Below are 72089 nucleotides of genomic sequence, written 5' to 3'. Positions count from 1 at the left end.
ACCATTCTCAGAGGAGGCTGCTGGCTATGGATCTGCCTCCTGAAACCCAAGCAGACTGTTGTCTAGAAAATACTGGGTTAGACGAGACGAGCCCTCAGGCCTCTCCCACCCATGAAGACCTAAGGCAGGGCCTCCTGCCACAGGGCCTGACCCCCTGTGGAGAGGAGCGGACAGTCAGGCCCCCCGAGGCTGATGGCCTAGTGCAGGGGCACCGGGACCCCAAGGATGGAGACCAGCCAGGGAGTGCAGGCCTGCAGGAGCTGCTGCGGGGGCCCGGGGGGTCCTGGTCACCCCAGTCCTTTAAGAAAAGGGCAGGAGCTGCAGGAACACCCCCGATGTGCTGCCCTGGACAGAATTCATCTCCATCGCCCTCCACAAAGACGAGGCCCTGCGGGGCCCAGGTCCAGCACAGGGAGACGCAGAAGCTGATGAGTGTGAGAGGCTGGTGGTCACTTCAGCAGTCCAGCCGGCTGGGGAGGAGGGGTACCCTCTGCAGGAAGTGCAGGTGTTTGTACAGCGAGGGGGGGCACCCTAACAAACAGAGCGCCTGTGTCATAAACTTCTTGAGAATTCAGTGGGATGTTTTAAAGGAGACTCAGAAAATGCCGAGCTCAAGGAAGATGCCCAATAAATGGAGAAATGGGGGAGAGAGGTTCCTTCGTTACAATTACCATTGGCTGATTCCATTCCAGAAACCCAGCAAGCAAAGCCCATTCAGGCCACGGCACAGCAGCCTCCAGATCGGGTTTGCTTCCAGCTCCGGGAGGCCCAGTTACCTCCAGTGCCTTGTTCAGGGCACTGGGGCCACTAGAGGTGGGGCCTTCAGAGAGAAGCCTCTGAATATACTCACAAAGGGCAGGTGTCCGCACCCACAGTCATGAGCTCCGCACAGGGAAAAAGAAAATGCAACATTTTTTTTTTTTTTACTGACATCAGTCAGAGCGGTAGCTACAATGGTCCAGATCTGAGATGCGCAATTTTTTTTCTTTTTAAAATGCCAGTTTGTTCTCATCTGCAACAGACCTGCAAAAGCCTTGTGCAGTTCAGATTCCACGGCCCCGACGCTGGTTAGATCTGTTCAGCTGCACACGTGTGCATGGCTTCCCTGCCCTATTCTGAATATTTAACCCGATTGTGACCTGGCACACAGTCACTCGTGCCTCATCCCACCCGCAGGCTCTGTGAGCAGACAGTCAGACACCCCTACCCCCACTCCGGACGTGCTTCCTGTTTCACTCCCCAGCTTTCTTAATCTTCTCCTTTTCATTGAAACACGATATAGTACTTTTTAAAAGGCATCTAGAATCTAACTCCTTCCCTTTTGTGGCTTTTTCAGTAGGAATGTAATAACCATCTATGACTGAAGAACTCAGGATGATCAGTCACCAGGCAATCTTATGGGACTTGTGATTTCTAAGAACGGAGTTGTTCTGCTTTCGGTCTTCATGCTGTCACACAGGCTCTACCCGGCCCTCGCTGCACGCAGGCACCACCCCAAGGCCTGGATGGGGGACGAGTGATGGCTCAGATCCCAGCAAGCGGCAGAGGCCCAGAAGCCTGCAAGTCCTTACAGAGGAGCCCTTGTATCTGTCCTTGGATGGTGAAATTAACAGTGGAAGGCCATTCCTGCATCCACAAAGTCCAGATAAAATTCACTTACTGCAAGGACCTGCTGCGCTCAGCAGGAACCCGGAGAAACTGCAGTGAAATTGTAGAATTTAGAGGCAGGGGGCCAGCAAAGCTGGGTGTGAGCACTACACTGGCAAAGCAACACTTAGCAACAAACCAGGATGATAAGCAACCCTTTTACGCAAGGGGAAGACGCTGCCAGGGGTGCCCCACTGAGACAGAAGCAGATCTGACTCTCCAGCTCCTCCACAGCCTGTTCAGGAAGCGGCACCCCCAGAAGGCTTGGCAGAGACCTGTCTGTCTACGCTGCATTCACCCAGAACCTCTCGTGAGCCAAGTCCGTTTTTAAGTGGGCTGTGATTGTGGAGTGTGAGGCCCTCGGCGTCATCCATGGCTGTATGTGCTTGTGAGCAGGTGAATCCCCTTTTATCAGTGTGCATGAGCTGACACCTGTTTCATGCCCACCCAAAGCTCTCTGAGGAAGCATGTGTCTGAATCACCAGCGCCGACACAGGAAAGTCCCCAGCACTTTCCCTGACAGGCGGCCCCTGTCTGAGGCTGGGTGAGGGCTGTGCTGGAAACCCCATCTTGCAGAGCTCTGAGGGTTCAACTGCAAACACAGAGTCCCCGTGGCCAGGTGTTCTGCCCAAGCCAAGGGCTCGGTCTGTTGACTTTTTATGCATGAAGGGAAAACCGTCCTGTCCCTGAAAACAGCACATTGGACCTGTCGCTTCAGAAAGTCGGACGAAGAGCAGGATGTGTGCCACAGACACAAAACGCGCGTCTCCAGGACGCAACGTGAATGCTTCTGCTTCCAGAAGGCCACTTCTCACTAATAAAACCATTGTAATTAAGAATAAAATGGCAAGAAATGTGAAACTCAAGTCCTGCTGGGGCTCCAGGATGGTTACTCATTTTCTGATTGTAACCGTTCTCAGCCACCACCCTGCGGCTGTCAGGACTGTTGTGAGTATGACGTTGGCAGCGTGCGTCCCCCTCATGGGAAGCGCAGGCTGCTGGGCTGTGCCGTTCCTTCCTGTGCACCTGTCCACAGAGGGACCACACACCTCACTGCCAGCTGCCCAACAGTCCCGGAAAGGCAGTTAGCATGGGAGGGGAGGCAACAAGGGTCCCCGCTCCCCCGCAAGCTTGTGCATCTGGAGTGAGCCGCAGACCACATGCAGCTTACACCTTTCCCGACACCACGTTTCATTCAGACATCTCAGGGCTGCTCACTGTCTTTAAACAGTGCTGGTTCCCACTTGGCTCTGATGCCCGTCTTTGCATCAAATGTTTTGTGCACAAAGGGTTCCCAGTTTTCCAATGTGCGATCGGCCCTCCGCAGAAACCCAGCGGCTGCCCGGGGCCGGCGTCCTGCAGGAGACGTCCTGGTGAGCTCATCAGAGGGGCTGCAGAGGCCACCCAGGGGGGTCTCCCTCCCGCCCCCACCCACCCTCCTGTCTCCTGCACCCTGTCCTCCGCAGCTGATGACAGTTAAATCTATGGGTGGGAGGAATCCACCTCGCCCCGCCCCGCTGTAATTACAACTCTGCTGCCGGCCCCAGCTCGGGCAGGCTCCATCTTGTCTGCGCCCTGGTGCCCGGCGTTTATTTACAAGCTCAAGATGTCTCGAAGGCAGCAGCCGCGCTGAGGCCGGGAGGCAGTGATGGATACACGGTGCGGTGGTCGCAGGGGGCAAACACCGAAAGGCAGAGGCTGGAAGAATGGACAGTTATGTACATTTCTCCGGAAACTATGCAGGCGGCCTCTGCGGCCGGGATGAGCGTCTGAGGTGGAGACCGAGTTGGACTCAGAAGAGAACACAGCAGAATGCTCGGAGCCACGCGCCATCCTGAGGGCCAGGGGCCAGGGGCCAGGCCGGGGTGGCCAGCAGGCTTTCATCCCTTCCACAGGATGTCCACTAGCTTGTTCCACGTGAACGGTTTCTCAGCAGAGCACTTACCACAGACGCGTGGCCACCACGTCCTGGAAAAATGAAAGCAGAAACCACACCCCAAAACCTTCTCCAGGTCTGGGTCTCTTTCACATCCTTGCCTGACTCTTTTCCCTCCTTTTCTCAAAAGCTCTTTGTCACCGGCTCCTTTGCACGATCGTGCGACCACTGACCTGTGATATTTCACACTTCCTCTACCTCCCAAGCTGAGTCATTCAATCTGCCACATGGTGAAATGTTAAAAAACATGATCAAATTATGAAGGAATCGCCACAAATAAAAGTCATCGGCACGTGGCAGAACCGTAAGGTGCCAATGAGGATAAAAGCGAGAGGAACTGATTCCCATCTGTCCCCTCAAAGATGGGCACCCGAGCTAAGCATGCAGCCAAGCACTGCCTTGGTGAGGTCAGAGAGGTCCACGCTGCTGGCAGCGTGCGGCAGGTGTGAGGATGACGCTAGGTGTCTGAAAGCTTAGTCACCAATGACAGCCAAACTTGCATTCATATATAATATCACATTTTAAATAATGCATTATTTCAGCTTTTAAAAGCACGCATTGTTTTCATATAATACAATCTATATTAATTATACTTCATGTAATTTATTGCATACATTGCTGTTATGCTTCCTGCCGTGATGTATGTATATTTGGAATGAGAGACAGGGAACAAAACCCTCTGGGGAAATGTATTTCTATTCACATGAATCTGTGGGTCAGCTTGTCCGTCTATGAAGTGGGAGCAATTGCCCCAAGCTCATAATGTATTCCAGTGGCCTCTGCCGCGAGCAGTACAAAGTTGCTGAGCTCTTCAGAGAAGGGTCGTCCTAAACCAGCAGCAAGGTCATCGTTTCTTAAGTCTCACTGCGTTTTTTATTTACTTTATTTCAACCTCAACTTGGAAGCCAAGGCAGTCTATGTGGTTTAAACAGAAAGGAGCCTGGGAGCTCCCCACGTGTGTACAAAGCCATTCCCGTTACCTGGAGCACGGTTCCTTGCCACATAACCATTAAGAACCATGCTGCAGAAGAATGCTCGGTGACAGGGTGCTGCGACACCTGAGAGGGTTACACAGGCACCTGCACTCTCAACGTTACAGAAGCAGGGTGGACACAGGCAGAGGCACATCAACAGCCTTCACGGCAGCGCCCCGCATTCCGGGGGCTCCGTGCGCCGGGATGGTCACCTCCTGCTCCGTACTCTTCTACACCCTCACACCTTTTCTCCAACAGAGATGTGTTGCACTGAGAATCAGCACAAAGCAAGATAAACGTTATGGTTGGATTTGTGTTTTGAACAGCGTCTCTCCCTTCACGTTCCAGTGCCCTCTCCTCTTTTTCTCTCATCTCTGCTTTAGTAAAAACCTGAGGATTTCTGGATCTCTAGTGCTCGGTTGCTGAAAAATAGAGCATTCTCCTCTCTGCCCTTCAGAGCGAGCAGAGCACAGTCCCAGCAGTGACAGGCAGCAAAGGTGCTCCAGGGGTGGGAGCGGGGAGGGGAGGAGGAGAAGCGGACACTGGGAATGTTTCGGGTAGGAGGGAACAGAGCAGAAAGGAAATGGGGTGTTATGTTGCTGGGGGAGCCTGGCACAGATGGGCTTCTCCGAGGCTCCACCTGGCACAGAGCAGGACAGGGCACTCAGGTGGTCCCGATAAACCACCTGCCAGGTGGTCTCAGGCTTGGCTTCAAGCTCTAAGTACAAAAGGATTAGCAGCTGAACAAAAAGAAAATGGAGAAACCAAAAGTAGTGCCTCCTTCGGACAGGCAGCGTTCCCAAACAAACCTCCAGCTGGGTTTGCCAGGATGAGGAGGGACCCCCTCCCCCCAAACCCACGTAAGGGGCCCAGAGGCTCTGGGGTGGGGGGGGCAAGTATGGTCCTACGACTGCAATCTGCAAATTCTGATCAGATTTAGAAATTGATTAATGATGGAATACACCTAGACTGCTTCCTTTTAAAGCAGACAAGATTTTCTGATGACGCAGTGACATTCTTAGGGGAAATGAGCGTTAATTGCTGTCTAGACATTTTATTACTACAGTGGGGCACCGGCCATCAACCATCTCTTCTTTTACACATTAAACTCTAGGTCAGCCTAAATTGTTTGTTTCTGAGGAAAAAACGATACAGGCTCAGGGCGGACTGTGGCTGAGCACAGAGACACCACCCAACCAGGGCAGGGGGTGGGGAGCAGGGAGGATGGTGGGGACAGGAGCATGTCCTTCTCAGAGCACCCGCTTTCCTGGCCCGTGCAGAGCGCAGGTGCAGCTCTGTGATTCCGAACAGATTCCACCACGCAGGTGACTTCTCTTCATCCTTCTTGTAATCATTTTAATAATCACCTTTCAACTAGTTTCCAAGGACAGTTCTGCCCTTTTGGAGTTTGAGAGGCAACAGTTAAAATCAATGAAAGAAGATCTTCCAAGGACACAGTGAGCTCCTCCAGGCCCCATGACACAGGACAGACCAGCCCCCAGCAAGCAGGGCCTCCCACGCCCAAAAACTGGGTAGTCAATAAATAACACAGAAGTAAAAGGAGCAATGGGGAAAAGAAGCCAAGTGCGGGAGGTCAGAAGGAAGACCCTCCTTCCTGCCTCAGAAGCGGTGGGAAACAAGCCCGGCTGGGGCGGGGTTCCCGCAGAACGCACAGGTGAGATTCGCCAGAGCCTCTGGACCCATGACTTTCTCTTCTCCCTTCTGCCCCTTTCAAAGGCAAGTAGGGAGCAAATGCGAAGCACACAGGAAGTGCAAGGAGAGCGTGAGACGCCCGGAACCAAATGGAAGGCTCCTCACGCTGGTTTGGCCATGGCCTGGCAGCCACTCTGGGCCTCAGAACAGATGTCAGCATCAGACAGTTTCTGCAGATAGCTGGAGCACCACAGGCCCCTTCCAGCTTCTCTTTTGCACCCAAGTCCCTCAAAAAGAAGCCCACAGCCCTGGCGTGTAGAGTCCACAAGGCAGAGCAAAGGACAGAGACCAGGCTCACACTCTGGCTTGGGACCCCATGGATAGCTGTGACTGCACAGTCCGGATAATTTATGTTGGTTTTATACCCATGCTTCTAGGAACCCAGGTTCTGGTGACTGCTGCAAACCTCAGCACAAGCAGCCATTAGCAAATGCACATCTCAAGTTGGTTGTGAGAAAACATCAGAATCAAGGACAAATGCAGAGCCACCCTTGAGCTCTGTTTACACAGTCATGTTGCAAAACCATACCTCTAGCGAACATTCCTGAAGACTTATATGTCCCCAGGGGAAACATATAGTGGGGAAAGAGGAAGAGGGTTCCAGGCTCTCCTGATGCCACAGCTCCAATGCATTTCTCCTCAGCTCTGCTCCTGATGTCATGGCTCCAGTGCATTTCTCCCCAGCTCTGCTCCTGATGCCACAGCTCCAATGCATTTCTCCCCAGCTCTGCTCCTGATGCCGCAGCTCCAATGCATTTCTCCCCAGCTCTCTCCTGATGCCGCAGCTCCAATGCATTTCTCCCAGATCTACCCCTGATGCCACAGCTCCAATGCATTTCTCCCCAGCTCTGCTCCTGATGCCACAGCTCCAATGCATTTCTCCCAGCTCTGCTTCTGATGCTGCAGCTCCAATGCATTTCTCCCAGCTCTGCTCCTGATGCCACAGCTCCAATGCATTTCTCCCAGCTCTGTTCCTGACGACACAGCTCCAATGCATTTCTCCCAGCTCTGTTCCTGACGACACAGCTCCAATGCATTTCCCTCCAGCTCTGCTTCTGATGCCATGGCTCCGATGCACTTCTCCCTGGCTGTTCACCTGATGCCCCATTCCAGAGCATTTTTCTTTGGCTCTGCACCTGTCACCTGGCTCCCACCTCACAGGAGTCGACAGGGGAGGCCCACTCTGTAACCTCAACTGAATCCACACTCATTTTGCTCTTTCCAAAAACCAATTGCAGATTCCTTGTCCCAAGCACAAGTGTTCTGAGTCCAGCTCTCAGCCTCGCCACTTGAGGGACGTCTCCCTCTCCAATCTAAAGCTACATGTGGCTGAGCTAGATGGGGTCAGCTGTCTCCCTGAGGGCTGTCTCCCTCTACAATCTATATCTATATGTGGCCGAGCTAGGTGGGGTCAGCTGTCTCCCTGGGAATGATCGGAGGACTTCTCTCCTTTCCCCAGAAGCCAACCAAAATGGCTGCGTTTGAACAGAAAGGTGCCACAGGGCACAATATTCCTCAATTTACCAACAGAACGAGGAACACTTCCAGCGGTGAGGAAGGCCGGGGGGAATTCCCTCTTCTGACCCCATACTGCAACCCTGCAAAGGCACCCCTCGGAGGTACCACCTCCTCGCTTCCAAAGTGCCAGCCTCAGAACTCCATGTGCACATGCAACCTTGCGGCCCAAATAGCAGAGGGCAGTGCTCTTGACTTGTGTTGACTTTGTTCTGGTTTTTAACAACTTTATTGAAATATAATTTACAGACCATAGGCTCAACCTAATGTGTGCCATTCAGGGTTTTTAGTACCTTCTCAGTTATGCAGCCATCACCATATCCTGATTTTAGAATATTTTCATCACCCCCAAAACAGCTCGTACCTATTAGCCTCCATACGCACATCCCACTCCACCTCCCCAGGGAGCAGCGGTGGACATCCGTCTCCGCCCACTCGTTACTCTGGACACTGTGTATGCATGAATCGTACAACTCAGGACACTGTAGAATGAGTCGTACAACGTGGCGTCTTCCGCGTCTGGCTTATTTCCTCCAGCACAATGTTTTCGAGATGTGTCCACCTCACAGTCCCCGTCAGCACTGTGCTGCTTTCTGCGGCTGTTGTGAGCCTGCACCACGCGTTGCTTCTCCGGTCACCCACCGTGGACATTGGGTTTTCCACTTCTGACTGCTATGAATACCGCTGCGGGAAACTCTCCTGTGCTAGTTTTTTTTGTACACAAGTGTTTTTATTTCTGTGGGTACAAACATAGGGGTGAGGTTGCTGGGTCTCATGATAATTCCATGCTTAACATCTTGAAAAACTTGTGTTGAGTTTTATGCCTGTGGAACCTCAAAACTTCGAAGAACTCTTTTCCTGTTGAGCGTGCTCTCTATCTGGGAGAGCAAAGCTACCACCTGCAACTTTTATCTAGTTTGCACATTTAAAAGCTACAGCAACACACTCAAATACCCGGCACAAAGGTTCTAAATGTAAAGGAGCACAAGTCTCAATTAACCCAAGTTAACACGAGTGTAGTTACAATGGACCGGGACAATGGGCGTTGTTTTATTTCTTAACCCACAGAGAGTCCCAAGAATGGGCCCCATTGGGAATGACCTAAGAGGCCCTTATCCCAGAGGCTGACTTCGGCATCTCAATGATGTGAAGGGCTTTGTACCTCGAGGCTTTGTGAGTTCCTTTTATGCGTAATCTGTCCCTAACAAGGTATCTGCTTTTGCTAATTCTTTTCTTCTGAAAAAAGCAGTGGAAAGAATTGATGTTTTACAATTCGTGTTTGCAAGCCAAGGAAAAAATTATTTTTCAACAAGCAAAAGAAGGAAAGAATGAGGTCGCTACAGCCGCACATGACAGTTTGCAAAAATAGTAGCTTAAGTCTGAGAATGCAGCGATCTAAAAAATATGTCTTTTTCACTCATGGCTTTGCAGAAAAGCTCTCCCCATTTTTAGAGGTCTCCACTCACTAAGTCCTTACAAAAGCCAGCTGCTGTGCGCAGGAACGCTGAGCCGTGGCTCCCAGGCAGGTGAGATCCACTCCGCTGCTGAATGCCCAGCTTGCTGAATGAGTCAGGCAAGTGATTGCGTAAAATCACTGTGAAAATAAGGGTCCCTGGTGTCGTGAAGTTTTATATCAGAGCCAACGAGGAGAGAGCTATCCACACCCTGACACCACACAGAGAAATGCACTGAGGAACGGGAGGCTGCTCAAGACACCCTCTGTGGTTCTCCAGGAGCCGCTCTGAACCCCCACACGTGCACGGCACTCTCGGGCAGGCGCGGATGGAGGTACACTCAGCTCTGGGACAGGCTGCGTCACCCACACTCCTGGCCGTGGCTTTTGCTGGTCCCCTGCATTCCAGGGCAATTCTGCAGAGGAAAACCAGCCTGCAATCCACTCGAGTCAAGAGGGCCCATGCCGCCCAGTCCCACGCTGAGCGAGAAGACAGCTTGAGGCTCAGGCTTCTCCTTCACTCGGCAGTTACTTCCCGGACACCTGCCCATCCGGGGCCAGGCCCCATGTCAGGCTCAGGATGCACCAAGAACAAAACGGTTTCCCGGTCTGTGGGGCTTGTACGTCAGCGGATCTCATCAGGGCCCCAGGTTTCATAGCCTAACTCGATGGTACTGTACACAGGCAACCGCAGGTCAGCGAGTGTCCACTGAGCGTGTGCCCCGTCCAGGCTTCGCAGACTGCACCCGTTTACCCGGTGATTCCACCATCCAGAACTCGCTGCGAACCTGCCACGCACCAGCCGTGTTTTGTTGTTTCATTATTTATTTCTGAGACAGGCTCTCGCCCTGTCACCCAGACGAGGGTGCAGGGTGTGATCACAGCTCACTGCAGCCTTGATCTCCCAGGCTCAAGCGAGATTCCCACTTGAGCCCCCTGAATAGCTGGGACCACAGGTGTGCGCCATCACGCCCAGCTCATTTTTGTATTTTTTTGTAGAGAGAGGGTTTTGCCGTATTATCGACTCTGATCTCAAACTCCTGGGCTCATGCGATCCTCCCACCTCTGCCTCCCAAGATGCTAGGATGACAGGCCCACACACATCCTTGAAGTGAGGGATCCAGAGAAGGGCTGAGAGGCCAGCCGAGCCCCACAGGCCTGCCCGTAAACACACGGCAACCACTGAAGAGTAGCTGGTGGGGGAAGGCTGACCCAGCAGCGCGGGAGGAGCCCCGCAACCGTCCTGTTTTATAAATGCAAGAGGCGGATGATAGTGTAAGGTCACCTGGATGAGTGTGCAGCCGGAAGCCGCAGGCAGGTGGGCCTCAATCGGCCATCTTGTCCCCCTGTTCTCCGCAAATGCCCCTGTTCTGATTTCAAACCCTTGATGTATCCTCCGGTCCCTTCTAGAATGCCCGCCTGCCGGGAAGCCTGGCCCGTCCAGCCCTGCCCTTCATCGTGCTTCTGTTCTGTTCCTGCTGTGTGGTGTGTGTGGATAGATGTGTGTGTCTGAGTGTGACAGTGTCGTGTGTGTGCAAGCCTTGTGTCCTCGACAGATGATGAAGGACTAGTTTCCTTTTCAACCCACATAAACGCCTTCCGCGTGGCTGGACATTCCCTCAGTACCAAACTAAGCACAATTTGACACAGAATAAAGCTCAAAAGAGTGGGATCACTCTATGAACCAGCAGCCAAGCCAACGAGGCAGAAGACGCCTAAGGAAGTGGCCTGAGGTTCCCACACCCCCAGCAAGGCCGATGGCCCTGTGCACCTCAGTGCCCCCACGCCCCAGGTGCAGTCGGAGAGGTGGACAGCGTGAAATGTTTGTTACGTGAGAATGAAAGGAAAGCACCCGACAGTTTCATGACCCCAAAGAGAGCACACACTCTTCACCCTGGACGTGTACCCCGAAGAGAGCACACACTAGAAAGCCCATGCTCTTCACCCCGGACCTGCACCCCAAATAGATCACACACTTCACCCCAGGCCTGCACCCCAAATAGAGCTCACACTTCACCCGAGGCCTGCACCCCAAATAGAGCACACTCTTCACCCCAGACCTGCACCCCAATAGAGCCCACACTTCACCACAGGCCTGCACCCTAAATAGAGCACACGCTTCTCCCCAGACCTGCACCCCAAATAGAGTACACACTTCACCTCAGGCCTGCACCCCAAATAAAGCACACAGTCTTCACCCCAGACCTGCACCCCAAATAGAGCACACTCCTCACCCCAGACCTGCACCCCAAATAGAGCCCACACTTCACCCTGGACCTGCACAGGGAACCCTCCTCATCCTTCTTTCTCTCAAACTGTCCTACGGCTAAGCTGTAAAATGCAGTGAGTTTATAAATTTAACTCACTTCTCTTTGTTTCTCTTCAGTACCAGCCTAAGAAAGAACCCAAAGAATTGGAGACCCAGGAACGGCTGCCGGTGGATGAGGGGAACGTCCGGCCGAGCTCCCTGGCTGCCCACCTCCAGCGGGCTGACCCACGTGAGAAGCCTGCCTGGGTGAGGCCACGCGGCTCGGCCTGGGGCGACGGGGCGGACACGCGGGCCGTGGCCGGAGACACTGGGGACCTTCTCCTGCCCCAGGTCACAGACTGCCCGTCCTCCCCACCCCCGGGCCGGAGGGTGAGACCTAACGTGAGCTCAGCCACCGGAGCCCCCGGCATTCCCCGCAGGGCTCTGCACGGCCCGCGGCCACGAAGTCCCCCGGGGAGGAAGGCTTGGTGGCCTCCCGGACGGTCTGTGGGGCTCCCTGCCTCGGCCCCGGCCCACCCACCTTCACTCACACTTTCTGTTTATTGCTGTACCGTTTCCGCTTCACCTTGTGTGCCAGTTCCAGTGTCACTACTTTCTATGAAGTTGACAGAAGCGCAGCTGTACACTTACCCCTTCCTGGGATCGTTCCAGCTGTTGAAATTCTTCCATTTCTTCTTTTCATCACATTGTGGGCGGATTGTCCCCTTCTGCTTTGTGACTGGTTTTTTGTTCCTTCCTCCCTACGTGCTCTTAACACTTATTTTGCCTTTTATCTATTTTTATGTTTTCTTTTAGTCTATTTTCTCTCAGAACTTATTTTCACCGTTACTTATTTCATCCTTACCCTCAATCCGCCGTCCAAGGAATGGCCACAGCCTGTCAATTCTGTTTCTTAAACACCTCCTGACGTCCTTCCCTGTCCCCCCCCAGCTTCCGGTGCCTGCCCACACACACCCCTGCATGCGCACGCACACACACACACACCTGCACTCACCCACACCCACACACCTGCACTCACACACCTGCACTCACACACACCTGCACTCACACGCACACACACCTTCACTCGCATGCATGCACACACCCCTGCACTCACCCACACACACACCTGCACACACACACCTGCACTCACCCACACACCTGCGCACACACACACCTGCACTCACCCACACACACACCTGCACTCACCCACACACCTGCACACACACACACCTGCACTCGCACGCATGCACACACACCTGCACTCACACTCACGTACACACACACCTGCATGCATGCACACACACCTGCACTCGCCCACACACACCTGCAAGTGCACACATGCACACACACCTGCACTTACCCACATACCTGCACTCACACGCATGCACACACACACCCCTGCATTCACCCCCACACACACCTGCACGCATGCACCCACACCTGCACTTGCACTCACACACACACACACCTGCACTCGCCCACACACACCTGCACGTGCACACATGCACACACACACACACCCCTGCCCTCGCCCACACACATTTTCTCTCCTCACGCTCACACTCCCCACCCCACGCCTCCCTTGGCTGGAGCTCCCTCCCTCCCTTCTCAGCCATTGCGTTCTGCTGCCTTTCTCCACCTTGCCTGGGTCAGGGTCCTGGGAGCTCTGCCTCCCCCACCTCAGCTCCCGGCCACTGTTTAGGGCTCAGGAAGCCTTGAATTCCCGTCACCTGTTCTTATGGTGTAAGGCATCGCACTCGGCTTCAAACGCTGCAATGGAAGCTCATGTTGGGTGAGGGGACTCTGGGCATCAGGAGAGGAGCCCCCCTCTGCCCGGCTGGAGGGCAGTGGGTCAGGAACAGATTCTAGGAGACCGAGGCTTTAGTTGAGCCAGGAGGGTGGGAAGGATGGCAACCCCACCCCCACCCCTGCGTGCAACTGTGCTGGGTCCTGGGCACCGGGCCTTACGTTACAAAGACCGCACACGCCCTTATCACTAAGACCTCCTTTGAAATTAGTACCACTGCGATGAAGGAAAAGATGGGGGAGCTGTTGATCCGACTTTCACCAAATCCAAACCGTCTCTTCTAGTCATTTTGAAATATACAACCAATCACTGCTCCCTGAGGCCACCCTGCTGTGCCACAGAATAGCAGAACCTGCTCCTCCCTCTCACCGGAACCGCACACAGTTAACCCGCCTCTCCCTGTCCTCCCAGCCCTCAGCCACCCCCTCCACACCTGGCACAGGAATCCCGGGCGGTCCAGGGGCCAAGTGACCTGTCCCATCCCCGGGCCCGGTGGCAGTGCATGCACCAGGCAGCTCTGGACCCCGCTAAGCACGGGGCAGAAGTACGGTCTTCCTACCATGCGTCTGCATCACCACTACTAAGCCAAGCAAGACGTCTGGCCGTGTGTCCGACGCTCCCAAAGGCTCCCTGTGGTAGTCACGGGACGCTCTGCACTCCACGCTGGTCATCCGGCATGGCGAGCACACCGTGGCAGAAAACGTGTATCTATCTTAGTTGTGAAGACGACAGATAAAAGCAGAGTTCTTCACTGTGCATTTGGGGACAGAGCCAGGTCCTCAAGTGCGTTCACGCCTTCAGGCACTCACCCCTTCACTCTCCAAGAGCCTGTCGAGGCTGCTCACCAGCGGCACCCTGAGACATCTCTGGGGCAGGGAGATGGGCCAGCAGGCTTGTGGTGCTGTTGGGTGATTGCTGAGAAGACATGCAGGGTGGCACACACTGGAATGTGGGAGCGGGATGGGCACAGGCATCAGGACCACCCTGTTAATACCTGTCCTAGGCAGGCAGGCGATGCGTGGTAGTTACAGGGCGGCACGCTGGTTTGGTTAAATACGGGAAAGAAAGACCTTCCTCCTAGTCTGCCCTGTCCAGGGATGCAAACGTCTCCCTTCAGAGGGATGGGCCGCCCATGCTGTGGCTGCCAGCAGAGACTGGACCCGTGCCTGCCGGCCATGCTGGGGTTGCCATGGTGTGAGTGCGTGTTCAGTGTGTGTAGAGTGTGTGTGTACACAAGTGTAAGTGAATGTGTGTTGTGTGTGATCCATGTAGAATGTGGGGGGGGGGGTGTAAAATGTGTGAACTGTGTGCCTAGTGTGTAGAATGACTATATCTGAATGTGTGTGGCATGCTAGAGTGTATCTGAGTGTGTACCTTGTGTGTACATGACATGTTGTGTGTGCTGTGTATGAGTGTGTGTGTGTGTATGTGTGTGTGTGTGTGTTTGCAGTGGGGAAGGACTTTTACTAGAAGAGAACTTTTAGTGTCTGTGTGCGCTAACAGCATGTGAATGCCCTACCCCAGGATTCAGACCACTGTGCCATGACAGCTGACTCCGTGGAAAGGTGGGTTAGCAATGAGACTATGGAAGCAGAAGGGTAGATTAACATGCCCTCCTGTAAAGCGTTTCTAAAACACAGAGAGTGCTAGGAAAAGGACAGCAGTAGGAAAACTGATCTCTTTTCAGCTTCTCATAGCCACTTCGCTTTGACAAAACTCACAGTTATTACAGAAAATGTAGAAAAAAATACAAAGATGGGAGTACAAGTCACCTAAAAGTAACAGGTGGCAACATGTAGATGCCCAGGCTACCTGCCATTCCCATGACCGTATTGCAGCCTTTTGTATAAAACTTGTTCTGTACCATGCAAACTAGCTTACGAGCTGCCCTGATCATTTCCGTAGCATCAGTATATGTCATTACCGTCTCCCATTTTCTCCAGCAATTATTTGCATAGCGTTCCATCATGCGGCCAAAACAGAATTACTTCCTTGATTCTCCAGTGTGAGACAAGGTCCTCAGGGCTCATCATGCTGTGGCCTGTGTCAGAGTCTCTCTCTTTCCTGAGGCCGAATAATGCTGTAGGGATACACTACATTTAGTTCACCCATTCATCAGCTGATGAGCGTCAATGCTGTTCTCACCTTCTGATTATTGTGAATAGTGCTGCTATGAACATGGGTGTGCAAATGTCAGCTCAAATCCCTGCTTTCAATTCTTTTGGGTCTAGACCCAGAAGTGGCATTGCTGGAAAATGTTATTGTTGTTGTTGTTGTTGTTGTTGTTGTTGTTTTCCAGAGTCTCGCTCTGTCACCCTGGCTGCAGTGCAATGGCACAATCTCGGCTCAATGCAACCTCCACCTCCTGGGTTCAAGCCATTCTCTTGCCTCTGCCTCCTGAGTAGCTGGGACTACAGGACTGTGCCACCATGCCTGGCTGATTTCTGTATTTTTAGAAGAAACAGGGTTTTGCCATATTGGCCAGGCTGGTCTTGAACTTCTGACCTCAAGTGACCTGCCTGCCTCAGCCTCCCAAAGTGCTGGGATTATCGGCATGACCCAGTGCACCCAGCTAGCAATTTTATTTTCAGCATTTTAAGGAAAGGGCATACTACTTTTCACAGAAGTTGTGCCATTTTACATCTTCATCAACAATGTGCAAGGGTTCTACTTTCTCCACATCCTCACACACACATTTTTTTTGTGTTTTTTTAAATTTGTTTTCTAGAAGGTCATCCTCATCAGTGTGAAGTGGTGTCTCACTGTAGTTTTGACTTGCATTGCCCAAGGATTCGCGATGTTTAGCATCTTTTCATGTGTTTATTGTGTGAGTATATATTTTATATAATTGTCTATTCAAATCCATTTTGTAATCCATTTGTTTAGTGTCTTGTTATTGAGTTTTAGGAATTCTCTACGTATTCTGGATATTAATCCCTTATCAGTTATTTGCAAATATTTTCTCCCATTCCATGGGTTGCCTTTTCACTATGTTAATAATGTTCTTGGATGTTAAAATTTTTTCATTTTCATGAACTCCAATTTGTCTATATTTTTTCTTTTGTTGTCTGTGCCTAATTTAGTGTTATATCCAAGAAATCACTGCCAAATCCAATGTCATTAAGCTTTTTCCCTGTTTTCTTCTAAGAGTTTTATAGTTTTAGCTTCTTATATTTAAGTCTTTGATCCTTTTGAGTTAATTTTTTCTACTGTATTAGGTCCGGGTCCAAATACAGTCTTTTGCTTGTGGACATCCAGTTCTCCCAGCACCATTTGTTGAAGACTGTCCTTTCCCTAATGAATGGTCCTGGCATCCTTGTTGCAAGTCATTTGATTATGTGTGTGAAACTTTCCTTCTGAGGTCCCTATTCTATTCCAATGGTCTATATGTTTGCCTTTATGCCAGTATCTCCCTGTTTTGATTACTATGGCTTTGTCAGTTTTAAAATCAGTAAGCGTAAGTCTTCCAACTTTGTTCTTCTACAAGATTGCTTTGGCTATTCAGGGTCCCTTGAGACTACATACAAATTTTAGGATGGATTTTTATATTTCTGCAGTAAACATTGTAATCTACAGAGTCGATGCAATCTCTATTAAAACATTGCATCGACTCTGTAGATTACTTTGGGTAGTATTGACATTTTAATAATATTGCATTCCAATTCATGAACATGGGATTTCTTTCCTCCTCATTATATGTTTTTTAAATTTCTTTCAACATTATTGTGTGGTTTTCATTATAAAAGGCTTTTATGTTAATTTCTAAGTGGATTTTTTTGGGTGCATTGTAAATGAAATTATTTTCTTAATTTTCTTTTCAAATTGTTTATTGTTATATTATTAGTGTATTAGTGTATAGAAATACAACTAATTTTTGTACATTGACTTTATATCATGCTACTTTGCCAAATTTATTAGTCCTAACATTTTTGTGAAATTTTTAGGGGTTTCTACATATAAAATCATATCATCTATGATTTTTCTTCCTCCTAGTTTGGATGCTTTTTTTTTCCCTAATTGGTCTTTGTAGAATTCCAGGACTTTTTTAATAGAAGTGTCAAAAGCAGGCGTCTTGCCTTTTACCTAATCTTAGAGAAAGAAGTTTGTCTTTCATCATTAAGTATGCTGTTTGTTGTGGGTTTTCATACATGACTTTTTTTATGCTGAGGGAGTTCCCTTCTATTTCTAGTTTGTTGAATTTTTATTATGAAAGGATGTTGGATTTTGTCCAGTGTTTTTCTGCATCAATTGAGATGATCATGTAAGGTATTTTTTTCATTCTCTTAATGTGGTATATTACACTGATCAGTTTTCATATGTTGAACCGTCCTTGAATTTCAGGAATTCCACTTAGTCATGGTGTATAATCCTTTTAATAATCCTGAATTTTGTTTGATCATATGTTGTTGCAACTTTTTCATAGATATTCGTAAGAAATAGCGATCTGTAATTTTCATATCTTGGAGTCTCTTGCTGGCTTTAGTGTCAGGACAGTGACAGTGCTAGCCTCTTGGGATGAGTCAGGCAGTGTTGCCTCCTCTTCAATTTTTTGAAAAGTTTGAGAAGAATTAATGTTAGTTCTTTAAATGTTTGGTAGAACTCACCAGTGAAGCCATCAAGTCCAAGGCTTTTCTTTGTCTGAAGTCAATCTTCCTGCTAGGTTTAGGTCTTTTCAAATTTTCTATTTCTTCATGATTCAGTCCTGGAAGATTTTGTGTTTCTAGGAATGTGTCAATTTCATCTAGGTTATCCAATTCACTGTCATACAATTGTTTATAGTACTCACTTGTAATCTTTTTTATATCTGTGGAATTGGCAGTAAAAAATGTTTCTACTTATATTCTGAATTTTGAGTCATCTCTAGTTTTCTTAGTCAATCTAGCTAAACATCTGTCTCTTTTGTTGATCTTTTTGAAGAACCAATATTTGGTTTCAGTGATTTTCTCAATTGTTTTTCTATTCTCTATTTCATTTATCTCTACTCCAGTCTTTACTATGTTATTACTTCTGCTAGATTTATTCTTTCTTCTACCTAGTTTGTTATTCTTCTTCTAGTTCCTTAAGCTGCAAAATTAAGACTGTTGATTGGTGATCTTTCTTTTGCTGTAAGAATTTATAGCTACAAATTTCCCCTTTGTCACTGCTTTTGCTGTGTTCCATAAGTTTTGATATGTTGTGTTTTTCATTGTCATTCATCTAAGTATTTTTTCTTGTAATCTTATCTTTGATGCATTAGATGTTTAAGAGTATGTTGTTTGATTTTCACAAATTTTTGAATTTTTTCGTTTTTCTTTTGTTATTGATTTCTGATTCCTTTGCATTGTGATCAAATAGACTGTCTATGATATCTATCTTTTTAAATCTGTTGAATCTTAATTTGTGGCTTAACACATTATCTATTTTGGAAAATGTTCCACATGCGCTTGAAAAGAATGTGTATTCCAATGTTGTTGGGTAGACTTTTCTGTGTCTGATAGATTCATTTGGTTTATTGTGTTGCTAAGTCCTCTATTTCTTTATTTATCTTCTGCCTGGCTAGTCTATGCATTATTGACAGTAGAGTAGTGAAGTCTCCAATGCCCCACTAGTACAGTAGAGCCATCTATTTCTTATTTCAATTTTGTCCATTTTTACTTCATATTTAGGGTTATCCATTATTCAGTATATAAATGTTTATAATTGTTATATATTCCTGTTGTATTTTTATTTTCACCCCTTTCGATCACAAGGGCAGTTTCTCTCATACCATTCTGGTGATGCTGAGTAAGTTTTCAGGGGATCAGATGGTTTTGTAAGAGGCTTCCCCCTTCAATCAGTTCTCATTCTTCTCCTTCCTGCTACCATGTGAAGAAGAACAAGTTTACTTCCCTTTCTACATGATTGTAAGTTTCCTGAGGCCTCCCAAGTCCTGTGAAACTGAGAGTCAATTAAACCTTTTTCCTTTATAAATTACCCAGTCTTGGGTATGTCCTTAGTAGCAGTAGGAGGATGAACTCTGCATTCAACATTTATGTTGGATTCATTCAAAGTAGTTAGACTGGTTAGAGAGCTCTTGAGAACAGAACTCTACAGATGCCCCCACTGCTTGCTTTACCCTTTTTCTAAATATTTTGTAGAGATTGCTCCATTTTACCCCTAGACATGTGGAGAATTCTGAGACAGGTGTGCTATTTTTTCCTTTGTAGCTATCCTGTTTTTTTCTGCCTGGAGGTTTTTGAATTTTACCTTTATAATCAAATTTTTTCACATGAGCAGATCTGGCCAATGGGTTAGCCTTGTGGTATGCAATGAGCTGATTCAATCCGAAGGTCAGTATTGAATTCAGAAACTAAAAGTAAATTATGTCTTCCATTGTAGCTTTTCTTTTCAATGAGCAGTGATAAAAATTTACTTTATTTGTATGAAGTTTGTTTTTTCTTGAAGAAACTCTCAGATTGTCCCACTCATCTCTAACTTGATTTTCTGTAGACTCTAACCCATTTCTTACTGCCTTTAAAATTGTCTTAAATTTTGGAAGTATAACATTGTTTAATTAATATTTTAATGGGTCTCATACCTCCTCTTTTAAAGCTTCCTCCAAGATATCTCCGTTCTCACCTCTTTTTCTCCTTATCTCATCTTTACTCCCTGAATTTAGAGTCCTGAGTATTGAGACTGTGAAGAGAATACTTCATAAATCTTTTGCTCCTGCAGTAAAGTCCTTACTAACATATAATAATAAAGCAACAGAAGCGATCATATGAGTAAGGCTGATAGTGTGTGTCTATTAAGCCCACTGCCTGCATGTCGAGTGTGGTTTGAACCACTCCTCCCATGTTAACCATTTATACAGCCCTGTGTGAGTCGGGGGCATCCTGGTTACCAAGGTCACAGGCTTAGCAAAGCCAGAGCCTGCCCCGTCCCACTCTTTTGCATCTCGTGTGCACATTCTCCATCCTTTCAGTTACAGAATCTTCCCAGAGGCGCCATAGTTTTTCCTGTTTACCCAGCTTGAAAAAGAAGAGGTTTAACTGTGACTGGAGTAGTGGACTCTCCTGGGCTCCATGTTGATGTCTACAGGATCCTTGCTAGAACCTTCTCAGATCATGGCCAGAACAACCAGAGCAGTATGCAGTTTTTATCTTACCAGAAATGCTGGGGAAAATGGCAGCAGCACAAGCTCCCACAGCTTTGAAATGCTGATTTCATAGGCAAGAAGGAGGGTGGGCCAGGTTCACGACCAATGCAGAGGCCACAGGACCAAAGGACCATGAAAGAGAAATGGGTTAATGAGGACTTGAAAGGACTGGTGGAATATAGAGAGGTTGTGAGATGAAGTGACTAGGAGCAGGAAAAACGCTTTCTGACTCATAAAGAAACCGGACTGGGGGAAAATTTGGAGATGAGTTTTAGACAGGCTGGGTGAAGTGACACAGACCTCCAATGTCTTACAAGGGAAGGTCAGGTTGGCATCCAGGTCAGCATGGCCATGACTGGCCGGGTAGTAGTGAAATCCTCACAGACACCCTGAGCCAGAAAGGCTGGGTTATGACACTTAAGTAGAAAAGGTTTGAATCAAAGAATACCATTGAATTTTGAACATAACAGCAGGACATCGCTTTTTTATGTTACATGTTATAGATCAAAATTAAGCTACTGCCCTGGTGAATTTTAAAAATAATTTCTAAAACACATGGCACAGAATGAGGAATCAGGAAGACTGATTTTTATTCCTAGAAGAGCTGAAACTGTTTTATATTTCACTTCTGCTGCCTTATGTTCACCCTGGGTAACATAGGCATAAGTGATTTCCCTCTGCTGGGTAACGGTAGCCTCTTTGGACAGAAACAGAGGGAATTTCTGTTGAGGCTTCACTTCGAAAAACTAATTTTCAGTTAATACAAAAATGGAACTACCCTCCTCTAACCTCTCCTTGCTGCACACCAGCAGACAACCTTCCTAACGCAGCCCTGAGCACGCGGCCCCCAGTGCCTCCAGCACAAAGCCCCACCCAGCTTCACGGCTCAAACTCAGGGACATGACAAGGTTACTCGCCGTAACCTCCAGCCCCCGAATCATCCCACCGGCTGGAGAAAAACGGCCATCAACATCTTTGTATCCGTAGTGACTAGACCAAGGCCTGGAGCTGCTGGGCTTTAAGCAGGTGCTCAGTGAGGATCAGCTACTCTGATAGAACATCCACCGATTTCTAAGGGCAGTTATTCTACAAACAGATTTTCCCTAAATTAGTAACTGTGCTTTTGACATAAAGTACTCATTCTCATGTCTCAGTTAATCACCTACAATGAGCATAACCATCATTTCAGTAATCAGGAGTATAGGGTAATTATTTTTCATCCAAATCTCAGGAAAATATTGACATCCAATGAGGTATACATTTAAATTCATATTGCAATGTCTAGATACAGAAGCAGCTTAGCTCTGGAGCCAGTGCTTCGACTTGTGGTGCAAAACCTCATCTCCTTGACACTAACACAGCTAAGCCACACGCCTTCCCCAAACGCTCCCCTTCCTCCCTGACACCCCTTGTGTTGGCTCCTTTCCTAGAGTCCAGCCCCCTCACCCCCAACTGCCAGGTAAACTCCTCCTCAAACTTCAAGGCCCCTCCACGATGCAATTTTTCTCTATTGTAATAATCACCCTGTTCTATTAGGAGCATTGCTTCTGTGTCTCCCAGATGAGCCGTGTGCCCTAGCAGGGAAGAGCTTCACTTGCCCTTCCTTGATTTCAGCTCCTCAGCTCAGACCCAGACACCTAAGAGATCATTAGCAAACATTTGCTGCAGAAAGAAAGGATGGGAGGAAGGAAGGCGGGAAGGCGGGAAGGTGGGAAGGCAGAAAGGAGGGAAGGGAGGGAGGGAGGGAGGGAGGAAGGGAGGGACAAAGGGAGGGAGGGAGGGAGAGAAGGAGGGAAGAAAACAAGAAGCAAAAGGTTCCTTTCATAAAACACCAACTGCATCCCAGGGAGAACATGGATTCCTGGCCATCTCCACAGCTGACTGTCCGCCACGGCTCCTGCTGGCCACACGTGGCTGCCGAGCACAGAGACTCAGCTGCTTCACCGCAAGGCCTGTCCTTGGGCATTCATTGCACCTCGGAATTCAAAGACTCAGGGCAAAGAAGTTGCAAACGATCTCACCAATAACTTCATATTGATCGTATGGCACAGCAACCACATACTGGGTTGACTACAATACTCTATTAAAATCATTTCTACCTGCCTCCTTTTACTTTCTCAGTGTTGCCACTCGACGTTTCAAGATGACAGCCGTGGCCGTGTTTGTGGCTGCCACCGTGCTTCTGGCACGCAGTGCTGTCCTGAAGCCTCTGTGTGGTGAGCTCCAGCCTCGGGGACCTCACAGGCAGGAAGGCTTTGTGGTTGCTGCTTCTTCCCTGTTTCTTCTTTAAAGCTGTGCTTTGGATTTGCACTTCCCTGAGGATGAGCTCCTTTTCATGCACCTGCTGGCCATTTGCATGTCTTCTTTGAAGCAACTACGATCCTCAAGTCCTTCAGCCATTTTTAATGAGATTATTTGGGGTTTTGCTCTTGCTGCTGAGTGCTAGGAGTTCCTTGCGTGTTTGGAATATTAGCCCCTGGTCAGATGTATAGTGTATTAGCCATTTTCACGCTGCTGACGAAGACATACCTGAGACTGGGCAATTTACGAAAGACAGAAGTTTACTGGACTCACAGTTCCACATGGCCAGGGAGGCCTCACAATCGTCACGGGTGGTGAAAGGCACGTCTCCCATGGTGGCAGGCAGGAGAGAGAGTACTCCTGCTGGGAAATTTTGGTTTTTATTTACCCATCATATCTCATGAGATTTATTCACTATCATGAGAACAGCAGAGGAAGGACCCGCCCCGTGATTCAATTACCTCCCCACGGGCCCTCCCTCAACAGGTGGGAATCCAGGACGACACTTGGGTGGGGACATGACCACGGGGTTTGCGGACACTATCTCCCAGTCCACAGTCGCCTTTTCTTGCCACTGGCTGCTTCCTTCCGGTCTGACACGATCCTGCCTGTCTGGTTTTGATTTCACTGCCTGTGCTTTTAGGACTCATCCAAGACGTCGCTGCCAAGACCAGTGCCACGGGGGTTTTCTCCTGTTTTCTTCCAGGAGTTTTGTGCTTTTAGGTCTCATGCTTAAGTCTTTAATCCACTTGGCATTGATTTTCGTGTATGGTGCAAGACAAGCCTCACACCAGCTAGGACGGCCATTATCAAGAAACAGAATGCAGCAAGTGTTGGTGACGAGGTGGAGACACTGGAGCCCCAGGGCAGGGCTGGCGGGAATGCTGATGGTGCATCCACTGTGGAAAACAGTGTGGAGCCTCCTCAAAGGCTTAAAAATGGAACTATAGCAATCCCTCTTCTAGGTATTTATCAAAAAAAAATTGAAAATAGAATCTCCAAGAGTGTCTACGCTGTGTTCATTTCAGCTTTGTTCACAATGGCCAAGAGGTGGAGTTCATGCAAATGGCCATCTGTAGATGAAGGATAAAGAAAGTGTAGACACGAATACTGGAATATCATTCCACCTCTAATAAAAAGACACCCTTTGTCACTACAACACAGATCAACCTTGAGGACATACACTCCGTGAAATAAGCCAGTCACAAAATGACAACTACTGTAGAGCCTATTTATATGAGGTCTCTAAAACAGCCAAATGTATAGACACAGACACTAGAATGGTGGTTGCAGGGGTTGAGGAGGAACGGGGAGATTTTCATGGCTATAGAGTTTCAGCCACATGAGGTGGAAGAGCTGTAGAGATGTGCCACGCTGCTTGTGTGGTTGGCAACGCTACGCCACACCGCAAACATTTGCTGTGAGGGTGACTTCAGGTTATGTGTTTCTCTTACCACAGCAAAAAACAAAAATTAAAAAGTAAGTTAGCGGTTAATGACGGTGACAGAGAGAAAGCAGGAGTATCAGAGATCTTTCATAAGGGGGTATTTTAGGAAAACGTTCCTAAGTGCTCACCTCACAAAACACACGCAGGTGGCAGAAGAGCGTCCGGTGGAGCCACACGGCCTGTGCTCAGTGGCCGGTGCCCAGCCGGCGGCCTGGGGAAAGGGCTCCTCTCTAGCATTTCTGCGCCCTGCTATGCTCTCCGCGTCTCCTTCCTCTTAGAATCAGCCCTTCCGCCGGCTCCTGTGACAGTCCCCAGTCCGGCTCTCTGCCGTCTTCTCTCCTCCGTGTACTTCCTCAATGCCGCGTTGGGAATTCCTGTTCCAGAGCGTCTTCTTTTTCTACTGACGGCTTGTGCTCATGGTTTTCACTGTGTAAAGGGCACTGGGCTAGGCAACAGAAGGACGCGCCATGAGAATCATGCCTCCTTCCCTCCAGAGCCCACATGCCGGAAGGAATGACCAACTCACAAGGAGCCCAGGCCACACGAAGCCGGAAGGCACGAGGCACACAGAAAAAAGACCCACATCATTCTGACGGGCCTCAGCGGAGGCGCGGCTCGAAGACGGCGTGGCTTCCTCTAGCCCAGCCTTTTCGTCTCGAAAATCTCCACCTGTTATGTGCCAAGATGAGTCAAGTGTGAAGTCAAAGGCATGAAGCAGACGATAATTTCAAAGATTCCCAACCTGTGCCTATAGCCCTAGTTGATCGCTCACACACTGGCTCTGTCCCTCTTTCTGGACGGCACACAGAGCCTGTCCTCCACCAGAGGCGAATCCCTTCTCTTGATAAAGGTATTTCTCTTAAGGGTGTTGCTCCTTCCAACTTCAAGACCGCTTAGGGACCATGTGCCCCTCTCCCTCAGGGAGCTCCCTCTCCTCACATCCTCTCTGTTCGCTCCAGGCCCCATTGCCTGCCCATGGCTGAGCCCTTTCTCGCCTTTCAGCTGCACTCCAGGGTCCCCAGCTCTGAGTCCTCCCACATGCAGGGGACCCCCCCACCAGGCAGACCCCTCCCACCATCCTCCTCTGCCCTGGAGAAGCATTTTGAGTCATGCCTCCAAATGGAAGGCATAAAAGCTTACAGTATGTACAGCCCCCCTTTCTGTTCACTTCTTACAATGTTAGAATCTAAGAGTCCACAGAGACCACCAAGAACATCTTGTTTAAGACCGTTTTTCCCGGGGACCGTTGAGCCACAGGCCACACAACGTGGCCCCTGTGCAGCTGCCTGCTGCATCTTTCCACTTCTGGGCCTTTTCTGTCATCAAACCCTGAGCTCCAGGAGGGCAGGATGGGATCTTCCTGGATCGTAGGCGCCTGGCACGGTGCCTGGCACGCCAAGAGTCCTGAATCAACATTTATCAAAGGGGACAAGGAAGAAAGGAACAAAGGAAGGAAAGAAGGAAGAAAAACAGGAAGAAAGGAAAGAGCACACCCGCCGCTTCAGGCTTGCCCATCCCATCCGAGGCAGGGGGTGTGCCTGCACCCAGCGAGCACAGGGTGCAGCAAACATAACTTGCATCCCATTCCTCCAAGAAGAAAGAATCCTTTCCAGCCCACGCTTCAAATCCAGAACAGCAGTTACTCTGCAAGAGGAATTACTGGCCTGAAAATGTCTATTATCAAAGGAAAGCTATGCTGTGCTAAAGAATGGTGGAAATAACCATAAACGTTTTCCAGAGCACCCCTAACCAGTGGGCCTGCTCCCCCATCCTCACCCACTGGAGAAGTGCTGACTGACCAGCGGGCTTACGCCCCATCCTTGCCCACTGGGGAGGAAGTGCTGGGCATCCAGTGGGCTCACTCCATCATCGTCACTTACTAGAGAAGCAGGCTTCCTCCACGATCGTCTTCCACTGGAGGGGGAGTACTAACCAGCCCGCGGGCTCACCCCGACCACCAGCCGCCGACAGGGAAGTGCTGGCTCACCACTGGACCTACTCCTCGTTCGTCATCACTGGGTAGAAAGTGCTAACCCCGTCGTCACCCACGGGGGAGGGAGTGCTAACTAGCCAGCGTGCTCAGTGCATGACCATCAACCCTGGAGAGGACTTGCTAACTAACCAGTGGACTCACCGCCCCATCATGACCCACTGGAGGAAGTGCTAAGCCTAAGGGGCCCCTCGGTGTTGGGGTGATTGCAACCGTGGGAGAAAGCCCCTGAAATGCTGTTTTGGGCCAAGTTCTCACTATTGTATCTTTTAACCCAAAGCTCAGTGTTATATTTCCACTGGGATTGTTCCCACAAGGGGCTGAGGAACTGAAGCTGAAACTCCCTTTCGGGCATCCCAGACCACCTTCCTGTCCTACCCAGAGGAAGCTTTCAGGACGCTTAGGATGCTGCCTGAACCCTTCACCTTTCTCTCCATCAAGCCTCACGGGCAAGATTGCCCTCCCTGCACCCCTCCCGTGGGCTGACCTGGTGAACCTCCGTGGAGGATGTGGACCAGCCGGGCGTGGGCACAGCCGGCCCAGCCACTGTCGGGTGAAAAGTCAGACGAGGCCTGCCTCTTGCTCTCAGCGCGTTTGCTGCGTAAAACAGGAGTTTTGTAGATAAATGTAACAGAAGGTAGAACGCTCTGCAGATAGGAAGAAGTGTGCAGTTTCCCGTAGAACAAGTGACTTCCAGCAGAAAGATCAGGAGAGCTTCAAAATAGCGGTGTTCTCAAGGGACGGGCAGCACACAAGGAGCAGGGCCAGGCCCTCCTGGGTAGTCACCGTCACGGAGCCCGGCGACCCACTGGGGGCCAGAAGCAGTCCACTGGTTCAGGAGAGGGACCGGGAGGGACCCCAAGCAGAAGCCCGACACTGCCTGGGTCTTCCCTGGGGGTGGCTGCCCCCCCCCATTCGCCCTGAGCATCTTGGAACTTGGGAAGGAGCAAAGCTGGACCATGGCGGCCTGCGTGTCGGCACGCAGCCTGCAGGTTCATCATTCAACTGCGCTAATGCCGAGTCTAACAGGCAGGCACCTCCTGGCACCCCGCTCCGCCGCTGTGACCTGGGCAGTGCCAGTTCTCAGGCCTCCACCTCCCACACTGTGACAGTTCGAAGCCCAGAAAGTCAGGTCGTGTCCTTCTGAGGAGAAGGCGGCCCCTCAGTGTGGCAGAAGGAAATTCCCGTTCTCCAAGCACCAGCTAGGACCTGGGTTCCACGCGAACTTCCTTCTTCCACCTGACATCTTATGTATTGTAACATGTACGTTTCAACCCCCAAAATGGACGGAGAAACCCACTGGCCCAGCAGCACGGTCCGAGACAGGCAGACACCTTTTCCATGGGGCCGGCTCCTGGCCTCCCCCAGCACCAGCCCAGCCAGCGCTCACGTAGCCCGGGGTTCCTGCTTTTGTGCTGGGAGCTGGGCGGCACCTTTCAGGCGGCGAAAAGCGAATCTTCTGCCGGCCTGATCAAGGCACAGCGCTTCTGTCTTGCCCTTTATTTTTGCCCAAACGCGTCTTGGTATCACTGTCCGTAATTGTTCCCTCAGCTCCCCCGTCGACGTGAAGTCGCTGCGGCTTTGCAGAAGCAGCATTAGCCTGAGAAGCAGCGAAGAAAAGCAGAGAGGCTTAGCATACCTCAGCCGCAGATTAATGCTCTTCAAAGATGCCATCCAGATGTGGCCGGCTCTGCGCTGACTTCCCCGGCAACAGCTGGGGAGCCGCACCACGCCCCGCCTTCTGTTCCCGACGTGATGAGCAGGAGTGAGAGCTGCCTCCTTAATGGCCCGGGTTTGTGTTGGAGGCATAATTTTCTGTTTACATTACAAAAGGGGGTTTTCATCACCGACAGAGACAGACGAACATGACTTGCTTCCCCATCCATCCTTCCTCCTCCTCAAGAAAGTCCACGGCACCCGAGAGGGCACCCAAGAGTGGACCGAGCTCCTCTGTCCCGGCGTGCCTCGGCGGTCCTCAGCCTCACACCACAGTCAAAGCAGCTGCTAACTTTCGACCTCACGGGAGGAGCGCGGGAAGCTTCCCACTTGTTACCAGGGCAGATTGTTTTTGGAGTTAAAATAAAAGGAACACCATTCTCAACTCACAATTGCCAGTGGATTCCAGTGGGGAGGCAAGAAAGCCTCAGAAAGTAGGCTGTGTGATTTCCTGGGTGAAGTGTCAGATGGGAAAAGGATTCAGAACCACTCCTCCCAGTTCAGCAGATTAGTAGGAACCAGAACGCTTTGCTCTAACAACCTCCCTGTGCTGCAGAATCTCTCTGAAGAGCTCAGAGTAAGAAAGGCCACCCCCACAATGAACTGCAGTTATAAGCTGCAGTCTTATTGCCAAATTAAGTTGAGAATCTGTGATCATTTGGCGTCATAAGGAAAAAGCAAAATTAACATTTTTCTCTGTGACCCAGGCATGATCCTGGGGAAGTGAGTCCTGGGTTGAGCTCGTAAGGAAGCACTCGGAGCCAGCGGCCCAGAGGCACCCCGTTCTTCATGGACTGTCGGCAGGGCGCTGTGTTCTCCCAGATGACCACCTTGTTTTTATCTCACAGCTTTGCCTGTGGATGACCAGGCGACAACCATCACAGGGTCACCAGTTTCTGGAAGGTTACAGAAGCGGACGTGTTCCACCGAAAATACTGGACCGTATAAGACACTTACAGCTTGGCATTTATAAGATGATTTCCTGGGACAATCTGCCTTCCAGGTCATGTAAAGCTTGTGTTCAGAGGCCAGACACAGACACACCACTGGCACTGGCGGGGGGAGGGAGGGAGGGAGGGGGAGAAACGGTAGGAGGGAGGGATGAGGGAGGGAGGGACGGGGAGTCCAAGTGGCGACTTCCCAGAGGAAACTGGTCGGGGGATGAATTTGGGCATGAACTATGTGAGGCAAAGAAACCAGAGAGAGCTCCACGGCGAGCTCTAACAGCAAGTCAACCAGGCTCCAAACCAAGGCACGTCTGGGAAGCGTCGCCTTCTCATCTTTACAGAAACCTTGGGAGGCACCAGATCTCGCCAGTACCAAAGACTGCACTTCCCAGAGGGCTGGCACCGACGGCGGGATCTGCCCGGACTCCTCGCAAACACCTGCTGGGCAGCGCGGCCGCGTTCCTCCCGCTGTGACTCCAGCGGGCTGCCGGTGGGCACCGAGGCCTCACGCACCCGGTGGGAGGGCCTGCCCTGCAGCTGAGGGCGGGTGGGTAGCTGTGGACGGAGACGGCGAGCTCTGTTCTTTGAATGAAACTTCGTTGACAGCATCTGTTCCGTAAAATGAGACCCCTTCTCTTTCGAATTTGTTTTAGTGGTGGACATACGGGATTGAGTCTTAATCACAGACGGGATTCTGATGGGGACGCCATAGAGACCGTGTGGAGAGCAGGCCGTGCGTGAGGCCCTCCCGTACCCCGCAGGGTTTCTGTGGACTTTCATTGCTGGACATCGGCCCTTATTAAACTTGGCATTCAGAGCTGATATTCCAAACATCCATTAAAATATTCCACATAGGCACAAGCTAGTTCCAGTCAATATTAACACATGCCCTTGAAGAAGAGTGTCCAAGCGCGGGTCTCAGGCCGGGCCGAGTGGACCTTCAGTAGGAGACACCGCTGTGCAGTGAGGCCCTAAATCTGTGGCTCAGACATGGCTCCAGCAGCCTGTCCAGCCCAGCGGGGGAGAGAGCTGTGCATGGAAAGAACCACCCTGCCGTGGTAGAAGCTACACACAACAGGGGGCCCAGGAAACACACGCCACCCACTGCACACACACACACACACACACACACACCCCAAACAAACACACACACAGACACACACACACACACACACACACACACACACACACAAATGCACTGTCAAAATCACTGGGGAATCTGAGCATGGCCACACCGCCCCACACACACACACACACAAACACACACACACACACACACACACACAGAAGAAAAGTCTAAATTAATCTTCAAAGGCAGAGGGAAGGAGTCCACCCTGACCTTCTCTCTTCAGCCCGCATGTGGCACGGCTGGGTTCCAGGATGATGGGCGGTGATGCAGACCACAGAGTGAGCCACCACACCTGGACAAAGGGGTTACCATGGAGCACAGGACCCCCACCCCTGCTTCCTACCATTTTTTAATGGGTCTCTAAAAACGTGTTTGAATATTAGAAGACATTAGTACAGAGGCAGAAAGCATTGAAGAGCGTGGGAAGAAACACACCGTGAACGTAAACTTTAAACTCATTTCTGGTCCACACTGTATATGAACACGTTCTCTGTGATATATTCTATTCTCTTCAGGAATTTTAATTGTCATTTCTGATCCACACTGTACATGAACACGTTCTCTGTGATGTATTTTATTCTCTTCAGGAGCCAAAATAAATGCCAAGTGTGTCCCACTCTGCTCCAAGTGCCCACGATGCAACGTTAACGTGAGTGCTTTCCTCGATGCTGACATGCGTTCCCCTAAACTGCTTCCACGCATAAATCTGGCACTGGAAGCCGGAGGTCTAGATTAGAATGAGGAAATGCGGACGGCCTTTCTCTGCAGCTAGTGAGTTTCATGTGGTCTTCTGAAAATTATTTGCTCTCTCTCATCTTGACATATCTACCATTTCATCATTTAAATTAAAAAAAGGAAAAAGTCCTCCGTGTCTTCCTCCATGTGACACTTAAGGACAGATGAGAGTCGGCAGAAACAGGAGCTCCGGGGTCTGACCCAGCCCTAGATCTTAGGACGGTCCCTTAAGGTCGCAAGGTCTCTTTCCCTGTCTATAAAATGGCAACAACCACCCCACCTCCTGTGAATCAGATGAGATGCCGTGGAGCCATGCCCTGAAAACAGCCCGATGTGTAAGAGGCTCACCCGCTGTGCCCGACAGGAACTACCGCCTGCAGAAGACAGGACGGCTCCCTGTCAGAGGCGAGCTCTCCGCCTTGCTGGGAAGGCCGTACCCCTGTGAATGTGGGCGCTGGCGCGGTGGCAGAGATGGGCACTGGAGCCGGGAGAGCGGCAGGGCTGCGTGCGGTGGCCCTCAGGTGGCGGAGCAGGGAAAGGATGACAGCCTGAGTCAGCTGTGAATGCCTCCAGCAGAAGGAGGTTCGCCCGCCCACAGCAAAGAGAACGAAGAAGTGCAGCTAGCGGCACGAGCCTCCAAAAAGCAGAGGGTTCCTTCTTCCTGAGAAAGAGAAAGGAATGGATTGGACGTGGCCACGAACAGCAAAGAGACTTTTGAGCCCAATTCCCATCTGTGCACCCCAAGCACAGGAGAAGAAGTCCTCCCTTTGCGAAGCCACAGAAGGGGCTGCAGGTGCAGGGTGGGAGCCAGGCCTAGCAAGGTGCCGTGGGATCCCTGCTCATTGGCAGTCACCGTGTAAACGGCCCCAATTCTGACTTTGGGGGTGCAGGGAGAGGCGGCACAGGCGTCTGTGATGCAGCCCCAAAGAGTCTGCACAGTCCCAGGTGGGAGCGTGGGGGCAGTGGGTCGGCTGCTGGCTCAGTCACCAGATCTGGGATTTGTGGTTTCTGGGCTGAGTTGCTAGTGAAATGCAGGAGACATGGCCTTGGGGTCACCAAGCCACGTGCATGTGATGATGTGTGAGCAACAACTCAGCCAAAATGGGCTATGCCCAGAGCCCCGCTTGCCTGCTGGATCCACCTCTGCTCATGTCACGGGAGCACAGAACCACCTGACGGGGCTGGTTGGTCAGCCAGCACTTAGGTGAAGACAGACCTCTGATCCAGGAGCCAGATTCTGCAGCAAAATAATGCTTCCTACTATGCATGAAGGTTCCTGAGGTCACCGCAGGGGTGGGGGATGGCAGTGACCAGACAAGGAGGGTGCACAGGCACAAGTCACCAAAGATTGGGGCAGGGGCGTTTCTCTTAAATGGCGTCTCCCAGCTGGTGTCCCCTTTTCTGTTAGAAACGTGATTGAGAAGCCACCTTCTGGAAGGATCACAGGAAGGCAGCGTTGGTATCTGGAGGCGCCATGAGCCACCAACCTGCTCCGTGGACTAGAGAAGCTCCACCTGTGTCCTTCCCATCTGAACAGAACCACCCACGGGCTAGGGAGCCCAACCGGAGGCTCTGCTTCCTCCCTGCTGCTGCCCAATCCCCACCCCTAGATGAGAGATTCAGAGCTTGGGGCAACCAGAAACACAATGGGCAGCGGGACACTCTTCCCTCCTTCCCTCTGGGCTCCTCACCAGCCACACCCACTGTGTAAACAGGCCCAGGAACCAACTCAGTTGGGGTAAAAGGACATGCTCGCTGGGTAAGGTCTGAAGATCCTGGGTTGAGGGCACGGATGAATCATGTTTCACTCGCTGTGGAGGGATGGAGAGCAATCCTGCAGGTCACCTTCAAACCCCTCCTCAGCAAGGGCCAGAGGAGCCCACCCAAGACAGTGTCCACCGGACCTGAGAGCCTGGACCAGACAGGGCACCCCAGTGCACCCGGTATCAGTGTCAGAGAGCAGGCAGGACAGAGACCATGAGAAGTCCCTCACTCTGCAAGGAGTGCACACTGTTTCCTTAAGGAGAGAAGTTTCCTTATCCAAGAACGGGAAAGCAGGAAACAGGAAGGAAAGGTCTGTGGGGAAAGAATCCACAGCATTAAAGAAGGGAAATAACCCAGTTTCTATTTGACCCAATAATTATTTATAGAAGAGTGTTTTTAATCCTCCAAAGGAAAGGGGAATGGTGTTTATTTAATGTGTGTTTTGTTAGCTGCAATTTGGGGTTTCTGTAATTCACTGATGTATTCTTTATATCCAATATATAATAAGTTTTTATATTTGTTAATGAATACATGTGAAAAGAAGGTCTATTCTCTGTAAGGCACATAGCTAGAGATTATATATGTAATTTCATGTGCATGCTATTGAGAAAACAAGAACGTTACATATCAAAATTTAGGAGAGAAAGGCCAAAGCTGCACTAAAAGATAAATTCATAGCAGCCAAAACAATCATTAAAAGATAAAAGATAGAAGGAAAGAAGGATAAAAGGAAGGCAGGAAAGAGGGATGGAGAAGTCCTCTTATATCAATTTTATTTATTTATTTATTTTTCAGAGAATAGTTTTGTACCTTAATTCTCTCAGAGTATAGAAAAAGTCAGAAAGATATTTAATTCATTTTTTTGAAGCTACCATGATTCTGATTATCATATTGAAATCTCACAAATATAAAAAAAAGAGAAAGGAAAATCATGGATTCTTCTTACTATTTAATTCATTTTTTTTGAAGCTACCATGATTCTGATTATCATATTGAAATCTCACAAATATAAAAAAAGAGAAAGGAAAACCATGGATTCTTCTTACTTTGAATATAAACTGGAAATTTTTGAGTAAAATATTAGCAAATTCAGCAGAAGAGTAGGAGAACAATCCACCAAGAACAAGTAGGCATCATCCCAGTAAATCAATAACGGCTCAATTTTAATCCAAAAGACAATCATTGTAAAATAATCTCAAGAGATGATAAAAGTATTTTCATTGCGTGCAATGTCCTTTCTTGAACTTTAGAAGCTCTTTGAAAACAGAAATAGATGCACATCGCCTCAGCACTGTAAAAATATCTAAAACTAAAGGCAGTGTCTTACTGGGCAGAACAAAGCTGTAAAATCACGTTGTTGTCAACATTAATGCAGTTCTCAATTACTAGAAGAAAACATGAAACAGAAATTAGAAGAATAACTACTGGAGAAAAGTTTACAAGCAAATCATAACTTGCACATTTTTAGAGAAAGAAACAACAGTGAAATGAACACAGAATTGTTAGACTTGACTCGTTGAAGGAATTTTCTGGACGTCAAGATTGTGCACCACTTCCAACTTCCAGCAATGTCAGAGTAGCTTCCATCATTCTGATCTTTCCACCTAAAACAATTGCAAACTCCAAAGAAAACGTGTGAAATACTGATTGGAAGGCATGGGCTTAGAATGTGTATTTGCTGTTTTTTCCCCCATCTGGAGAGGCCAGAGCATTTCTGGGATCCTGCTGGCCCTGGAATGGGATCATGGGGCAGGTGAGGTCGGCTTACCTGTGGCCGAGTGGAGCCTTGAGAGCTCCCAACCCTGTGAGAAGTAAAGGTTGATGGTTAAAGCCGTGGAAAGGTGGAGATTATTCTTACGCAGAAGTTTCATAGCAAAAGCCCCGCCTCAACTGAAACGGCTCGCAGATGGGGTGCTGCCATAAAACACCTCAAGGGAGAGGCTCTGGCCACAGATGGGGCCACAGACAGGTAGGAAACTGGTTTGGGCGGGAAAAATGGAGACTTGTCACATCATGGTGGAAAAAGCAGCTGCCACGACAGGCCACATGCAGAAAATGCACCTGAAGTTTCAGATTCGCTTATTATTCCTAACTGCCCTTGATGAGGCCCCACCGGAGGGAGGAACCCAGAAACCAGCTCGTGCTTATGCACCACGCAGAGAGGGCGCACTGGGAGCCAGAAACTCTGGAACTGGTGGGAACTGAAAAGTGGCTTCTCATCTCCAGCCAGTAACAGGCAAAATTAAGAATGTCTGAGTTTGTCTCCCAAGATTCAGCCTCAAGGCAGAGGCAGAGGCCAAGATGAAGGCCATTAGGACCCAGCATGGGGGCAGAGACGAGTCCAGGGTGAGACCACTGGGACCCAGTGTGGGGGCAGAGTCAAGTCCAGGGTGACACCACTGGGACCCTGTGTGGGGACAGAGGCCAGGTCCAGGGTGAGACCACTGAGACCCAGTGTGGGGGCAGAGGCCAGGTCCAGGGTGAGACCACTGAGACCCAGTGTGGGGGCAGAGGCCAGGTCCAGGGTGAGACCACTGGGACCCTGTGTGGGGGCAGATGCCAGGTCCAGGGTGAGACCACTGGGACCCAATGTGGGGGCAGATGCCAGGTCCAGGTTGAGACAACTGGGACCCAGTGTGGGGGCAGATGCCAGGTCCAGGGTGAGACCACTGGGACCCTGTGTGGGGGCAGATGCCAGGTCCAGGGTGAGACCACTGGGACCCTGTGTGGGGGCAGATGCCAGGTCCAGGGTGAGACCACTGGGACCCAGTGTGGGGGCAGATGCCAGGTACAGGGTGAGACCACTGGGACCCTGTGTGGGGACAGAGGCCAGGTCCAGGGTGAGACCACTGGGGCCCAGTGTGGTGACAGAGGCCAGGTCCAGGGTAAGACCACTGGGACCCTGTGTGGGGACAGGTGCCAGGTCCAGGGTGAGACCACTGGGACCCTGTGTGGGGGCAGATGCCAGGTCCAGGGTGAGACCACTGGGACCCAGTGTGGGGGCAGATGCCAGGTCCAGGGTGAGACCACTGAGACCCAGTGTGGGGGCAGATGCCAGGTCCAGGGTAAGACCACTGGGACCCAGTGTGGGGGCAGAGGCCAGGTCCAGGGTGAGACCACTGGGACCCAGTGTGGGGGCAGAGGCCAGGTCCAGAGTGAGACCACTGGGACCCAGTGTGGGGGCAGATGCCAGGTCCAGGGTGAGACCACTGGGACCCTGTGTGGGGACAGAGGCCAGGTCCAGGGTGAGACCACTGGGACCCAGTGTGGGGGCAGATGCCAGGTCCAGGGTGAGACCACTGGGACCCAGTGTGGTGACAGAGGCCAGGTCCAGGGTGAGACCACTGGGGCCCAGTGTGGTGACAGAGGCCAGGTCCAGGGTAAGACCACTGGGACCCTGTGTGGGGACAGGTGCCAGGTCCAGGGTGAGACCACTGGGACCCTGTGTGGGGGCAGATGCCAGGTCCAGGGTGAGACCACTGGGACCCAGTGTGGGGGCAGATGCCAGGTCCAGGGTGAGACCACTGAGACCCAGTGTGGGGGCAGATGCCAGGTCCAGGGTGAGACCACTGGGACCCAGTGTCGGGGCAGAGGCCAGGTCCAGGGTGAGATCACTGGGACCCAGTGTGGGGGCAGAGGCCAGGTCCAGGGTGAGACCACTGGGACCCAGTGTGGGGGCAGATGCCAGGTCCAGGGTGAGACCTCTGGGACCCTGTGTGGGGACAGAGGCCAGGTCCAGGGTGAGACCACTGGGACCCAGTGTGGGGGCAGATGCCAGGTCCAGGGTGAGACCACTGGGACCCAGTGTGGTGACAGAGGCCAGGTCCAGGGTGAGACCACTGGGGCCCAGTGTGGTGACAGAGGCCAGGTCCAGGGTGAGACCACTGGGACCCTGTGTGGGGACAGGTGCCAGGTCCAGGGTGAGACCACTGGAACCCTGTGTGGGGGCAGATGCCAGGTCCAGGGTGAGACCACTGGGACCCAGTGTGGGGGCAGATGCCAGGTCCAGGGTGAGACCACTGAGACCCAGTGTGGGGGCAGATGCCAGGTCCAGGGTAAGACCACTGGGACCCAGTGTGGGGGCAGAGGCCAGGTCCAGGGTGAGACCACTGGGACCCAGTGTGGGGGCAGATGCCAGGTCCAGGGTGAGACCACTGGGACCCAGTGTGGGGACAGGTGCCAGGTCCAGGGTGAGACCACTGGGACCCAGTGTGGGGACAGGTGCCAGGTCCAGGGTGAGACCACTGGGACCCAGTGTGGGGGCAGAGGCCAGGTCCAGGGTGAGACCACTGGGACCCAGTGTGGGGGCAGAGGCCAGGTCCAGGGTGAGACCACTGGGACCCAGTTTGGGGGCAGATGCCAGGTCCAGGGTGAGACCACTGGGACCCAGTGTGGGGGCAGAGGCCAGGTCCAGGGTGAGACCACTGGGACCCAGTGTGGGGGCAGAGGCCAGGTCCAGGGTGAGACCACTGGGGCCCAGTGTGGGGGCAGAGGCCAGGTCCAGGGTGAGACCACTGGGACCCAGTGTGGGGACAAGTGCCAGGTCCAGGGTGAGACCACTGGGACCCAGTGTGGGGGCAGAGGCCAGGTCCAGGGTGAGACCACTGGGACCCAGTGTGGGGGCAGATGCCAGGTCCAGGGTGAGACCACTGGGACCCTGTGTGGGGACAGAGGCCAGGTCCAGGGTGAGACCACTGGGACCCAGTGTGGGGGCAGATGCCAGGTCCAGGGTGAGACCACTGGGACCCAGTGTGGTGACAGAGGCCAGGTCCAGGGTGAGACCACTGGGACCCAGTGTGGGGGCAGAGGCCAGGTCCAGGGTGAGACCACTGGGACCCAGTGTGGGGGCAGAGGCCAGTTCCAGGGTGAGACCACTGGGACCCAGTGTGGGGGCAGAGGCCAGGTTCAGGGTGAGACCACTGAGACCCAGTGTGGGGGCAGAGGCCAGGTCCAGGGTGAGACCACTGGGACCCTGTGTGGGGACAGGTGCCAGATCCAGGGTGAGACCACTGGGACCCTGTGTGGGGGCAGAGGCCAGGTCCAGGGTGAGACCACTGGGACCCAGTGTGGGGGCAGATGCCAGGTCCAGTGTGAGACCACTGGGACCCAGTGTGGGGGCAGAGGCCAGGTCCAGGGTGAGACCACTGGGACCCAGTGTGGGGGCAGATGCCAGGTCCAGGGTGAGACCACTGGGACCCAGTGTGGGGGCAGAGGCCAGGTCCAGGGTGAGACCACTGGGGCCCAGTGTGGGGGCAGAGGCCAGGTCCAGGGTGAGACCACTGGGACCCAGTGTGGGGACAGGTACCAGGTCCAGGGTGAGACCACTGGGACCCAGTGTGGGGGCAGAGGCCAGGTCCAGGGTGAGACCACTGGGACCCAGTGTGGGGGCAGAGGCCAGGTCCAGGGTGAGACCACTGGGACCCAGTGTGGGGGCAGAGGCCACGTCCAGGGTGAGACCACTGGGACCCAGTGTGGGGGCAGAGGCCAGGTCCAGGGTGAGACCACTGGGGCCCAGTGTGGGGGCAGAGGCCAGGTCCAGGGTGAGACCACTGGGACCCAGTGTGGGGGCAGATGCCAGGTCCAGGGTGAGACCACTGGGACCCAGTGTGGGGGCAGAGGCCAGGTCCAGGGTGAGACCACTGGGGCCCAGTGTGGGGGCAGAGGCCAGGTCCAGGGTGAGACCACTGGGACCCAGTGTGGGGACAGGTGCCAGGTCCAGGGTGAGACCACTGGGACCCAGTGTGGGGGCAGAGGCCAGGTCCAGGGTGAGACCACTGGGGCCCAGTGTGGTGACAGAGGCCAGGTCCAGGGTGAGACCACTGGGACCCTGTGTGGGGACAGGTGCCAGGTCCAGGGTGAGACCACTGGGACCCTGTGTGGGGACAGGTGCCAGGACCAGGGTGAGACCACTGGGACCCTGTGTGGGGGCAGATGCCAGGTCCAGGGTGAGACCACTGGGACCCTGTGTGGGGGCAGAGGCCAGGTCCAGGGTGAGACCACTGGGACCCTGTGTGGGGGCAGATGCCAGGTCCAGGGTGAGACCACTGGGACCCAGTATGGGGGCAGAGGCCAGGTCCAGGGTGTGTGACCACACCCTACAGGCCCCTGGTCAGTCCTTTCGGCCTCTAGAAAGTGGTCTCAAGTTTGGTCCTGAAGAAGCTAACCACGGAAAAGACCTCACCCGAAAGGGCAGCCACATGCCTAACCTGCAGCGCTGGTGACTGGGCACAGGAAAGAAGCCTACAGCGCTCCTCAGGGTTGGAGGCCCAAGCTCCCTAGCTGGGGTTAAAGACACCAGAAGGGCCCCAGACTTCCCAACTTTCCACAGGCAGAAAGCAGGCAGAGAAAGCTGCTCAGCCCCAGGAAGGGGGCTCCAAAATGCTCCCTTAAATGCAGCCAGCATGGGAAGGAGAGGTAGAGCCCCCCACCCTGCCCCCCAGGCAGCCAGGAGCTGTGGAGGTGGAGTCCAGCTCCAGGGAGGCCCGAGAGGGTGCTCAGCCCCCACACCTGCGCCCCGACTTCGCGGCCTCATGCCCAGGCGGGTGCGGTGTTCTTCCGCCTTTCTACCTGGCTCCACCACCGGGCGTGGGGCCTGGAGCGGGCGGCAGATCATCCTCACTCGGCAGGTCTCTGGACCAAGAGGAGCCCCACCTGGTCCTGCGCTCAGCTTGTGAAACCCAGGACTCCTGAGAGCTGCCGCCCTGCGTGGACACACCTGCCTGGCCTCTCACAACTGGCATCTTTATTTCTCATAGTCAAATAAATCACAAAATGTAAAAGGCAAACTTGGGCAGCACTTTGAGCAAATAATGATATCATTAACATATAAACAGCACATAAAGATACATAAAAAATTCACTAAGACTTCCAACGGAAATAAGCAAGCAACATGAGTGGATAAATTTTCAAACAAAACAGCTAATATATCTTTGAGATATTTCTACATGATAAGTTATCAAGGAAACAGAATCTTTCAGAATAATATAGCTCATTTTCCTCCATTAAATTAGCAAAACCTTTTGACAGGAGCAGTACTCGGCTGTGTTGAGTGCACCAGGCGAAGGGTCTGTGTGAATGCTGCTGGGACGCAGCAGGCAGAACACAGCACACAGAACACAGCACACAGACCACAGCACACAGAACACAGCACACAGAACACAGAACACAGCACACAGAATACAGCACAGAGAACACAGCACAGAGAACACAGCACAGAGAACACAGCACACAGCACACAGAACACAGAACACAGCACAAAGAACACAGCACACAGCACACAGAACACAGCACACAGAACACAGCACACAGAACACAGAACACAGCACACAGAATACAGCACAGAGAACACAGCACAGAGAACACAGCACAGAGAACACAGCACACAGCACACAGAACACAGCACACAGAACACAGCACAGAGAACACAGCACAGAGAACACAGCACAGAGAACACAGCACACAGCACACAGAACACAGCACACAGCACACAGAACACAGCACACAGAACATAGCACAGAGAACACAGCACACAGAACACAGCACACAGAACACAGCACACAGAACACAGAAGCATGTGGCCTCTCCAGGCAGCACACAGAACACAGCACAGGGAACACAGCACACTGAACATACCACACAGAACACAGCACACAGAACACAGAAGCATGTGGCCTCTCCAGGCAGCACACAGAACACAGCACACAGAACACAGCACACAGAACACAGCAGAGAACACAGCATACAGAACACAGCACACAGAACACAGCACACAGAACACAGCACACAGAACACAGCAGAGAACACAGCATACAGAACACAGCATACAGAACACAGCACACAGAACACAGCACACAGAACACAGCAGAGAACACAGCATACAGAACACAGCATACAGAACACAGCACACAGAACACAGCACACAGAACACAGCACACAGAACACAGCACACAGAACACAGCACACAGAACACAGCAGAGAACACAGCATACAGAACACAGCATACAGAACACAGCATACAGAACACAGCACAGAGAACACAGCACACAGAACACAGCACACAGAAGCACGTGGCCTCTCCAGGCAGCAGCTGAGGGTGCCTGGAGCCCAAGCCCAAAAACGCTCTTGCTTTTGGTCCACATACACACTTTTAGGAACTCACCTTCAGGGAACAGTTTCCCTTCAAATTCTTTGTTGAGGGTGGGTTCCTAGAAGTGTGTATGCTGAGGGTGGGTTCCTGTGCTGCCCTCATAGACTGTGATGGAGAACACTAGAATTCTCTGCTCAGCCACTTGCCTTGGGAACCGGTGTCCCGGGGCCGCAGTGAAGATCAGGTCCCACCCAGGCTGCCATCTTCCCATGGGGATCGGCTGCTCCTGGGCCTCCAGTCCCCCCATGTGTGTGTCCCCGCTGGCGGCGAGCAGAGGAGCCCCCGGTTCTGAAGGCCTCCCTGGGTGGGCCCTTCCTGCTGGTTGGCCTCAGCCCGTCCTGTGCGACTTAAAGACTTCCACATGCTCCTCAGCTGCACCCAGTCACAGGGGTGCTTCTGCCAACAGCCTGAATCCCAGGAGCTGTCTTTAAGCAGGAACCAGAACTACTTAAATACTTGGCAAAACGGGCGGCAGTGTGACCCATCATAGAGTGGAATTTTAAATCACGATTGTCAAGTTTCTTAAAATACAACAAAACATTTGTTATGACTTTAGGTGAAAAAGCACGAAACAGAAATAATGTTTGGTCTCAGTTATGCATAAAACAGAACAAGAAAGTGACTCAGAGAACACATAACAAACGATCTTGTTGGCAAAATTACTTTCTTTATTTTCTCCTGTATGCCTCTCAGCGTTTTCACGTTTTTATGCCATGAGTACACACACATGTGGTCATAAAAGAGAGAGAAAAAGGCCTATCTTCAGCTGGGCTCGGGAGTAGCAGCCTGAAACCCCAGGAGGAAAGTCAGAGGAGGAGGTGGGGCGAGGGCCAGAAACCAGGGAGGGAGCCTCCTTTCAAAGTGGGTGCCGTGGAAACGGGGTGGACAGGAAAAGCGCGTTTTAATGAGAGGGAGGAAGCAGCGGACGAGTTTTGGAAGGGGCTGGCACCTCTGATTTCCAGCCTCTGCTGGACCTGTCTTACGAGCGTCACAGAGGTTGGTTTTTAAAGCCCTCAGATTCCCTCTGATGTCCGCCCTGCTTCACGTGAAGCTGTGAGACTGCACCTCAGCCCGTTCCACACGCCGACCCGTCCGTCGGTGTCGGTGGCGAGGGGACAGCCCCTGTGGCTCCTCCCTCTCCATCGTGACCTGGCAGCAACCTGGGGTCTGGAGGTGCACAGGCTCCCGTGAGGCCCTGCCTTCCTTCATCTGCAATCAGAAGCCGCACTCAGGAGCACCGGACCCGTGCGGAGCCAGGATGCTGACCAGAAGAAGAAACACTTTGCAGCCTGGTGGAGCAGTGGCTTTGTGGATGAAGGGAGGCTGCGCAGGTTCCCACAGGTGCACGGGGCCGCATAGGTGTGTGCCATGAGCCCCCCACTCCCCAACGCGGTAACACAGACCAGAAGCGAAGACAGAGCGCGGGCGTGCCAGGCGGGGTCATCACAGGACCAGACGGCCTCCCGGAGGGTGGCGAGCGTCAGCCCCCCACCCATGTTCCCAGGACCTTCCAGCCGCTCTCAAGTCTTCCACGAGCGGCCTAGGGCAGCACAGGAGTTCCTACCCCAGGACCCATGAATGGCAGGAAAACCCCCTCACTGTGGGCATGCGCCCCCCCCAAGTGCCCAGCCACTGATCATCTCCCTCTGCCTCCAGAAACCCACCCTCATCTGAAAGATGGGGCGAGGCCTTCACAGCCAAGTCCTCCGACTCCCTCCCCGGAAAGGGAAGGCTGGCAAGCATGCCCGGTGTCCCACAGCGTCACCCACGGACCTCACACGGCCCCAGGTCTCGCCCTGTTTGGTAGAGTCGTTTATTTCCCTCGAGAACTGGGTGTTACTTGGGTGTTTCTACGAACACCGCCAGTGTTGAACAAATACATTAGACAAAGCAGAAGTGCCCCAGGGAGGAGGGGATGTTTTCTGTTTTTATCCCAGGAGGGGCTGATGGAAGGCTGCATTTGCCGTCAGTTCCAACAAGCACTTAGTGAGCGCCTGCTGTGTGCCTCACTGTCTGGCTTTGGGCACACAGAGGTGAAAGAGGGAGGGTCACTCCCAGAGGAGGCTGGAGGTGTGGGGTGGGGACGAGGACTTGGCACAGACTCCAGCGCCCATAAGGAGCCAGGCAGGAGCAGGCCACCGCCATGGGGCCTGACCGCACATCCCATGCCTGCCAGCCAGACCAGGCTTCCAGCTGGGTCCCGGAGTTCCTCTGAGTCAAACTTAAGAACAGAAAACACAGATTGTCTCAAAGAGGATTTGACTTTTTAGCAAGACTGGAGCGCAGTGCTTCTCACCTCACAGCAAGACCACCGACGAGGCACGGTGGGTTTGCCGGGCCTTTCCGAAGAGTGGGGCTGTGCCCTGCGGTGCAGGGAGGAACGCTCCCCCAGGCCCCGCCACGAGGAACGCAGTATGGACTCCTGGATCTCTCGGGTAAGCGGGTTCATAAGTGACCACACAGCAGAGCATCTCTGTGATGTAAAGTCTCACAACCCAGCCTGGCAGGGAGGCACTTGTCATACCTGGTGCTGTCCCAGGGCCACATGTGGAAGATTTCAAGAGATAATTAGGGAAAAGAGAGACAGAATGACCAGTTAAGGAGAGCAACTTGCAGGGAGGGACAGACGCTGTTACTCTAAGACAGGCGTCCCCAAACTTTTTACACAGGGGGCCAGTTCACTGTCCCTCAGACTGTTGGAGGGCCGCCACATACTGTGCTCCTCTCACTGACCACCAGTGAAAGAGGTGCCCCTTCCTGAAGTGCAGCGGGGGGCCGGATAAATGGCCTCAGGGGCTGCATGCGGCCCGCGGGCCGTAGTTTGGGGACGCTTGCTCTAAGGAGATGTCTCTTTCTGAGTTATCTTACTCGTCAGGCGCAAACCTGACTATTCATTAAATAATTCCACTAAAAAGGAGAAAAGAAATCACTCATAACTTTTTTCAAGCACCACCTTGTAAGCGTGAGCCCTTCGTTCCTACTTGCAGCTACCGGGGTAGAAACCTGTAATTAACAACGCGGTGACTGCGCCTGCAGTAGCAATTGCCGTGCACAGCCCCAAGGCACTGAGACTGGACCGGCGTTTCTCTCCGGCTCCCCTGGTCTCCACCTTTCTTCTGACCAGGTCCACTGGCTGTTACTCGGATCTTACCAGGACTTCACCTTTCCCAAGCACCGTGTATGACCAGGGCAGTTTCGCACAGCGGCTTCTTCCGGAGGCAATCAGTGCATATGCCCTGGTAATTCCCTTGCTCACAGAGCAGCCGGGAAAGGAAGGGGAAAAAGCATATACAGGCTGGCCTGAGATTACATTATCAACCATCATGAAACTGTCTGCAACTTCAAAGGGCTTGGAAGCTGGGGAAAGCACAGTTTATCACGGCTGTAAGAGTCCTGCAATTATCTCCACGTCACCCAGATGGAGAACAGTGTGCGGGCAGCTAGTCCAGCCTGCATGACGGGAAAAGAGAAAAAGCAGCATTTTCTTTGGAGCGTGAATCATTGGTTTTGGATCAGATATTGACAAGAAGCAGAATCTTGGATACATTAACCACGAGCACCTCCATCCAATACATTCAAGCATCTACATAGGGTGAACGTTTCACCAACAAGGAGACGTGCCACGCTTTCCTTCTCTCCGGAAACTCTCATTTTTAGGTAGGTCAACAGATGGTTAATAGTGTGTCAAAGGGTGATACACAAATAGTTCGTAAAGCTGCAAGATGTCTGGGCTCAGCCATTCCCAGAGGGGCTCAGGCCTGCCAACGCACCGAAACAGCAGCAAGGAAAACACACGTTTGGAAGCAAAGCTTCAGCAACTGACGTCACTTCCTGAGTGGACTTCAGGGGACTCTTTTTTTATTATTATTATTTGCTTATTTTGGGATTTTTCCAATGGGCTTAATAAGACTTCAATATGACCCACGGTATCTTAGAACTAACGACAACAATGGAAAATTAATGTAATGTTTATCGATGTAGAGGAAAGTTCTCTGGCTAAAAAGATACCACGTAAAAAACAATTAAATTTTCATACAGTCACAAGACAAAGTCACGTGCAGCCTGCAGGCTCTGTGCCCTGTGCCTGGGGAAGATCTCTCTGCGGCTCTGAGGTCCACAGTTCTCCAAATCCACGTAACTCTGGAAGCAAGCCATCGGCCACACTGCTGTCCCTCTCCCCTTCCTGCCCCGCGAGGGTCAGTCAGGTGCCACCGTTTCCAGCACGACGGGAGGCACCACTGAAGGCAGGCCTGGCCTCTGCCGCCTTTGACCGTTGGCATCTGCCTTCTCAGCTTCCTCTCCTGAGAGAACAACGGACTTTCTTTTGCACTCGCTCTCCATTCTCACTGTCATTAACCTCAGATACTTCTTAATAGCACAGACTAGGGCAAAGTCATCTACAAGTTTTTATTTCATTGTATAGATTCAACTTTTAAATTCCCAGTATTATGTCAACGTAATTGAATAAATGAAACATATAGAGTGAATTTCCCTTTCTCATTTTCTTTTTGGGGTTCAAGGAAGCCTCTTCACTTGTTGCAAAACTAACAGATGACTGTTGCTAAATAATGAGAAAGGATAAATCAGTTCCTTTTTAACACCTCCCACAGTCTCAACTCCAGAGGCCATCAGTGTTCATGCCTTGTATATTTCTTTCTAATCTTCTGTGTATTTTTAGATTCTGAAATCATATGATTAATTCTCCTTTTTTCATAAAATTTTCTTAATGGATAGTTTTTCATGTCCTTGTGAACTCTTACAGACAATCTTACAGATGTCCTTCTTGCAGAAAATACTAGTTATAGCTACGATGCTGATACATAGCAAAGGTGACCGCGGTGAGCTAGCCGCTCTGCTGAGCACTTTGGATGGGCCGATTGGACTTCACAAGAACCTGGTAAGTTCGGCGTTCTGAATTCCATTTTACAGATGAAAGAACTGGGGCAAAGAGATTCCGTCTGTCTTCCAAGACCTCCCAGCAGAACCTAGACCTCCATGCAAGTGTTTCAGCTCCAGAGCCGCCTGAACCGTCCGTCACAACCGATCGTTCACTCCGCCCTGTCACTATCATCGAACACTGCGATTATTTCCAGTGTCGCACTGTACTGGTCTGTTTCAATGTATCCAGTTTCTTTCAGCCACTCAAAATGTATCCAGAGCAGTTGAGATGTAGCAAAATTATTTTGTTTCTTTCTTAGTTCCTATTGCAACTGTTAAGGCAGTTTAGAGGGCTGAGGGTGGGCACGGGGGAGAGAAACCGGAACCCAAACCCAGAGGTTCCACAGAACAAAAGCGTGAGCCAAAAAACAAAAACGAGAAAAGTTTTAGAGAGAGGTTGACTGAGAGGTTGGCTGTATGACCTGGGAGTCACGGAGAGACCACGGTGGCCTTCTGTGCGTGCTAATTAGCTGCTACTCCTGTCACAGGACGATGGCCCATAGACCGACAAGATCATCTGCAACCCAGTGAAAGGCCTGCCGTCGTTGGGAAAGCCGAGGGACCCAGCTCAGACATAACGCTGCCTCCCATGGGGTCTTCGAGGGCTTTGTTAAAATGAGAACGCTGATAGAGATCATTTCAAATGATGCTGTCTTGCTTTAAAACATCTATAATTCCAATTTACAAAGGGCCAACCAACCCACAGAAAAATAAATAATAGACGTGTACTCTGGGAAACTAACCCAGTGACCCACATGCCACCAGGCCGTCATCTGCAGAAAGTCCTTCCTGGGCGGGTGTCCACATCACAAAAACCACAGTTTAATGGCTGCTCGTCGGTATCCGTGTTAGCATTTTTGGAAGAAATATTCGAATGAATGGATGTCCCTTTCCACTTTGAACATAAGAACACCCTCTCGTGGAGACTCCACTTTTGTTTCTGAGCAGACTCCAGGAGCATCTTCCCCAGCCCGGCGGCCATCTGACATCTTCACGCTCCCAGCCACTGACGCAGTCTTTGAAAATTGAAGCCCAGTTCTCTGTTTTGCAATGATGCTTTTTGCTACTTATTAATGAGTGAAATTGCCAGTCCAGACATGCTAGAGAAGGAGTCAGTGCCAAGCTGGAAAATGTTTGGCTTTCATGTGTGTGCTGCTTTGAGATAAAGTGAAATGATACGTAATCTTGAATTATGTCATGAGGCATAATGCCGTGATTTCCTGGAAAATGTGGAGCTAATCAGTTATTCATTTAGGAATTAACTAGAGCATCAACTGTCACATTAAACTCCTTTAAAATCCTCAATGTCCTTTTCTTGGTGTTAACACTCCACGTATACTGAGTCCTTTGTGTATATTTGAGCAGGAAAGAGGAGGAGGCTTTCTCATGTGCCAAACGGAAAAAAACCCAAAAGTATCCTTTGCTTCAGTTGTTAGGCGAGCAACTGATTCGCCGCCCTGGCTCAGACACTCAACGCAGCAGAAACAGACAGGGCCACACGTGTGTCCAACAGGCAGCGCAGCGACTGCTGCGGACTTCCAAACAGAGGCTGGCGTCACTGCAGGACGACGTGCCCTGGCTCCCGCGCCACCTTCTCTCGTTGCATCCACAAATCCCAGAAATCCCGGCATCTAGCGCTCCAGCCCCCATCCTGCTCTGCAGACACAAACGCAAGCTCTAACGACCATTCCTTCACGTGCTTCACTGGCTGAAAAGCAGCCAACCATAGCCCAATATATTCTTTCTTTTATCTTTTTTTTTTTTTTTTTGGATTTGAATCTGTTTTTTAATTGCATTTTAGGTTTGGGGTACATGTGAAGAACATGCAAGATTGTTGCATAGGTGCACACATGGCAGTGTGGTTTGCTGCCTTCCTCCCCTTCACCTATGTCTGTCATTTCTCCCCATGCTATCTCTCCCCACCCCCGTCCCTCCCCCATTTCCCCTCAACAGACCCCAGTGTGTAGTGCTCCCCTCCCTGTTTCCATGTGTTCTCATTGTTCAACACCCGCCTATGAGTGAGAACATGCGATGTTTGATTTTCTGCTCTTGTGTCAGTTTGCTGAGAATGATGGTTTCCAGGTTCATCCATGTCCCTACAAAGGACACAAACTCATCGTTTTTGATGGCTGCATAATATTCCATGGTGTATATGTGCCACATTTTCCCTGTCCAGTCTATCATTGATTCGTAGCCCAATATGTTCTTGAAAAAGACAATCTGTGAAAGATGAAGGATCACACTACTGATTTTTGACAAAGGTTTTCTAATTCCCTACCATGACACACCCAGTATTTTTGTACATGTGGGCATTTGATCTTGTGCTCATAGGCATTTGCCTCATTGGAGCACTGCACGTATCTTCTTTCTGTGTGTATTTGGTTTAACAACGTGTATTGAGAATCTCCCACATGCCAGATGATGAGTTAAAAGCAGGGAAAGCCACAAACCCCTGACTTCCAACCCGGGCGCCACCTGCGTGGAGGGGGAAGACAGGCATCTATTTTGTAAAAATTCAAAATGAATAACATTTTCAACTCAAAAAAAAGTTTAAAGCAGCTGGAAATGTTTCAGATATTGCCCGACTTTTACCTTTTTCCCTACCTCCTTAGTTTGGTCTAAAAATATTTTCACACCTATCCTGTTTTATACACATGTTTTCAAGGAAAGAATTTCTTCCGAGCTTTGTGACCCTTTGAGGGAAAACCTGGTGTGTGAATCTCTCCATTTGTGTGGGCACAGCCATGGAAGCTCCTTGTGATTCAAATCCACCTGGGATAAATGCAAACTCTGAAGCTACAGGCCCCAGAGCAGCAACAGATGTGACATCTGCCATAGGCGTCACCACTAGGAACGGGAGTTTTCTCTAAGACTATTTCACATAAATAATTCACACTTGCTGAGAGCAACAGGGTTGAAACAGCTCTTACATATGGCACGCACGGGTAAGGACACGGGAAGCACAGCTTAGTTCATAACACGTTTTGGAAACTTCTAACATGTAGAACAAGAGACGTACAAAGTGTCTCTGTCTGAATTTATAGGAAATAGGCAAATACGTTTGCCAGGTATCCACTTCCATGAGCACGATGAAAGAATCTGGTCCTTTCATCTAAACCATTTAGCTAGACAACGCCACTGTCATCGTTAGCGACATTTGGCATATAAAAAGAAGGTCTAGACATAATAGCATCATAAATTTTCTTTTTCTTTCTTTTTTTCTTTTTGAGATGGAGTCTTACTCTGTTACCTAGCCTGGAGCGCAGTGGTACGGTCAGCGTTCACTGCAGCCTCAACCTCCTGGGCTCAGAAGACCCTCCACCTCAGTCTCCTGAGTAGTTAAGACTAAAGGCATGTGCCACCGCACCTGGCTAATGTTTCTTTGTTTGTTTGTTTGTTTGTTTATCACATGGTCCAGACTGGTAAGTTTTCCTTCTTTCTTTTTTTTTTTTTTTGTCACCCGGGCTGAAGTGCAATAGCACAATTATAGCTCACTGCAGCCGGCAGCTTCAAACTCCTGAGTTCCAGGGATCCTATTGTCTCAGCCTCCTGAGTAGCTGGGACTACAGGCACATGCCACCACGCCCGGCCAGTTTTCTGTATTTTTGTAGAGATGGGGTAGTTGCCCAGGCTGGTCTTGATCTCTCATCCTCTAGCGATCCTCCCACTTCAGCCTCCCAAATTGCTGGGATTACAAGCGTGAACCACCGCTCCTGGGATTACAAGTGTGAACCACTGTTCCTGGGATTACAAGCGTGAGCCACTGCTCCTGGAATTACAAGCATGAACCTTCTCCTGGAATTACAAAGCGTGCACCTGCTCCTGGAATTACAAGCGTGCACCTGCTCCGGGGATTACAAGCATGCACTACCATTCCTGGCCAATTTCCTGCACATGTTTTGCTTCCTAAGCAAACAATTCACATCATGTTGATGTACTAAGCACTCCTAACAATGCAAGTTAAATAAGAGGCCAGGACTGGTGGCTCGCATCTGTAATCCCAGCACTTTGTGGGGCTGAAGCGGGAAGCTCACCTGAGCCTGCGGTGAGCTCTGTTTGTACCACTGCACTCCAGCCTGGGCAACAGACTCTCTCTAAAAAATTAAAATGAGAAAGTCAAATAAGAAAACATTGGGTCAAGAACTAGAACGTCAATAGCCAGAAGCCAATTTTCTAAATGGTCATGGACATGTCTGCAAAAGTTACCATGTCGTATAAACATATAAGAAATAACATGAAATAACGAAGCTTAGACAAAGGCACTCTGATTAACATGCACAATGCGCCCTGGCTGTGGGCAGGCCCGTGGCTTTCCCCTGGTTTTGCCTCGCTCAAAGCATTTCCGGGGTCCTCTTTCATCGTTGCCTTCAGCCAGTTAGGAAGCCAGCTGAGAAGCACCAAGCCCCTCTTTGTACGACTGTGCTCACATCTTTACCAAATCGGTTACGCAGCTCGCATACTTACGCACCATACTCAATTCCGAAGAACTTGAGTCACTCACATTAAGTCACTTCCACGCAGAGGCTCACACGTCTTGGTCACCAGTGAGATACCCGAGGGTGAGCTGCAGGCCACAGCGGCCACTTAAACACCAGCTGCTCTGTGTTTTCCAGCAACACCAGGCTCTTTTGACCAAATGCTCAAGGGGCAACTTTTCTGAAGAAGGCTTGATTCAAATTCATACATCCTGTATGTGTTTAAAGATCAGTTTCTTTCTAATCAGACCTTCCATGCCTTCAGAAAGCCTGTGTGCTAGGAAGACAAATATGTCATCCTAATTTGATTTCAATACTGAAATTACCTTTGTTATAAATACAAAATTCTCATCATCGTTTTGTTAATAATGAAAGCAATGGTTGCTATTCAACAGCATTCTCCAAACGCTCTGCACACATTACCTCACTTAACCCTCACAGCAACCCTCTGACACCGGGATCATTATCTTAGGACGTTTTTCTTATGGAAAGACTGAGCACAGAAAACGTAGCAGCCTCTCCCTGGATCACACTGCTGGAAATCGCAAAGCCAGTCACCAGTCCCGTATTCTGGTGCAAGACCTACATTCTCAATTCCGAACCTTGGTGCTTGGCTGGGTGTGGACGGCACCCCAGGCACGAGATGAAGTGGGAGACAGCACGGGTCTCAGGGTCTCGGACTGGCAATTCCGTGGAGGGAGAATAAAACAATGTCAAGGCTAGCAAAGGACGGCGGGGTCCTTGGTGAGTGAGGACAGCAGGGCAGGAAGCAGCCTTGAGCCCGCGCCGTGGGGATGGAACGGGTCACACCGACTCCACGGGCCCCCAAGGCCAGGCGGCAGCTGACGCGCTTGTTGAAACCCGGCCCTGTGGGGCTGCGTCCCCAGGGCGCTGCATGGTGCGGCTGCCGATTGCAGAGTTCCAACGGGCGGTTCTCCGGCTGGGGGAGGTGTGGGAGGCGACATCACTGACCCTTTGTGACCTCGCAGGTACAAGGACCTTCAGAACACGGCCTGCCCCACTGGGCCTGAGAGGGCTCAGCACGTGCCCTTTTCTGAACAAAACTCAGCAGAGACCGTGCTGAATTCTGGACTGTTACTGGGTGGTATAGTGCAACTCTTATTCATTCAACAAACAGTTGCCAAACCGGAAGAGTGCATTTGACCCAAAAATAACCCCCACATCGGTGAGCTCCTAAAAGCCAGATGCCCAGCCTCAGCAGACACCAGCGGGGCTTCTTAAAAGAAACACTTGGATTCAGGTCCATGGAACTCGGTTAAATCCCTTTACCACAAATCCCAGGCAGGAACAGTCTGCAGAAGGAAAGGACGGTCTGGCTCCTCCCAGCAGAGGGCGAGCTGACGGCAGACGGGGCCGGGCGCTGCAGAGGCAGGACGCGGAGTCCCTGGGAGTGTGGGGTGTGGGGTTTTCTGGTTTGTGTTTGTTTTTGTTTTTTCCTAAGATCTTAAGCTCTATAAGGCGTGGAAAAGCAACAGCCAGAAAAGACAAAGCTAGAGATTTGTGTGGAGACGGCATCGCGTCTGCTGACAGCGTCTGACACCCCTTTACGGGATGGTCACTTAGGAAGGTTGAAAGTCACCCCTTTACGGGATGGTCACTTAGGAAGGTTGAAAGTCACCCCTTTACGGGATGGTCACTTAGGAAGGTTGAAAGTCACCCCTTTACGGGATGGTCACTTAGGAAGGTTGAAGGCCATGGCAGCCCTGGGCAGCTGCCAGCCTGGAGCGTGTCTGAGCCACAGCGTGGCATCACGTGGCCAGGCCGGAATCTCAGGGTGGCTGTGGTGGCTTGGCCCCTCCCATTGCCCAGGCTCCAGAAGACGCCGCAAGGAAGAATACTGAGAGGGTGGCGGCCCGTCCCTCTCAGCGCCTGGTCACAGCCACCAGGCCCCCGCTCCCTCGTGGAAGAAAGATTCTAAGCTGTGGTTAGAAAAGCTGCATCCCCAGCCCTTCCACCACGAGTGAGCTGTGTGTCCCTGGCAGGTCCTCGAGCAGCTGGTGATCACGTCCCCTGCAAAACAAAAGCACTCCTGGGAGGCGCGGTGCCCAGGCGGGGCCTCTGCGGCCTGTGAGGACAGCTGGGGTACACGCGTTTCCAAGCCTCCCGCCTCTCCTTGGAGCGCCCCCTGGTCCCTGCGCTCCACCCTGGTCCCCTCCCCACAGGCGCCTCTCTCAGCTGGACGCCAGCTCCTTCTTGCTCCCTGCCCGGAGCTGAGCGCACTTCCACCATTTACACATTTTAACAGGAGGCTTTTTATCTTATTTCTGAAAACTCTGTAAGTTACACATAAATTAATACCTGAAGAAAGAATTTTCAGAATATGGCAGGATATAAAGTAATATTTTGGGCTCAGTTTAACAAATTTGAAAGAGCATTGTCTACACAGTGATCTAAACGTTTCAGGAGATGGTCAGAGGCACAGGGGCCCTTTCTACCTTCAGTGGGTTTCCAGTTTGCCCAAAGGCAGTTGGGTGGGGGACGAGATACCCCACAAATATGGGAAGCAAAGCAAGCTAGAGCCGGAAAACAGCAAGAAAGAAAACATTTCAGGAATTCGGGGGCTGAGGATTTGCATCCAAAGAGTTGGGAAAAGCAGGAAGTTTCCAAAGAGGCTGACCTCTGAAATCAGCCCAAGACTGGATAATACTTCCTAAGTGACGGGGGTGGGGCAGGAAAGGTGGTCAAGAAACTCATCAGATCGCACCAGCAGGGACGTGGCCTGCTCCACAGACCTCACGGCAGGCCACAGAAGCTCCACCCCCTCTCCCACGGCAGGTAGCGCTAAAAGATGCCATTTACCACAGTGGTTTATAGCAGAGAGGACGCACAGCCAGCGCGATCTGATAGGAAAATGCAGTTGGTGGAAATAAAGGCAAGACGCCCCCAAAATCACAGATGAATGAAAAGACAGGAGCAAGGCCATGTCACGAGCCCCGACATCCACAGGCCCCCAGAGCGCTCATTTGGAAACAGACAGGCGTCCATGGGACCGGTTTTCTCAAGGAGTTTCAAAGGAAGCCCTGCTTTTGTTCCGACCTCCTGATAATTTAATGCAAAAGGGTGGATGTGCTGCAGCCATGGAGGGGGTGTTACCTGCAGTGAAACGCTCATCTCTGCGTTTCACAGACACTGGCCTGTCCTCAACCACAGGCAGTGCACGGGAAGCTACTCACTTTTCACCTATGAAGGCTGAGTAGTACACCATTTGCACATTTCATGGAATTGTACAAATACTGGGCATCATCACGAGCAATCTTTAAAAGTGCTCCATTAAGCTCCGCTTCTAACGATGATGATCAAGGAGGAAGGCTGTGGTTTGCAGCAGAAATTGCAGAGTTTGTCTTGAAGTGTGTCTGGTTTAGAATTCAGCTTAAATTCGGGAGACAGACTGCGACGTTTGTAGCAAAGCCAAGCCAGGAACCCTGATGGGCGCCCGGGAGACTGCATTTCTACCGTGGAAAACATCCCAAAGCTTTTTCACTGCAGGCTACACTGCATTTTATAGGGTTTCCTGATGCTCATTCAAGGCACCCAAAACACAACAGAGAATTTTATATTAATTGGAACATTAATAATGCATTTCTAAAGCAAATGATGTCTTTGGGATTTCAAAGGAAATTTCAGAAGTGTGTGGCCAAAGCGCTCTCTGCGGCTCTGCGGGCTGAGCGCGGCATCAGGGATCCCTGTGAATGGGTTTCTTCTGGGTTCCATTGGCACTCAGCAAGGTGGTGGATAAAGTAAATGCATTCACGTAAACTGGTTTGATTAGCACCTCTTGCCCTTCTAAACGAGGGAGTAATATCCTGTGATTCTCCAACAGGCGCTGTTTCAATGGCGTCTGTCCAACATGCACAGAATCCCTTAAAGATTACAATTGTGTTAAAAGCCAAACATTAATTACATCCCCCAGAATATTTCACAAATAGGACAAAATCTTTCGGGCTTTCGTTCCTCGGGTGCCACAAAACCCTGGAAATGTAGTCACAACGACAGCGTTTTAAAACACCAACCCCCTCGCGTTCCTGGTCGGTCTTGTCACCTGAGCGTGCGCACACAGCCCTCACGCGCCAGCCTCGTTCCGCCTTCTTCGCCCCCTTCCTGGTGCTGGGTCATTCTCAGCCTCACACCATCGTGACTTCCCTGAGAACAGCGTCCGCGTTTCCTCACATGCCCTTGCACCCACCCACGCACAGAGACAGGATGGCAGGTCAGCGGGACGGTGGCTGAGCCCGAGCCACCCTCCTGACTTCAGACCACACGGCGGGCGGGGGTGTTGTGTGCCCCAGCGGCCGCGCCCCGCTTTGTCCTCAGCAGCATCTCTGCCTGTTACTTCACTACTTCAGTTCAAACCCGTTTGGTACATTTTGCTTGTAACTTTCAGGATTGTGTTTCTGCCTAACAACAGATGAAAAGGAAGATTGTGTATGTAATGAAAAAGACTACAGGCCAAAGAATAAACAGAGGCGTAATAACACTGAGACTCCCACCGCGGACTCCGAGGAAAGGTTTGAGAACATCACAGTGAATGCACTTGGAAAAGGCAGCAGGGTAGCCGCACGGAAAGGCTCCTGGAAGCCGCAGAACCAGAGCAGTAGGTGTCCCTGCCGCAGGTGACCAACCAACTGAACAGAAGGTGACACCAAAACCGTCAGGCGAGAAAAGTCCCTAGAGGTAAAAGAATCTAAGATTTTGTAGATGGAAAGAGGGCTTTCCGGCAAAATTAGACACATACCAGGTAACACCAAAAATACAATGTTGTCCTTGTGACTGGGTGTGACTCCAACCGTCTTCCAAAGCCGGGAACTGCAGCCCTCAAGCTCCGTGCCTGCATCGGTCCAGGCTGAGAGTGCGCCCAGGTGCCAGACTAGGAAGGTGCAGGTGACGCTGCCATCCTGGAAAGGGTATCACACTGGCCCGATGCCGTCCTCCCAAGGGCACCGTGCCGCCCCAATGTTATCCCTGAGGGAGCGTCACACTGGCCCAATGCCATCCTCAAAGTGGGTGTCTTGCTGGCCCAATGCTGACCATGAAGGGGCATCATCCTGCCCCAATGTCATCCCCAAAGGGACATCATGCTGACCTAATGCTGTCCTCTAAGTGGCATCACGCTGGCCCAGTGCAGTCCTCAAAGTGGTGTCACTCTGGACCAGCGTTATCCCTGAAGGGACGTCACACTGGCCCAGTGCTGCCGACGCCTCCACGAGCTTCCACATCACAGTGTGGCAACCTGACCAGGGGTCCCTGGACTCCGCCAGACACTCAGGCTGAGTCCCACAGACGCTTCCAAGCTCAGGACACAGCCGTCTAGAGCCTGACTTTCCCATGCCTCTGACTGCCCTGTAAACCCTGAATCTTATTCTAAGCCTCGTCTTCCCATAAGCACCTGACGTAACCCGGATGAATAAAGAAATTAGCTTATTTAAAAGAATAATCAGACCTACACATTTTAAAAATCAAATCACCTACAAGAAGAAAAAAACAATGTGGCTAGTCTCAGACTTTTCCATAAGCAGAAGAGAATGGAAAAGACTCAGTGACTGCAAAGCTGTGAAGAAGACAAGAATGACACACCCCGAGGCGACCTTCAAGCCTGAGGGCAGGTGGTGCGGCTGGAAGCAGGAAACCACAGAGATGATAAAACTGCAGAGACTGGCCACAAGCCCTTGTTTTTAAAAATGTAGCCTGCTCTCTGAATCCCGCCACGTAAAACTTAACAAACTACAGAGGACAGACGTGGAAAGGTGAGAGCCCAGGGACTGCCACGGAGCACAGGTCAGTGTGGAATAAGCCTGGAGCCCTGTGAGGGCTGTACTGAGTAAAGAACGTGAGCACCGGAGAATGCAAAAACAGTAACGCAATCAATAAAAACCGATCAATAAAAAAGTGTGAAAATGTTCACCCCACAAAACACAGCGCTGCCGGAGCTCTCCCGAAATGGGCATGGAATCTTAAACGTGACTCCAAAGTTCCCTTTCATTATATCTTACTCTTTTAACCTCACGGAATCTCTCCCTCTCTCGTTGAAACAGAGTTTTCCTCAGTCACTCAGGCTGGAGTGCAGTGATGATCTTAGCTCACCGCAGCCTCCACCTTCAGGGTTCAAGGGATTCTCCTGCCTTAGCCTCCCAAGTAGCTGGGACTAAAGCTACATGCCCCCACACCTGGCTTATTTTTGTACTTTTAGTAGAAACGGGGTTTCACCACATTGGCCAGGCTGGCCTCGAACTCCTGGGCTCAAGTGATCCACCGACCTCAGCCTCCCAAAGTGATGAGATTACAGGCGTGAGCCACCATGCCCAGTGAATATCTCTTATAATGGAGAAAATTTATTTGATGTCAATACTTGCTTCAATTTTAATTTATTTTGTTAATTAGATTCAGGTAAAGTAACATAATAGCATTTCTATTATAATCCCAGTTCATAAAATCACTTATATGTAGCTAGTCCTCTAGTAATGTATATAAGCTTTGTCCAAAATGTGTGCCATGATAATCACCCAGATTAATGATGACAGCTTTTGAGCAGCAAATTTGGGATTTTTTTTTAGATTTGGGATTTTTTTTTTCACTTTTATCTTTTTACTCTACAGCATTATTAGATTTACAACACATAATGAGTATAATTTATAAATAGTTAAAAAATATAAATTAGAAATTATATATAATTTGTAGTGAATATGTCTCATTTTAAATAAGTAAGAGTGATTTTCTTAAAAGCAAAGTAAAGCTATCATGTGCTATCATCTGGGTTATGTTCTTCTTTGTACTTTCTATATTCAATATATTTTTTAAAAATTAAGCCCTTGTGTATTTGTGTTTCTGATAATGGGGTTTCAGATAATTCTTACCAATCCTCTTGCTAGCAACTGAAATACCAGTCAAAAGTGAAGTTTGCATAAAGGCTAACTAGAAAGCCCAAGGCAGAGCGAATTCTGTCGCCAATGTGTGGCTGGAGAAGAAAACATGGGAAAGGCAGCACAAGGTTTGAACTATGGCCCCACCAAAGGGCAGCTCGTCCTGCAGAGCCGCAGCTAAGAGGGTGAGAAGTCCTGCACGACACTTAGCAACCTCACTGGTTTGGTGAGTTAAAAAAAAAAAAAAGTGGAGTCCAGTTTTGGAAGAGGGGACTGTTAACTCCCCACACTGGATCCAGGTTCACCGATTTGAAGTCTGTGAGCTTCACAGACTTCAAATCGATGAACCTGGATCAAGGTGCTCCAAAGCCACCAGTGCCTTAGCTTTCCCCAGAAGCAAATCTAGCCTCTGAAGAAAGGCAGCAGCATCATCACCTTCCTCAAGATACTTCTACAGTTTTTATATACAATGCCCATCGCTCAATCAATAATAACCAGACACATCAGAAAACTAGATAAAGTGACCCAAAGCAACAGAGAGAAGGCACAGTATAACCACACCACACAGAGCCTGGGTACAGAATGGACGCATTTAAAACTACACTGCCAATGTGTTTAACGCCATGATTTTTAAATTACTAAGAATTTTAACAGAGAATTAGGCAACAAATCGCCCTAATACTTAGGGGGTTACAACAGCAACAACTTTACTCAGCTCACCATTCTCTTTAGCTCAGCAGTGAAGGGTGGCCCCAGATGGACCCTCCACCTGGTCTGGGCCAGGTTCTGCTGTCTCTGGTGGGCAACCCTTCATGCCAGAACCTCTCCCAAGAGGAGCAGCACAGCTGCAGGGCTGAATGACCCCAGCTTCCTCCATGCACTCTCTCATCCTCCATCAGGCTGGCTAGAGCTTGTTCACACAGCAGCTAAAGGGTCCCTGTCCGAGGAGAGAAAACACAAAACCCCTTGAGTGCAGAGGCTCAGAATTCACACAACACTTCCACTAGGCTCTTCTGGTCAAAGCCAGTCACGTGGCCACCCAGATTCCAAGGACAGGGAAATTGTGAGGGGAGTGACAAAGAATCTCTGACCATGTTCACAGTCTACGACAGCTAGAAACTAAGGAGGAAGAGGAAAAGGAGCACAACCACCATCAAACTAAAAACTGTGGACCAAAAGCTAGAATAAAGGAAATTTAGGGGGCTCTTTCCAGACGGCAGATGAGAGGCTTTCAGTGAGTCTCTGCCACTTGGAAATAGCAAGATAGTGCATAAAAATCAACTCTGAACTTTAATTCAAGAAGGAAATCAGGGATCCACCCAAATCCATGAGGCACACCCAGATCCCAGGGAGGAGAATGCCTGCAAACAGCCCCTGTGATGGTGCCTGGTTGATAAAAGTGAGTGGAGCCCCTGCAGGTGAAGGAGGCAGAGAGCCTCCCTCTGTGACTTCTCTTTCCACTGGGGTCCAAGCAAACCAGGCCAAGGGAGAGTCTGCTTTTCCAATCTCTTTATTGGAAAGAGGATGGGAGACACTGTGAGGGACAGACACCAAGAAAAGCTGCAGACATTGTCCCACACCTAGGGCAGAGAGGAAGACACCATTTTTTATCTGGGAACATATAAAAAACAGCCATTCATTGGTCACCCAGCAGCATGGCCATGCAGGCATCTTACTTAATCTTGGGCCAGAGATGTAGCACCTGCTCTGGAGCATGGTAGGGGTCTCTACAACCAGACCGTGGAAAGCACAAATAAGCACAATCAGAAATGACAAATGTGACATTACAACCAGTCCCACAGAAATACAAAAATCCTCAGATGCTATTATGAACACCTCTACAAACACAACTAGAAAATACAGAAGAAATGAATAAATATCTAGAAACACACAATCTCTCAAGATTGAATCAGGAAGAAAATGAAACATAAAACAGATCAATATCAAGTTCCATGATTGAACCAATAATAAAAAGTCAACCGACCAAAAAAGTCCCAGATCAGATGCTTTACAGCTGTATTCTACCAGATGTACAAAGAGGAGCTTGTACCAATTCTATTGAAACTATTCCAAAAAAATCAAGGAAAAGGGATTCCTCCTCAACTCATTCTATGGGGCCAGCATCACCCTAATACCAAAGCCTTGCAAAGACACAGGACAAAAAGAAAACTACAGGCCAATATCTCTGATGAACATAGACACAAAAATTTTTAACAAAATACTAGCAAAGCAAACTCAACAACACACCAAAAATTTAATTCACCATGATCAAGCAGTTGTATTTTAAAATTCCTCAAGCGAGATTTTTCAATTTCAGGAGCTCTGACTGTTTTCTTTCTGAGGTGTTTATCTCTTCCTTCATTTCCTGGATTGCTGTAGAGGTTTCTTTGTATTTATTCCTCAGATGCAAGGTTGGTTCAACATATGCAAATCAATAAAAGCAATTATTGACCACATAAATAGATTAAAAACCAAAACCATATGATCATTTCAATAGATGCAGAAAAGTCTTTTGATAAAATCCAACATCTTCTCATGATTAAAAAAAAAATCAAGAAACTAGGCATTGAAGGAATATACCCCCAAATAAGAGCCACCATGACAAACGCACAGCCAACATCACACTGCACAGGCAAAATTGGAAGCATTTTCCTTGAGACCTGGAATAAGAAATGAATGCCCACACTCATCACTCCTATTCATCATAGAATTGGAAGTGCCAGCCAGAGTGATCAGGCAAGACAAAGAAATAAAAGGTATCCAAATAAGAAAAGAAGTCAAACTATCTCTATTCACAGACTATCTGATTCTATATATAGAAAATCCTAACAACTCCACCAAGAGGCTCCTGGAACTGATAAGTGACTTCAGCAAAGTTTCAGGATACAAAATCTATGTACAAAAATCAGTAATATTTCTACAAGCAAAAATGTTCAGTCTGAGAATCAAATCAAGAATGCAATCCCATTTGCAATAGCCACAAAAATAAAATAAAATAAAATAATCAGAAATTCATCTAACCAAGGAAGTGAAAGAACTCTACAAAGAGAACTACGAAGCTCTGCTTAATCATTTATGACAAAACCAATGCAACAATAATCCATGTTCATTGATTGGAAGAATCAATATCATTAAAATGCTCATACTGCCTGAAGCAATCTACAGATTCAACATTATTCCTATGAAACTGCAAATGTCATTTTTTACAGAATTGTGGGGGGAACTATTCTAAAATTCATATAGAACCAAAAAAGAGCCTGAACAGCCAAAGCAAACCTAAGCAAAAAAGATCAAAAGAACAAAGCTGGAGGCATTCCACTGACTTCAAAGTATATTATAAGGCTACAGTAGCTAAAACAGCATGGTACTGGTACAAAAACAAACACAGAGACCAATGAAACAGAATAGAAAACCTAGAAATAAAACCATGCACTTACAGCCACCTAATCTTTGACAAAGAGAAAGAGAGCACACACAAAAAGGCAACCTACAGAATGGGAGAAAATATTCACAAACTATGCATCTGACAAAGGTTTAATATCTAGAATCTATAAGGAACTTATACAATTGAACAAGCAAGAAAAAACCCCATTAAAAATGGGCAAAAGACATGAACACACACTTCTTAAAAGAAGACATACAAGCAGCCAATAAACATTCAAAAAAATACTCATCATCACTAATCATCAGAGAAATGCAAGTCAGAACCACAACAAGATACCATCTCACACCAGTCAGAAAGGCTACTACTAAAAAGTTAAAAAACAGCAGATATTGGTAAGGCTGTGGAGGAACAGGAATGCTTACGCACTGTTGTTGAGGATGTAAATTAGTTCAGCCACTGTGGAAAGCAGTTTGGAGATTTCTCAAAAAACTTAAAACAGAACTACCATTTGACCCAATAATCCTATTACTGGGTATATATTCAAAAGAAAACAAATTCTTCTACCAAAAAGACACGTGAATCTGCATGTTCATTGCAGCACTATTAACAATAGCAAAGACATGATATCAACCTAGATACCCATCAACTGTGGATTAGATATTTAAAATGTGATGCATATACACCATGGAATACTATGCAAGCCATAAAAAAGAATGAAATGCTGTCCTTTTCAGCAACGTGGATGCAGTTGGAGGCCATTATCCTAAGTGAATTAAAGCAGAAACAGAAAACCAAATACGTTCTCATTTGTAAGTGGGAGCTAAACATTGGATACTTGTGGACATAAAGATAAGATAACAATAGACAACGGGGATTACTTGAGGCGAAAGAGGGAAGGAGAAAGGGAGAAAAGTCTAAAAAACTAACTGTTGGGTATTATTCTCAGTACTTGGGTGATAGGATCACTCATACTCCAAATCTCAGCATCACATAATATACCCAGATAACAAACTTGCACATATACCCTCTGAAGCGAAAATAAAAGTTGAAAAAGGAAAAAAAGAAAAATGTAAAACTTATGGATGAATTTAAGACACCATTGAAGAGAGAATTAGTGAACTGGAAGATTCAGGCAGATGAAAATACCAAGAATGAAGCATACCTAGACAAACAACAGAAAATAAAGAAAAATGCTTTAAATATATAGGCAATGGAGTCAGGAGATCTATCACATGAGTATTTGGAGTCTGAGAAAGAGATAAAAGTAAAAATGGCTCAGAGGGTGTATTTAATAAGATACAGTTTAGAAGGGCTCAAAATATGGAAAGACCTTAAGCCACAGACTTAAGAAATTCTATAAATACCATTTAGAAAATAACAAGAGAAACCACATATGGGCACATTATAGTAAAATTTCCCCCCAAATAATAAAGATAAAATCTTCAAAGTAGTTTTTTAAAAAAATAGATTACATTGAAAGGAAAAAAACAATAGACCAGCAGCTGGCTCCTCAAAAGACAACATAAAAGCCAGAATACAATGAAATGATGCTTTTGACTCTTGCTGGCAGAAAATAAATAGCTGACCTAAAAATTTGTATCTCATACAAGTACCTTCCAAGAATGAGAGTATAAAAAAGACATTTTCTGGGAAGGCATGGTGGCTCACGCCTGTAATCCCAGCACTGGGAGGCTGAGGTAGGCAGATCACAAGGTCAGTAGTTCGAGATCAGCCTGACCAATATGGTGAAAACTTATCTGCACTAAAAACACAAAAATTACCCAGGTGTGGTGGCAGGCACCTGTAGTCCCAGCTACTAGGGAGGCTGAGGCAAGAAAATTGCTTGAACCCAGGAGGCAGGGGTTGCAGTGAGCTGAGATCATGCCACTGCACTCCAACGTAGGTGACAAAGCAAGGCTCAATCTAAAAATATACATATATTTTCTGATAATCAAAAACTGATAGAACAAACAAGCAAATAACACAATTGTAATAGATTTAACTGAGTCTTCCTTGATAATTGAAAAGATAAATGGCTTTTTGGTTGGGGGAGAGGTTTAAAACATTAGAACAAGACAGCTAACAAATTTGTCTTCTATTGCAACTACAGAATACATTTTGTTTTTAGATACTCATGGAACATTTACCAAAATTCAGCATACGCTAGGCAGTAAACCAACTCTCAGTAAATTTGAAAGGATTGAAATGATTCAGAGTTCTTCTCTGACCTGAGTGCAACTAAAGTAGAAATCAATAATAAAATGGTAAGTAGCAAACCCCCGCATGCCTGGAAATCAAAGTATATGCTTCTAAATAGAACACTGGTCAAAGAAAAAATTTTAATTAAAGTTATATATACTTTGAACTGAATGACAATGTAATTGTTTCCTATGGCTGCATAACAGATTATTACAAAATTGGTGTTTTCAGACAGCACCCATTTATCATCTCACATTTTCCACAGCTCAGGAGCTGGGGTGAGGCCCAACCAGGCCCTTTGCTCAGGGTCTCACAAGACTAGGAGCAGAGTGTTGGCCAGGGCTGTGCCTCTTCCTCCTCCAAGTTCCCTGGATATTGGCAGAATTCATTAGCCCTTAGCTCCTTGAGGCTGCCCACCACTGCCCGCCACAGGACCCTCTCCACAGCAGTAGTCTTCTTCAAAGCCAGTGGGAGAGCATCTCCCTGCTTGGAATCTCTCTCATCTCTCACCTGTCTACAAAGCTCTCCTGATTAGCTCAGGCCCAGTGGGATGATCTCCTTTTGGATTATCTGAAAGACAATTAGGAACAAGTGCAGAATTCCTTCACTTTATCCTGTAACATACCTGATCTCAAAGATCCATCAAGTTCCTAAGTCCCACTCACCATCCAGGGAAAAGATATACAGGTGTATAAGCCAGGTGTGAAAACCATGGCACTCCTGCAGAACTCTACCTCCCACTTACAGCAAAATGAAAAATGTCAAAGCTAGTGACATTGAGCCAAAGGCGAAAGAAGATGTGCAGGCTTAGATACATACATACACAAAAGCAGAAGTACAGAAACATTCATCAACTAGATACATACACACACAAAAGGAGAAACACAGAAACATTCATGAACTAGATACATACACACACAAAAGGAGGAATAAACATTCAACTAGATACATCCGTCTAATTTTTTTTAAAAGAAGAACAGCAAATTAACCCCAAATAAAGTTAACATACTCTAGAAAGGAATCAACACAGACAAGAATCTGTTCCTTGAAAAGACGCTGAGGTTAATCTCAAATTTTAAAAGAGCTCTGAAATCTATACGCAAAAGATAGATGGGTCCCTAGCAACATTTTTACACTCAGGTCAACACAGGTCCGGTGCTGCTGTTGTCTGCAGGCTCACCTGGTTGCCATAGCAACAACTCCTCACACCTGCTGCCTCTCTGGCTTCATCCTCTGGGCCCATGGCTGGGTAAGTGAGAGCCCGTGACACAGGGTCCCCGCCGCTCCCACGGGTTACCCACATGTCACAGAGACTCACAGGTGGCAAGAGCCCGACTTGGAGTCCAGGTCACCCTCAGGCCTTCCAGACGGACATGCAGCTTCCGGTTTCTCTTCGTGCCCATGTCACATCTGTCTGTCCTGCCTGCGTGCCTGGCCAAGTCCAGGCTCTGATATGGACACAGAAGCAACGGCCTGATGGCACCATTTCGCCAGCTCCACAAACTGCCCCAGGCCAAGTTCCTATAAAAGAATCCCTTATGCTGCTTCTCTCCTAGTGGTTCTAACTCTCTGCTGAACCCCAACATTTGCACTCATATGAGACAAAAACTGGGAAGGAACAAAATGTCCCTCGGGGGGAAAAAGGGGTGAGTCCCTTACACTCTGTCTGTCACGAAAAGCTATTTAGCATTGAAAGTAAATAGACTACAGCAAATCAGAATAACATGGGTGAATCTTGGAATCACAATGTTGGTTAAAAGGAGCCAGGCAAAAAAGAATACAAACTTTATAAGCCACCTGTCTAGAAACGTGAAGGTAAAACAGGCTGTCAGAAGTCAGGACCATGCTCTTCTCTGAGGAGAAGAAAGAAAACTTCAACTGAGCTGTAACCAGATTTCACGTGACCCCCTCTCTGTAGTCACTAAAGGATGTCCACATTTGGACGATTTGCTGTGCTTTTATGTCATGCCCACTTTTCTCAGGCTTGTTATTCCTCAACTTAAAAAAAAAAAAAAAATTCCAAATTGGGGGAAACCTGCTGGATGGAAACCCCACGGACGGGAGCACCACCTGGCCTTCAGACTCCATGCAGCTGGCCTGGTCCCCAAGTGCAGTTGTCCTGGGTGGGGAGGAAGGGAGTCACCGTCAGTGGGGAGGGTGTGCCTCTCGCGTGCCTAATCTGGCATGATCTGTAGCATCCCCTCACACGCTTCATCAGGTTCTACAATCTTGTGTCTCCATTTTCTTCACCATTTGATACACCTATAAATTTGTCCCAACTATTCATCTGACTCTGTTCTTTATCCCATCAAAATAACAGCCTTGATGGCATTAAATATACAAGGTGCAAGAGAATACCAGTACTTCTTATACCCAGAATGCCCTGGCCCAGTAAATTTTCTGTTTGATTTCAGTTTGCTACGTGAATTACCAATTCTCAGAGAATTAGAAACCCTACTCTAAAATTGACCCCAAATTTCTTGACCCCAGAACTCACTACCTGACCCCAAAAGGTCAAGGTGAAGGCCATTTGTGCTATCAGCCCACCTGACACCACAGTCCTGGGCAGGGAGTGAAGGAGGAATCTATCTGGTTCTATTTGTGACTTAATTCCATAGGTGGCTTTTGATCAAAACTCTGGCTTGCATCCAATTTCTCAGGGGCAGTTTTGACCTGGGAATCCGACCCTTCTCAAAAATCATTATGTCTTTATGGAAACGAAAAAGTGACAAGAAAGAAAAACAGTGAGGAGAGGAAACTCCTTGACCTGCTGCAAAGACAGATGGTAATCAACCCGTTTTGGCAAGTCCTGTTAACCCAAAATGGTTAAGCCAATGTCATACTGATCCATATTCACATAATCTTAAAACTTCTTTAAAAAAAATAGGAGAAGAATCCAATTACAACATTATTCACAATAGCCAAAATGTGGAAGCAACAGGAATGCCCATCAACCCATGAATGGTTAAATAAAATGTGGTACATCCATACAGTAGAGTACTACTCAGCTAAGAAAAAGGAGTGATGTACTGATAAATACTGCAAGATAGATGAATCTTGAAAACAATATGCTGAATGAAGAAGCCAGTCACAAAAGCCTACGCACTGCATGATGCCATCTATATGAAGCACCCAGCACAGGTGTGTCGGCACATGGGGTGACGAGAGTGCTGTAAAGGTGATTGCAGTGACAGCTACATAAATCTATGATCCTGCCAAAACCCTGAATTGTATACTCTCAGTGGGTGGGCTGTACAGTGTGCAAATTTGGTCTTGATAAAGCCGTTATAAACAACAAGGAAGGCGCCCTGCTCTTCGTTCCAGCCTTGGCGGTGTGCACGGTATCAATTTGATCTGGAATTTAAGCGGCCTGTCTGGAATGTTTGACAAGCAAACTTTCCTCATGCGTGATACATGTGACCCGAAACAACAGCAGCGGGGGGTGGGGGCAGCCGGCTCCATCACCTGGGGCAGGAGGCCTGCAAATGAACAGCAGGACGGTTCACTGAAGCAGGTAATGGATCGGCCGCTGGAAACAAGAAATCATGTGGGACTGAGCGTGATTATTCACACAGTCTGCTTGCTAACTGTGGCTCGTGTGCACGGTATTTTCAGTGCCTCTGAGGACCCTGAACATCGGGGCTCCACCAACGGCCTGGCAGACACAGAGGCACAGAGGCAGGCGGACGGCTCAGCACCAGGGCCGTGGGACATGTGGCCGAACTTGCACAACTGTCTGATCCTGTGTTTCCACACCACTGACCACGGGGTAGCGTGTGCTGTTTGACAGGGTTTACGCATGGACGTGTGTGTGCTCCTGCACCCTGTGTGCACATGTGTGCCTGTGTGCGTCTTCACTAGCATGTCAGCACACACTCCACTAACACCACACACTCCACACACACACCCACACACTCACACACCCCATACACCCCACACACCCCATACACTCCACACACCCACACACCCACACACCCCATATACTCCACACAGCCACACACCCCACACACCCCATATACTCCACACACCCCCACACACCCATGCACACCCACACACACCCCACACACCCCACACACACCCCACACACACTCAAACACCCCATACACTCCACACACCCACACACCCCATACACTCCATACACTCACACACACCCACGCACCCCACACACTCCATACACCCCACACACCCCACACACACACCACACATCCACACACACCACACACACCCACACACACCCCACTTACGCCACATACCCACACACACCCACCCCATACACCCCACACACACCACACACACACCACACACACCCACACACCCCACACACACCCCACACACCCCACACACACCCACACCCCATACACCCCACACACACCCCACACACACCCACACACTCCATACACCCCACACACACCCCACACACACCCACACACCCCACACGCACCCCACACACATCCACACACACCTACACACCCCACACATTCCACACACACCCACACAGCCACACACACCCACACATACCCACACACACTCACCCCACACACACACACACCCCACACACCCACACACCCCACACACACCCCATATACCCCACACACACCCACACACAGCACACACACACCACACACCCCACACACACCCCATACACTCCACACACCCCACACACCCACACACCCAACACACACCCCACACACCCACACACACACACCCCCCACACACTCCACACACCCACACACACCCCACACACCCACACACCCCACACACACCCCATATACCCCACACACCCCACACACACCCCATACACTCCACACACCCCACACATCCACACACCCAACACACACACCATATACCCCACATACCCCACACACACCCCAGACACTCCACACACACACTGCAAGTTGGCTCATGTTCGTGTGCTTTTTAGCTTGAAATAACCTGAAGAGGAAGAAAATGCCCGATGAGTTGCCTGCGTGTGGGGCCGGATGAGCATAGTCCCTGGGGCGTGTCGGTGTGTGGGTTTTTACAGGTCCACCGTTGAACGGCAAAGGTGCGCCCTGGTCTTGCAGGAGCCCCTCGGCAGCACCGCCTTCTGGGGGGAGCCCCTCGTGGGAGGCCCTGGCCGCAGCGCCCCCCGCGTCACCAGGATGGGCAGACAGTCCTGGCCAGCGTTTCCCGAAGGGCTGGGCAAGGGCTCTCTGTACCCAGAAGACAGAGACCTTGGGAAGGGCTTGCTGAGGTGACACCAGGCGAGGACACCTGCGGAGCCCGGGGAAGACCTGCCTTCCGGGGTGTGAAACGGCTGCTGAAGGCAGGGAAGGGGCTGTCATCTGAGGCAGCTCCAAGAGTCTTTTCTGCTTTTCTGCCACCACCCCGAGGGGCCATGCCCTTGGACAGGTGACCCCGGGCTTTCCAACGCAGATGTTCTGGCTCCCCTTCCACGGGGTTCCCAGGGGTCTGACCTGACCCTAGCTGAGCACCAAACTGAGAACTTTGAAAATAAACTCCACCCTTCAAAGCAACGGGACACACGGCAGCAAGAGGCACATCAAAGCCGACACTGGAGGCGGCGCCCTGGTTTCCAGTTAAGAAACAGCGGTCGTCCGAAGCTCTGAGCTTATTAAAGGTACTCCTGCTTTACAGATAGCTTCCCAGTTGAGTGGGCTGTGAATGTTTTTAAAGATTAGGAAGTGAGACTTCTAAAACCATCCTTTGCCGTCAGAGGTCTGCTACTAAGGTGCAAACCAGTGGGATGAAGCATGCCAAGCATTTTAAGAACTCACTTGATTTTATTTGCATTTGGCCCTTGCAGAAGGAAAAGCATAGTAAAGTGAGGTTTTTAACTTAATCAGATCTGGGGGAAAATAATAGAAATAGATTCAGTGTCACCGTCTCGAAGACGCCAGCCTGCAGCTCTAAGTCAAGCCTGCCTCAGCGTCTTACTGAGCGTGGCCTCACGTGGGCAGCCTCCCCTCCAGGCACACAGCTGCCTGCAGGCGTCCAGGTCCTGTGCCAGCCAGGATGCAATTCCCGGCTCCGAAGCTTTGCCCACACCCACACAGCCTCCGAGGTTTTGGGGTGCTCCCAGGTTGGAATTGCACCCAGGACACACCATGAGGCCAGGGGCATCTGATCCATCAGAAGCAAACCTGCATTCCAGCTCAGCCACGTGTCACGGGTGTGCCTTGACTGTTCCTGAAACCCACGAGCCAGGTCTTCATCCTTCATTAGGAATATGAGGCAACCTTGCAGAGAATAAACGGATGGCTTCATAGTCTGCCACGCAGGAAGCACAGAAATCGCTGCTATTGGTTTTCTTGGGAAGAACGGCTTCTGAGCCCAGAGCCAGCACCCGCTGCGTCTCCACGCCAAGGTTCCTGCAAAGGTGGGACAAGACACCGACACTTTCCCTGGACTTCCACGAAGATGCCGGAAACGGTTTTCTGCTTAACTTTGCAAGGGGCCGTCTAATGTGCCCCTTGGAGACGGAAGCTCCGAGCCACCTCCACAGGGACGTTTCTTCCTTCGTTCCTTTGCTCTGCACACTTGGCCGTGTGCTGTTTGCAGCAGAGACGGGACTCAGGGAAGACACAGGCACCTGCCACCCTCGCTGGTCTTCAGCTTCCGACATCCGTGAGTGGCAATCGTGGTTGTATCGGTCGGCACTTGGGAAACACGGGTCTCCCCAGCAAAAGTGACTGAGATGTAAAACATCGTCCAGAAGCCCAGGGACATCGCTGGTGTCAGGAGGTGCGGCCACCAGGCATCTGGAGCCTTTGACCTCAGCAGCGGCGGCAGCAGCAGAAGCCCCACAAAATCGTGGCCGTCCAGATCTGCCACGAGTGGCCCATTTCCTCCAATCCTGACTCATTTGTCAGCTGACTGATTCCGTGAGCCACCACGACACCCTGGGGTGGAGCGGCACCTTCCAGAACGGGGGCCTGTTCATGAAGCCTCTGCTGACCAGTCATCCTGGGCGGGCCTGGATCTAGACAGGCAGCAGGCGAACGTTCATGCCTCTCAGGCACAGAGGCAGCTGATCCCTTTTCCCGGATCCCGGTTGGCCTCGTGCTTCCCTCTGAAGACCCCAGTGTAGAGCGCGGTGTCACCGAGGTGGCCCTCCATCCACCCGGGCCACACGGACCGGTTGTCAAGCCATCATAGTTCTGGTTCTGAACATCTCCTCTAACAGCCAGCTGATTTCAAGATGTTAAATGTTTCAGCGCCATGTTTCCCTCAGTCCGCTCTACTCTAATATATTAGCAGGCATAGAAATAAAGTTACTACAAACAGCTGGTCTAAATTATTCTTCAAGTTTATCTTTGTAAACACCCTCTCTGGGTTGCAGAATATGCATATTTTCTGTGCTCCACATTTGGCTGCAGAGACATTGTTATGAGTACTGTATGGTATGGTTAAAAATGTTTCTCTTTCATTTCTGAGTCTTTAATTTTATGTTTGAGCTCTGCATAAAAATAGCTTGTAATTGCTTTTTGACAGTAATAAGCCTAAGATTGTGACTCAAAAATCTGAGATATTATGTTCTTTTGTAATTGTATTCAATGAACACATAGTTCAATATGGAACTTTAAAAAAAAAATCCCCAGCTTGTGCAATTCCTTCGTTGTACTGACACCACGAAAGTTACAGTGAAAGTCGGTGAACCAGGAGGCCGATGAGAACTCACACTCGTTTTTTAACAAAGCTCCTTTTTATGGGGAGAAAAGCCATCTTTACACAAGCTGCAGCGTCTAGAGAGGAGAGCTCAGAGCCTTCAACCCTCCTCTAAAATAAGGCCAGACAGTAAAAGCCAAAAGTACTGAACGCCTCCCAAACGTGAATTGAGACGCTGCTCTAAGAAATTTCACAGACGTGGTGTGAGGTGTTGAAAATTGGCTAACATGTGTCTCAGGGAAACTGAAATCCGACAGGGTATTCTAGAAACACGAGAGAGCAAACTCTATCAATGATGTCTCTTCAACATCAGTCCACATAGACTTTTTATTTGTTCTTTGCTTGTCAAACTTAAATTCCTTCCATAAATGTAGCTTTACTTTACATTTCAGTCCACAGCGTTGCGTGTGGAGGGTCCGCAGGTCCAGCCAGCTGCCACGATTTAGAACCTGCCACTCCATTTCATTAAATTCACAAAACTCCCATTTCTCTCAACAGCAAGAAATGACATAGAACAGTTGTTAGGTATATCGATTATCACTGGAAAGTTAGGAGCAAAGGATGGTTTTAACAGCTACAGTCCAGGAGAATTAAATGTAGCTAAACAATGTTTTCTCTCTCAGGCCAGTGCTTCCAACGTGATGGGCCTGAGCACCCAGCAGAGACATTCAAAGCTGTGGAATATGTGATTTCCACCTTACACCTTCACCCCACGGCCACCGTCACGGACTTTCCTCCAAATATCAACCGAGCTGCCAGAGCTGAGGTGGGACAGTCTCCCTTCTAAGCTTCCAGAGCAAGAGAGTACATGTTTTCATGTATAAGATAGAAAACAGGGAGAAACGCAAGTCATCTGTAATGCATTACAGATGTTTCAACACTCTGAATCTATCAAACGAGGTCATGCTGGCAAAGAAGGAAGCACACAGCTCGCACAAGAGGTGCTCAGCACGCAGGATGGGGCGACCGCCATCAGGACACTGAAAGCCCCTCCACAGTGAAGGCAATGGGGACCACCGTGGGGCTGGTGGAGGCCCTGGGTCACAGTGATGGTGATGCTGAGGATGGGGACCACCGTGGAGGTGGTAGGATGGTACCCAAGGCCCTTCACACTGCAAAGCCCCTAATGCCCCCGGTCTCCTTTGAGACAGATACGCTAGAGTTTAGAAAGCTCAGCACTTCACACATCACTTGTGCCGGCCACAAGGGAATCTGAGGTCCCATTTACTCTTCTGGCTCCTTCTCGAGAGAAATAGGCCTTGGAATACGGTAACTAGGTGTACCCTTGTATTAGGTATTGCTAGTTGCTGTTAAAAAATAAACCCGCCGGGCGCGGTGGCTCAAGCCTGTAATCCCAGCACTTTGGGAGGCCGAGGCGGGTGGATCACGAGGTCGAGAGATCGAGACCATCCTGGTCAACATGGTGAAACCCCGTCTCTACTAAACATACAAAACATTAGCTGGGCATGGTGGCATGTGCCTGTAATCCCAGCCACTCAGGAGGCTGAGGCAGGAGAATTGCCTGAACCCAGGAGGCGGAGGTTGCGGTGAGCCGAGATCGCGCCATTGCACTCCAGCCTGGGTAACAAGAGCGAAACTCCGCCTCAAAAAAAAATAAAAAATAAAAAATAATTAAAAAATAAATAAATAAACCCAACATTGTAATGACTTCGTGTTGTCACGGTTTTCTCTTGCTCAGGTAGCTGTCAGCAGCAGCTCTCTGCTCCCTGCCGTGGTCTCCACGCCCCACAGAGTCCTCGTGTTGGCCACGGGAGAACACCGTGGCAAGAGGCCCCGGGCTTCCCCAAGAAGCCCCACGACGCGCTGTCAGACGAGGCGGCCGCTGCGCCGGGTCGGGGAGCAGGGCTGCAAACTCTTATCAGCCCTCAGGCCCCGGGAAGGGGCCCCGTGTCCGCAGTGGACGAGCCACCACCTCGCAGATGCTCTCCATTCCTATCACA

The sequence above is a fragment of the Saimiri boliviensis genome, chromosome 13 (genome assembly GCF_048565385.1).
Source record: "Saimiri boliviensis isolate mSaiBol1 chromosome 13, mSaiBol1.pri, whole genome shotgun sequence".
NCBI lineage: Eukaryota > Metazoa > Chordata > Mammalia > Primates > Cebidae > Saimiri > Saimiri boliviensis.
Note: the sequence above shows the minus strand (reverse complement) of the source record.